The following is a 72,089-nucleotide window of genomic DNA, read 5'->3' on the forward strand; positions in this document are numbered from 1 at the left end:
TAAAAAAATAATAATAAATATAATACACAATATAATGTCAAATAAAAAATTAATAAAAAATATAAATAATAAATAATAAAAAAAAGAGTTCAGAGAGGAATAATAAAAATTTTATAAATAATACAATAACATGTATAAAGAATAAAGTTGGTAAAAGAAAAATAAATATTGAAGGTATTGACTAAAAACACGTTAGTGGAACGGAGAAATTAAAAATTATTGGTTCTTGTAAACGTGATTTTATGAACAAATCACTTCTGCGTTTGTAGAGAACAGAATTAGCCAAACAAAAAAGTGAAGCTTAGAAGCTCTAACGTGCTTTTTTCTTTTGTGTTACCAAACACACCATATTCATCAGCTATGAATTTCTTTTGGACTGGATAGTTTGGGTAACCTGAAAGAAAACATAATAGAGAAGGCCACATGGCCCAAGCCCAAACAGATATGGGTTACAAATGATTGGAGAGTTCATCATTATTACATTTACCCCCTTTTCTCGCATAGTAGTGTCTGTCTGTCATATCTATTTCTCGGACAGCCGCCTCTCAGCCACTGCTTCTGTACACCTCTGGACTCCAAAATTTCAACCTCAACTCAACCTCTTCTCTGACAGCAATAGCTTCAAAATTAAAACTTAAAACAACCTTTACTTCTTCTTCTTGATGTTTCTCCTTCTTATCTAATCCAATCCTCACCTGCAATTGCTTCAAGCTTTGGTAATATAGCTTTACAATTTGTGCTCTTTAAGAATTTTAGAGGCAATGAAATCCTCAACTGTTCTTTCTTGAAAAAGGTTTGATAACTTCGTGTATGTTTTTGTGGGACTCAGCAATCATGAGAGTGCGCTATGTTTCAGTTTTGTTCATTTCAGTTTCTTTTACTGAGTCCATGCCCCAACTTTTTTTGATTTTATATTTGGGCCCTTGAGCTCAAGGTTGACTTGTTGAATTGTGTGATAGATGCTGGCATTGGTTGAATTTCGCTGTGTTTCTTTCTTTATTATTTCATTGAAGCTTTGAATGGTATATATAGGACTTTTCATGAACTTTAGAAATGGTGCTCGAGAAGCCTTGAATGTTTTTATTTTCGAGCTGGGTCATGGTTATTTACATGTTTATGTGCCAAGCATAACCCTGCATGTGCTTTACTCTACTGGTTCTTGGTTTAGTGACATGGTTGTTTAGATTTCATTACAGGGAGAAAAAAATGGCTGGAAAATCGAACAAGACGAGGGGCAGGAAAGGGTCGCATAATGCTTCCAGTTCTTCCAATCATGCTGAACCGTCGGCCCAGTCTGATGTTCCTGCAAAGAATAATGTGGAAGGTCCTTCAGAATCTGCAAAAGCTGATGCTGCTGAAGTTCCTGCTGCCAGTGATTCAACTAATGCCAATCCTGAGGTGAAGGAAAATGATGCAGAAAATGATGGAAGCGAACTAAAGCAAGGTGAACCTAGTTAAAGATGTACTTTTGAAATGTTTCGTATTAAAGACTGCAAACTCATTTGTGGAGGCTTATATGGTAAGGCATTGAAGGGTAGGAGGCGCCAAAAAGTGTGCGCCTCAGCGTTAAGCTGTTAACATTAGCAAAAGGAAACAGTAATCAATGTGACTATTTTGTAGCTACTTTCCTTATAATTTAGTTAATCAAGCATATGGATAACTGGAAAATGTTAAATTCCGGTGTTCGATCAGCAAAACCGTAAGATGCTTGCTGATAAAAGACTCGAGGATCATAAAATAAATTTTCCCCCCATTTTAGCATCAAGATAGCTGGGCCCTTTTACCTCCATATAATGCTTTACTCACAATTTTACTACCAAAAATATTTCCAAGCATAACCTGAGTATTCCAAAATACATGCGGCGTCATTTTCGTTAATATGGTTGGTATTTAATTACAAAATAGATATACCTTAACATTTTATGTGGTATGTTTCTTCCTTCAACTACAGCTCATGTTTGTCAATAGCGGCATAGTATAGCATAGTGGCCAAGACTCACTCTTTCCTCACTATTTTTGTTGTGAGAGCTACCATAGTAGCCCCTTTCCTGTAAGACTAAAATAGCCCCTTTCCCACAAACTAAATTAGGTTCTAAAATTCATCCTGATGCCTTTTATGTAGCTGTCTGTTTTCAACTTTGATTTTCTTTTCATTGTTCTCTTTTCTTGTTTTTGGTTCCTGGTTCCACTTCCCCGCTTTTGGGTATATCCTGTACTTTTTTCTTATTCTCTTCAATCACTCCCCTGGTACTATTTCTCCCTCTAGCTATTGTTTAAAATTTAAGGTCAAATTATCTGGCTTTTGCAAACTTTCTTCTTGTGTTCATATAATTATATTAGACAAGACACGATTGCAATGTCTATGTGATCCTAGAGTTTATTTCCCCAGTTATTTGGTGATTACTTTGTTTCTAATATTTTGTGTTTTACATGATTTGAAACATTTTCTGCAGTTAGTTTTTGGTGATCACTTCATAACTAATATCCTTCTGACCTGATAGTGCAGGTGATCTTCACCTTTACCCTGTTACAGTCAAAGCACAAACTGGAGAGAAGCTTGAGCTTCAGGTAAGTTGGCTTCATCAATAAGCTATTATTTGTTATTATGTCTTACTGAGTGCAAGAGATGTGTTGTTTGTACTCATTTTGTCCAGTACATTGAGCTAGCACACACCTCTTGCTATTGGATGTGGTGTGTTGGGTCCAATGAGTTGGGCTTGACACCTGATCTAAGGGTAGATGAGTGTCTGTCGGCTTATTATACAAGACAAAATGAGTTCACAAAACATTTATCTTGTTCGAGATCTAATCTAATTATCTCAATTGGTTCTTGTCAGCATAAAAGTTAAGAGTCTGCTTTCGGATCATTTAACTTTTAAGATTTATTGTATGAAGTTTACAGCTTTGCAAGTCTATCTTTTTATTTTTTTTATATGGTGCAATTCTATTTTATTATAACCATAACAGGTTTCGTCTAAGTAGTTCGATTGATTTACAGTTGAATCCAGGTGATTCTGTTATGGATATTAGACAGTTCCTTCTTGATGCTTCAGAAACATGTTTTATTACATGCTATGACTTGCTGCTGCACACAAAGGACGGGTCCACCCACCACCTCGAAGATTATAACGAAATTTCTGAGGTAGCTGATATTACCACTGGAGATTGCACCTTGGAAATGGTTCCTGGTATATCAACGAACTTCCACTCTTGGAGCAATTATATACTTAGACTTAATTGCATTGCACTATAACACTTTGTCTTTACAGCGATATATGATGATAGATCTATAAGGGCTCATGTTCACCGAACTAGAGAGCTGCTTTCGCTTTCTAATGTCCATGCTTCACTATCCACATCACTTACCCTACAGAATGATATAGCACAAAATAAAGTTGCAAATTCAGGAGGTAAGAGAGTTCTCTTGCCCTTTGTAATATTTGGTATATTAGTTTGTTTAATTTGTGTCCTATTCAGTTACACTGTTTTGCATCTTCATATGTATCTAGATACTTCGAAACCTGAGGTTCCTGAGCTAGATGGACTTGGTTATATGGAGGATGTCTCTGGTTCATTGGGGAATTTGCTATCATCCCCATTGAAAGATATTAAATGCGTAGAGAGCATAGTATTTTCATCCTTTAACCCCCCTCCGAGCTATAGAAGGTACCTTGAGAAACATCCTCCTCATTAATATCATTTCATAGGCTTTTTCTCAACAAAATATCATTTCATTTCCTCATTTTTTATGGTGGAGTCTATGGTGCCTATGATTATGGTAGCAATGGTGAAGTGGTGTTAAAATGAAGTCACACTTTTTTACATTTTGGTAGCATTTTTTTTTATTTTTTAAAATAAAATGCGTTGTTAAATTTTAAAAAAGCGTTATTTTAATTTTAGCAACACTTTTAAGACACCATTGCCACTATAGCATAGGCACCATAGCATGCACCTTATTTTATATGCTTTTTAAAATGGCTGTTTTGCTATGCGCAGGCTTGTCGGAGATTTGATTTACTTAGATGTGGTAACTCTTGAGGGTAATAAATTTTGTATTACTGGGAGTACAAAACTTTTCTATGTCAATTCAAGCTCAGCAAACTCTCTTGATCCAAGGCCAAGTAAGGCCACTTTTGAAGCAACAACTCTTGTCGTACTCTTACAGAAGATTAGTTCCAAGTTCAAGAAAGGTAGTAAAGTGTACTTAAAGTTTCTCTAATTTGTTTTGGCAAGCTAAACTGATAACCATTTTATTTTTATTTTTTTAAAGCTTTCCGGGAAATATTGGACGGTAGAGCTGCTGCCCATCCTTTTGAAAATGTGCAATCTTTGTTGCCGCCTAATTCGTGGCTTGGGCCGTATCCCGTTCCTGGTAAGCGCTTGCTCTAGCTATTTGTTTTATCAGTATTATCTTTTCAATTCTTTCTATGGTTGTAATAGTCATCCCTCTTCTTTAGTGATAGTTGATATATTCTCCCCCATCTGTTGGTTTGGAGAGAAAATTGTTAAGTGAAGAGTCTTTATTTTATCACATCTAAAACTGGGTCCTGTTGGCTAGTTGGTTTTCATGCATTTTGAGATGCAAGCAAGGTCTTTAGCAAGTTGTGGGATATAATATCCCTTGATATTTTTCTCTATGAATGTATGGACATTTTTTGATATGTTATGAAGACCAAGAATAAGTGCCCGTGGAAATTTTGAAGACTTGGAATCTATGATGCTATTATTATGGTGCCTATGGTGGCTATTACTTGAAAAGTGTAGCAAAAATGATAAGAAATAACATTACCATATCACCTATTAGGCTTCAAAAGTTTAAAGAAGAAATTATCAAGTTATCTCAAATAATTAATCAAAAAATTATGATTTTACCTAATGTTAGTTCTAATGACATAGAATTTTTAAAATCAATACAAAATGATTTTATACAATATGTTTTATTTAATGAACTCAAGACCCTTAAAGAAACTATTTTTCTTGTGGAACTTAAAAAGATTGTCATCATAATAGTAATTTCTATATTGTAACCATACACTTGATTCTCAACTAAATACCATAGTTTGTTTACTTAAAGAAATATTAATGCATACATGTTATAAAAAGGATAAAGAAAAAATAGAAGAAAATTTAAATCATTAACTAATGAAATTGAGCAGTTATTTAAAAATTATTGTTCTGAAATTTTGGAAGCAGAACCAAATAATGAATTTTGAAAAAAAGAAAAAGAAAGAACAAATATAAAAAAAAGTATGATCAAATTCAAAAGTGTTGCATATACGTAAAAGAGAAATGCTCAAAGGCTATTAGAATTTATTGTTTTTGGCCATTACTTTTAGCCATCAACTCAATTCTTTTAGTCTAGTAATTCAACAACATACTTTTAGCCCACACTTTTAAACGTTGATGACTAACTGGTGGCAAAAAACAGTAAATTATGATGGCCCTCTAGCCTTTCTCAACTTAAAATAGTAAAAAAGTGCGATCTTTGGCACCATAGGCACCATATTACTAGGCATCATAGAAGCCACTTTTTATTGGATCAAACTCTTCTAAAGTGAGGAGATTAGTAAAGTGGGAAGTGAGGAGTTAATCATTCTTAAAATAAGATAGTGAAACTCACATATGATGGAAGTTACAAATCCAATGGTGACCCTTCACTTTACATTTTACCAATTTTCTCACTTTAGAGATCTTTGTTTGTCCCTTGTTATGAATTTAATTTTGATGCACGAAGTAGTGTTACCTGTGGATCCAATTATGTAATACCATGTAAGAAAAAATAACTATCGCATGAATAGTCATCCAAGAAAACGGATGTGATTGAACGACTCTTCTATTATATCAGGTTTTGCTAATGGGTGCCCTGGCCGCTCTATATGGAAGCCAAAAAGGAAAAAGAAAATGAAGTTATTGATGCATTCAAAACATACATAAAACTTTTACTTCTTTTTCTAAAATAATAAAACTTCCACTTTGAGCCTTTAAACAGTGTTGTTACTTGTTAGGGCATTCATTCGCAAACCGTTATTATTTTTCTCAATACGACGCAACTGCTTTTCAGTACATACTTCAGTAGTCTGACACATAGATCTTTGCAACATTTCAGTCATTAAATTAAATCGGAACAGCAAAAGGAATCAATTTTTTATCCTATTCTGGTAGCCTCTGATGGTCAATCTCTGTAATTCATTATGGATTCGAAACTTAAGTGATAATGAAGGATGATTGAGAAAATCAGCATGCTTTGAGTTATTGTAATAATAATTGATGCTAATTGTGTTTCTGTATATAAATTGGATTCATCTTCAGAATGACAGGAACTTATTAAGCTTATTTGCATCTTGAGCGATACCTCTTTTCTTCTCTTCTAGAAATTTATGGAAGATATCTTAATGTATTTTCTTTTTATTTCCTTTTGTTTAGACATCTCTTGTATTGACTCAGGTGTGAATAAAAATTCTGATGCCGGCTTGATATATTTGCAATGTCATTTTCTTTGCTTTCAGATCACAGACGTGACGCAGCTAGAGCTGAGAATGCCTTGACTCTTTTGTATGGCAGTGAGCCAATTGGTATGCAAAGAGACTGGAATGAGGAATTGCAATCTTGTAGAGAATTTCCTCATACAACTCCACAGGAGAGGTACCATTATTTTCAAATTCATAAATTGAAACCTTTAGAGTTCTGCATGTTTTATGTTGAGAATGACATAATCATCCGTTATCCTTGTTTCTTGGATGATTTTCCCATTACTGCAGGATATTACGGGATCGGGCACTTTATAAAGTGACATCAGACTTTGTTGATGCAGCCATCAATGGTGCTGTTGGAGTGATCAGTGGCTGCATTCCCCCAATAAACCCAACCGATCCAGAATGCTTTCACATGTTAGTGTTCTATAACTGTTCTGAAGCTTGAGCTATTTGCTACAGATATACTTCATTTCCTAAGTATCTTGGTTTCTCCTGCATTGTCCAGAATCTTGGTGTTGTAGTTTGTATGACTTTTTATTATCTCTCATGTTGCACCTTTCTCCACAGAATAGGTTGCTTTGTACCTGGAACTTGGAAAATATTCAGCTAATCAAGGTTATTTTTATTAATAGGTATGTGCACAACAACATATTCTTCAGTTTTGCTGTTGATGCTGACCTTGAGAAGCTGTCAAAGAAACATGTAGATGCTAGTTTGAAAGCATGTGGCACTGTGCAAAGTTCTGATAAATCGTCTTATAATCCACCTCTTGGAGAAAGTCGTCAGGTTCCCAATGGGGGGAAAGATGATGGTTCAGTTTCAGAAGAACTTGTTAATGGCACAGAAATCACTGCCGATGGTTCAACTGAAACTCAGTTGGCTGAGAGCGAACAGGCAACATATGCTTCTGCAAACAATGATTTGAAAGGGACCAAGGCTTACCAGGAAGCTGATGTCCCTGGGCTGTATAATCTTGCTATGGCTATAATTGACTACAGGGGCCATAGAGTGGTTGCTCAGGTGTGTAGTGAAGCACAAACTGGCCTATTGATAACTTTATCCGTTCTTTGAAATTATGATGAATTGTCAGAGGTTATAAGCATGACAAGACATTAATTTATATTGAATATATGGATATATGAATTTATGTTCAGTTTCTTCTGTATTTTTTTTTAAAGTCCCCATGCTCCATTGCATCAGTGACGTCTTGTTACCTGTTGTAGCATAGATGTTTGTAACATCTCAATATGACTGCTATTAGTATTGAGAAACCAATATGAAGGTTAGAATACTTCTAAGCTGAATGTGTTACCCTCGTAGGTGAAATAGTGGATTGGTTTAAGAATAAATTGATAAATGTTTTTGGAGTTCCTGATATAATCTATATGCTTCAATTTCTCAAATAATACTGTCTTTTATTTTCTTAAAAGAATGGCCAATACACACCTAATTAAGTGAACTCGTTAAATTGTTCAACTTTTCCAGAGATATTTGATGGATTTTGGACTTGAAGTCAGCTTCTTTGTCCTTTTAATTTGAAATAGATAAATCATTGTTCATAATTTAAATTGTGTTGTGATTGTGAAATTATATATTGTGCTGCAGAGTGTTTTACCAGGCATTCTTCAAGGGGACAAGTCAGACTCTCTCTTGTATGGCTCTGTTGACAATGGAAAGAAAATTTGCTGGAATGAAGAATTTCATTCTAAGGTAAGGAAGGTGGAACTTTAATTTAATTTAACGAGGCTGTCAACTTTAAGTTTTAAGTGTTACTGTCTAGAACCATGTGAGTGACCATGCCTCCTACTCCGGGGTAATACTTATTGTAAGAATATTTGTTTAAGCCGAAAATAACAGCTTTAACTTGTATTATACTATACTTTTATCTATAAATTGTAACCATATACTATTTTTCCTTCTGTACCACCTCTTGTAACTTAGCTTTTCTTATATTAGGTTGCAGATGCAGCCAAACGCCTTCATTTGAAGGAACATTCGGTCCTTGATGGATCTGGAAATGCTTTCAAATTAGCTGCGCCTGTGGAATGCAAGGGAATTGTTGGTGGCGATGACCGGTAGTTGCTCGAGTTATTGTTATTTTACAGTCTGTACACTGTTGATTACCTCCTTTCTGCGTAATTGTATATGCATTATAGTATAGGGGTGCTTTCGTACCACAGTGAAGATTTTGGTTTGAATATTGTGGATATATTTATTTGAATGAGATTTATTGTTTAAAAGTGTTATTGAATTCTGACATTAAATTATTGATTATAGTGTTCTAGTTTAATTGATCACATGTTCACAACTCGCATTTATGTTATCTATTGTCTATTGCACAACGTTCTTACCCTGATTCTGATCTCATTTTGTAAATTCTGTAACCAAATCAGGCATTATCTTCTTGATTTGTTGAGGGTGACTCCTCGGGATGCAAACTATACTGGACCTGGTTCTCGATTTTGTATCTTGAGACCAGAATTAATTACTGCCTATTGCCAGGTAAGCGAAATATTCTGACAACACCACTTCAGGATTTGTTATGAATACACAGTTTGACAGAACACTCTGTGTCAATAGGCCCAAGCAGTGGAGACATCAAAATCTAAGGAGACAACTTCTCAAGAGGCTTCTAACATGGCTGCAGATTCTGAAAATGCTGCTGAAGCTGACAAAGCGGTAAGTATTGTACTGTAAATAATCATCCTTAACTTTGTTTGTTTCTTCATCCCTTCCTGCATTTAAGGAAATATTGGCTCTTCTTTTCTGTATTCTTTAATTGTCTGATATGCAATGTATTTTGTTTTTAAGGTATCTTATCCATTATGACCTTGTGAATTAATCATTTTCAACTCTTTCGAAAAGAAGCTACTTGTTTCAACTTCATCTAGTGAGCATATCATTTTGTGATTTCTGCACTTGTTTGAACACTACTGCATGGTGGCCTACAGTTTTTATTTTTAGCTTCTGTGGAACTAAAGTATAATTAATATACATGACAACTTGAGTATTTAATTGACCATTGAATTATGTTTCTAGCAGAAAGGCTTAATGCTGGAATGGAAAACCATAAGCATTAATTTGATGCTTCTTGTTTACTTCATTTTCATTTTTAATAAAAAATGGTTATCTTGACAATATGATCCCTTTGACCTTGCATTTGTAGAAAACTGGTCATGTTTTATATATATGATTGGTTGACCAGTTGAACATTCTGAAACATTGGTGATAACAATATTCTGTTATTGCAACTCAGTATCATGTCAAATGATTTCATTAGTTACTCTAAGGTTTGTGGGGATTAATGATATTTTCATGCTGATTATGCTCCTCCAATAAAGCATGTATCAACTGTGGTTATTTGCTTTGATTGTTTCTGCAGGACATAACAAAGGAAGAGAAAACAGTGACTAAGGAAGAGAAAACGGGGGATGCCAAAGAGCTTGTTTCGGCATCTGATGAAGCTTCAGATTGTCGCGAGGAAATTGTTTTTAATCCTAACGTCTTCACTGAATTCAAATTGGCTGGGGAACCTGAGGTCTTTTTTCAGATCTCCTCTTGTTTATCTGTGCCCATTTATCTCCATGTAGCCTGGATGTTCTTTCCATGTGAGAATTTTATTGATATCCTGTAGCATTTACTTTATTTATGTGTATTTGTTCGTATTCTTCAGGAAATAGCAGCTGATGAGGATAATGTGAGGAAAGTTAGTCTATATCTTACTGATGTTGTGCTTCCTAAGTTTGTACAAGATCTATGCACACTTGAAGTTTCACCTATGGATGGCCAGACATTAACCGAAGCACTCCATGCTCATGGAATTAATGTTCGCTATATTGGCAAAGTAAGCTTGGTCAATATTGCTCTAAAAGTTTAGTTGATCCTATGGATCAAGTGCCATTTCTTTTTTGTGGTTTTCCTGATAGATGTTTAATTTGTCATTTGATAATTCATATGTTACTTTTTTTCGTGAAAGGTGGCTGGAGGTACTAAACATCTGCCTCATCTATGGGATCTTTGTAATAATGAAATTGTTGTGAGATCTGCAAAGCATGTTATCAAGGTAAAAAAACAATTTTGAGCTTCAGCATTTTGGTACCTGTTTTTTTCTACTTTCGGTTTTGATTTTAATAAGTTGGGAACAGTCATTGATCTTGCAATTCATGTTTGAACTGAACAGTCTGATTTTGAATTAGTAACCCCCGCCCCCGGGGGGGTTCTGGTCTCGACTATATCTAGATGTACTGTGAATCTGTATAGGTTGTGACTGCTTCATAGCTAGGGTTGCCAAAAATTATTCATAGTTCCAAAGTGCTTCCTAATTCAACACAATTTGAGTCAGAAAATGTTGGCGACTGTTTGGTTTCATTATTTTCTATTTTCATTCAGTCAAATGAGTCATTTTCCTGAATGAAGAGAAACTAGTCTAGAAATATACTAATGATCTACAGAAAGGTGAAAATATACTTTGGATAGATGTGGAAGAAAACAATATTATAAAGAATGTTTTCTAAATATGTAAGTTTCAAAAATTCGGATTTGATATATTCAGTGTTTCTTTTGAAATATTCCGGAGCGTATGTAATGGTTTGTTGGTAAATGCCATGAAACACGAATTAATTCACTTTTTTCTTTGCAAGGCTCCTGTATTCGTTTACTCATAGATTAGTTCAGTCATTTTCTTTTCCCAAAAAATTCAATGCTGCTTGCTCTGACTCTCCAATATAATAAGAGAATTAAATTTGTTTGCTGCAAGTTAAACCCAGCCTAATGTGCTTACAACTAGTGCGCTTTGCTGTTGTGTCGCACACAATTATGATTCAACTACTGCATCTTGAAAATTGAAACCAAATATCTTCACTTTTTTCTATATCTGAACAGAATATATTTTTATAGAACATTTTCTAAAATCGGAAAATATGAAATTGAAAATAAGTGGCAAAAAGTAGTAAATGTTTTTCATAAACCAATTGTACCCTTATTTGTTCTACTACTACTTTTTAGATGTCAGGGTTGGCCTGTCCTAAGTTATATCATTTTTCTTATAAGGGTCTGCAGATGACCCTTGATTTTGTTTCATGAATTCCAGTCCACGAGAAATGTGATAGACTTTATTTGATACTAATATGTAATATGTTGGTCATATTGCTCGCATTAAGCTGTATTTTAGAAATCATTTCACCTAATTCAGATTCACTGATAATCAAATGATATTAAACATTTTGCTTCCGAGATTTCATGACTTTTTCATTTCTTCTAATCATGTACTAATCGCAGGAATTGTTGAGAGAAACAGAGGATCATGATCTTGCATTGGCTGTATCTCATTTCTTGAACTGCCTATTTGGAAATTGTCAAGCATCCGGTGGAAAAGTTACTTCTAATGGTGCACAGTCCAAAACTCCCAAGAAGGCAAGTCCAGAATGGTTCACTTTTTAAGATAACTGGAGCTAAACTTTCCTAACTTGCTGTTCCTTGAGCCATGATTACTTTAATTAATTTGTGAACTCTGCTTTTGTCTTCATATGATGTACAAATCACTGTAAATTCCTGTCAAATCTTATACACTACAAAGTTTTTGGTGGATTAATTTCTAACTTTTAATTTTATATTTACAGGAACATGCTGGGCATCGATCTACAGGAAAGAAAGGGCAAGCACGATGGAAAGGCAGGACATCTTTGAGGAAGAGTCAACCTTTATACATGAATATGAGCTCTGAAGCCTTATGGTCAGAAATTCGAGAATTCGCAATGGTCAAATATGAGGTACCAATTATTTTTTAACGAAAAATTTAGTTGTTAACCATGACATTGGATTATTATTGGTTTTCTATGTGGTGTTTGCATAATAGGTCTGCATTCCGTTATAACCCTATATATAATCAATATGCTCTCTTCTTTAGCGGCGTACAAGGACATCTGTGTTTCTTTACTTCTTATCATATCATTACATCTATATATCTGTTACTTGAACTGTAATTTCAACTCAATTTGTTGCAGTTTGAGTTGCCAGAGGATGCAAGGTCACGCGTAAAGAAAATTTCTGTTCTACGTAATTTCTGTCAGAAGGTAAATGTACAATTAGTTATGGTTCATTCAATTCAGAGGTGAATTTGTCAGTGCCGTACATAACTTATGCTGAATATTCATTTCTGATCTTTCAATACTTCTAACACCATGAAGCTTTTGAAGAATTCGTTTCTGTTTTAATCTTTGCTTTCAAGCTGTGCTTCTTTGGTGATGCTGCTTTAACGAAAAGAAGCATATGATATGTTAGGATATCTTTTCCTTCATTTTTTCTGAAAATAGTATTAGATTTCCTATTACATACATTATTTTCATATTTTGGTGAAGTTATTTCGGTCTTTCTGTATTTGCTGAAGTTCTGCTGTGCATGCTTGCTGTTGCTGTCATATATATATAAATTGGTTGAATTAATAGAACTGTACTGTCACATTTTGCCATTCTATCTTAATGCTTATATACTTGCTACTTGAGTATGCGTCAGCATGTCTTAATAATACTTGGTTTTCAGGTTGGTATATCTGTTGCAGCTCGTAAATATGATCTTAATTCTGCAACGCCTTTCCAAACATCAGATGTCTTGGATCTCTGTCCAGTGGTCAAGCATTCAGTTCCCACCTGTTCTGAAGCCAAAGAACTAGTAGAAACAGGAAAGCTTCAATTAGCTGAGGTATCTAACGTTCTTTGTATAATATATATAATAAATGCCTTTTGAGCCATAGGAGCGAGCTAACAATTGAGGGATTTTTTGTAGTTTGTAGGAAGTTACAGGCTTATAGCTTTTATTAAGCTGAAGGTGTAATTTATTTGTTGGGTGAAGTTGCTATAAGGATGGAATTTACAGAAGAGGATAAGCCATCCTCACATAGATACCAAGAATATAACGAAGATCTAAAAAGTTTAACTATGTAGCAGTTCATGCGAATCCCTGTGAATATCAGCTAAGTGCCCATTTAAAAGACAATGTGCTGAGCACCAAAAGAAATCCACAAAGGATAATCCGTCCCAAATAAAATCGATAGAAAAAAGCATCATTGAAACCCTGGAGTACCTTCCAACCTAATACACAAAGGCACTACAAAAGCCCTGGATTTCTTCAAAATCTTTGCTTCTTTACATGATCCAAAACCTCTGAAATTACGTGAGTAGAAACTGATGTGGGTTTATAGGGTTAATCCTCAATTTGTTACAGATATCCAACTCGACTAATTCACAGAGATCTCACTGTGGAACATTCCAAACCACACATTTTGCAAATTTTAGAACGTGTAATTAGTGTTAATCCAATCAAAACCAGTGGTCCCATAAACCCAGATATTTTTAATAGATAGCTTTCTTCTTTAGCTTGTATCCTCATGATTAAGCTTTAAATCTTTGGGCATGTTTGTTACTGTAAAATAATTTAGTTTTACTTCAATATATTGGTCCCTCCTCCCTCTCCCCCCCACCCTGCCCCAATGCACCATAAAAGAGCCCCGAGGCTGAGTTTTTTCCAACAAAAATGAACTGTTGTTTGATTTTTCCTCTGATGCAGGGCATGCTCAGTGAAGCCTACACATCATTTTCAGAGGCATTCTCAATTCTACAACAGGCATGAAATTTCCATTTTCTTTTTTTGACTCCTCTCGGAATTATTTTGTGCATAAAAGAAATTTCCTTAAATGCACTGCAGGTTACTGGCCCTATGCATCGTGTGGTTGCCAACTGCTGTCGGTATGTCTATTTATTTCTAGTGGGTTTGCATGTTCTTAAAAATTCTTTATTTTAATGGCAGTTCTTGCAAAGGTATATTTGAGATAATAACCACAATCTTCAATTCTTCATTTCTTGCAAGGGTAAACTGAGATATGGACATATAATTATTCTCATGTTGAAATGAATCTGATAATAAAGTGTAATATTATACTTAATTTCCTCCAAGAACTCCTCTAGTAAGTAGTAACTGATATCAGTGAGGACTGAAGAATCAATGCCTAGGAAGCCATTATGTGATAAGATAAAACTCAAAATCGGATAGAAGAAAAACAGGCACAGTTTCTTCGAGAGATCTGTTACGTCTCTCGCAAAATCTCGTTCAGAAATTACTTACCTCTATCATTCTTCCCTCAACGTTTATATTTCCCACACACTGTCAATTCTTTCCTAACACACTGCTCTCCCTGTCTTTGGATATTAGTTATAGCTTTAAACCCTTCTTTAAACCCTTCTTTTGCGCCTTTTCCATATTTCTCACATGTTGTATTGTAAGATTGCCCAACACGTTATTTTTTGTTGTTGATGCCTTGTAAAGTTTAAGACTTATAGCAAACTTTGGATCTTCCATTTATAGGTTCAAATTTTTGTTGAAGCACATACATCTAGTGAATTTTCTCAATTAAATTATTGAATTTCAGGTATCTTGCCATGGTTTTATATCATGCTGGAGACATGGCTGGGGCTATAATGCAACAGCATAAAGAACTAATAATAAATGAACGTTGTCTTGGTTTGGATCATCCCGATACTGCACACAGGTATTCCCTGCTCTCAATCTTTTTGGTTAATCAATAATCAGTATAATGTTTTACTATTTCTGTATTTTTTCTGTCCTTGTATTTTTACATTATTTAACTAATTGAAATTACCAAAAGAATCCCCCCCCCCCCCAAAAACAAACCCTTTTACATTTCAAAAATTGAAAGTTAAAAGACAAGCGTCTAAACTGCCAACCCCCCCCCCTTTCTCTCTCCCGTTCCCCACAACAAAAAAAATTGTAATGGTTAAAATTGTTCACCTTGTTTTTATTTCATATATTTGACCATTTATTATAATTAAAATATTTTTTATTTTTATATAGAAAAAGACTTCAATTAAAGAGAATGTACAGAAGAGGACGAGACAGTTATCTTTTTATTATAGGTGTTCATGTATTTTGCTCTATAGTTTCCATGTGATTGGGATTCACAACCCTCCTCTTTTATGTGAGTTTGGTGTGTTTTTGCCCGATGATATTGTCCATTTAGGTAAATCAAAGGAAGATTTAGATGAGAAGTTGGATCTGACATGTTTTGGAAATACATGGTTTACGCATAAATCGCAATAAGACAAAAGTATATGGAGTGTAAGTTTAGTAAGGAAGAGGGAAATTTAAGAGATTTAAATATTTTGGTTATGTTATTCAAAATAATGGAGAAATAGAGAATGATGTAAACCATAGGATTTAAGTGGGTTGCTCAAAGTGGAGGAGTGATTCAGGCTTCATATACAATAAACGGTTAATTTCATTAGACAAGTTATATTGTATGGAATGGAGTGCTAGGTGGTAAATGGGGAGCATGAGCTTAAGCTTAGTGTGAGATGAGGATGTTTCTGAGTAAGTGGTTATACTGTTATGGACATAATAAGAAATCAGGTCAAGAGAGGAAAAAAATTAGAGCATTTCTTATTGTGGAAAAGATGGTGAAATCTCATTTTAGGAGGTTTGAACATGAGAGGAGAAGAGTAATAGAGCATTTGGCCAAAAGGGTAGATCGGATGGGGGATAAACCCATGGTTAGGTGCAAAGGTAAACCTAAGAAGACTCTGCATGAGGTGATCAAGAAAGATATAAACACAAATGTGCTTACTTTAGATATATATAATATCCATGTTGCTGGTCGTGCCTAGTAGGATATTGATAACTTCCTAATGCTGGATCGTTTTTTTTTTATTATTATTATTTTTTATTTTATTTTAGGAGTGTTTGGTCATGTGTATTTTTTTTGGGGGGGGGGGGGGGGAGGGGGGGTGGTATATCGCACATTATTGGACAGTTTGTTCATTGTTTTGTTAATATGGCAATATAGGAACACTTTTAATTACATGGAGATACAAGGTTGGGTATCTATGTAAAAATCTTGGACAATTACAGTGCATCAAGATTAAATAAATGTTAGTTGGATCTTAAAACCTTAAATATCTTCTCATGTTGGTTCAAGGTGTGCTCTCATTTTCCAAACACGAATATATGTATTATAAAACACGATCTAGGACATTTTTGATCGGTGATTGTTGTTGCAGTTATGGTAATATGGCTCTCTTCTATCATGGACTTAACCAGACAGAACTTGCTCTCCGCCATATGTCCCGAGCCTTGCTGTTATTAAGTTTGTCATCAGGGCCAGATCATCCAGATGTTGCAGCTACTTTTATCAATGTTGCAATGATGTATCAGGACATAGGAAAGATGAACACAGCTCTTCGATATCTGCAAGAAGCATTGAAGAAAAATGAGAGGCTTCTTGGTGAAGAACATATTCAAACTGCAGTTTGTTATCATGCTCTTGCCATTGCATTTAATTGTATGGGTGCTTTCAAGCTTTCTCACCAGGTATGTATAGCCTCAAAGTTGGTTTCTGTTGGTAACAGTAGGTGGTTAACTGATTTGCGCATTTGGTTTACAGCATGAGAAGAGAACATACGATATACTTGTCAAACAACTTGGTGAAGACGATTCAAGGACGCGTGACTCACAAAACTGGATGAACACATTCAAGATGCGTGAACTTCAGGTACAAAATATTTGTTCTCCAATTGGCTGAGAACTTTTATATTTCCGTATAATATCACTTTACTCGTAGTTCTTACCTAAAGAATTTGTTTCTCAAATCTCAAGTATCACTTCATTCTCTTTATGATTCACTTGTGACTTATTCTGACAGACAAATGCCCAAAAGCAGAAGGGTCAAGCTCTGAATGCAGCTTCAGCTCAGAAAGCTCTTGATATCTTAAAGGTACCACGTGTTCTTTCTATATAGCATAGACTTTTTGCAACCAACCTTGAGTAGCATGCATTTTGGTTGTTTAGTAATGAGGGAACAACCTTGTCGAAAAGGTTACACTCATCTCTTCCATTTCGTTGGCTTTTCCTTCTGTTACTTATAAATTTGAGTTTAATGTTGTGGATTCATATCATAGAACTTTTATCTCTTCAAGACAAAATGCATTGCTTTTTTTTTTTCTCCTGACAATCGGGATTATAATGACAGGCGCACCCTGATTTGCTACATGCATTCCAAGCTGCTGCTGTTGCTGGAGGATCTGGAAGTTCAGGTGCCTCTGCCAACAAGTCCCTAAATGCTGCAGTAATGGGTGAGGGTCTCCCAAGAGGAAGGGGAATCGATGAAAGGGCTGCGCGTGCAGCTGCAGAAGTCAGGAAGAAGGCTGCAGCAAAGGGTTTGCTATTACGACCACATGGTGTGCCAGTGCAAGCCATGCCACCCCTTACCCAACTTATGAACATTATAAATTCAGGCATGACCCCGGATAGCGGGGCAAGCGGTAACGCAGAGGGAGCAAATGAAACAAATGATGTTCCTTCAACCGATGCACTGGATGGCAAGAAAGACCAGTCACTGCCTAAGCCAGAAGCCCCTGTTGGATTAGGCAAGGGGTTGTCATCATTGGATGCCAAGAAACAAAAGCCAAAACCAAAGGCTGGCGCTTGAAATTTTGTAACATATATAAGCTTTCCCTTGTTTCGAGATTAGAAATTCTTTTTGAGCTGCTTGGGTTGACTAGTAACCTTTTTTTCCTGTGTTTTCACTCCCTTTTTCATATGGGCTCCGTATAAGGCATCCATGGAGATAGGTGAATGAAGGTGAGGTGCTTCTGATATCAGCACAATTTTTTTTCCTCCTTTTTCATCTGATTATTTAATGAGAATTTTCTAGTAAACTAAACGATTGGCATATATAGGGTAATAATTGTTTCATTTTGATGAAATTTCTTGTATTTGTAACCAAATTTGGTTGTCAATAGAAGTTAGACAAATTCAGTGCATAATACAAAATTTGTAGAAGATTTTGATGGCGGAATCTGTGGAAAAACAATATCTTGGGAAATGTTTATGCCCTTGGGAAATTGTAAAATCATGGTACATGTGCAACAAAAATTAGTTATCAAATTATTTATATAGAATATATGTGAAAATAAAAAAATATATATTTAAAATATCATAAAAAATATGTATTTAGACATAAATACATAGTGATTAATTTGGTTGATTATTTGTATACATCTAACATTTTGGATGTTGTAAATATCCTTTTATCCACTAAATGGCATAGACTTTCCATACTCAATTAAGAGGTTGCGGGTTCGAGTCTCTTATCTTTCCAAATATATCAATTTTTTGTTACATTTGATATATTAATACAATTTAATTTTAATCAAGAGGGTGATAATTATAAATTGGCAGTAAATATTGTGCATATTACATGAGACAAATGATCATTTCAAATTCAAGTATAAGATTTGAGTCAATTTTTTTTAGCAAAAGCATTAGATTTTTATTTTGGTTTTATGTTTATCATTTTAAAAATGCTAGACGTCCAAGTCTTTTTACCAACTAAATTGTTAAAAATAAAAACTTACTCATGTGCCACTCTCTCTTATTACGTTTATTCTCTTTCTTTTAACGAATAACGGCTTACTCTCGACACCTCGTTCTTCCTTTTTTATTTATTTTCCACTGTATTGTGCTGCATTTTTGATGCATTCTATTTAGAATTTTTTCAATCTATAATGCAATTCTTGTGAAATCGTATTTGAGTTTTCATTAAATATGCAAATCTTCAATGATAATGGAAAATCATAGTTTAGATGAGTTAAATTATTGTGAAAATTGGATGTTTCTTCAGCATTGAACGTAATCAAAGAAGTACAAATGACTTTTTAATAATTCTGACAAATTAATGTGATCTATTAGGGTATTAGATTCGATTACTTGTATTGTTGTTCTATGTTCAATTTTTTTGTGCTATTTGTATATATTTTTGTTCTTTTGTTCTAAATTCTAGTTATTTATGATGATATTAGTTTTCGTTAGTTGAGTTGTTCTATGACCAATTAATATTGTTCGATGATTCTGGTTTGTAAATGATTATGATTTTTGTCCCATATATGTGAATTTTTGTACTATGCTTAAATATTTCTGTGCTGCAACAAACCAAAATTTGTTTTTTATATGATTTTTACTGGTGTTACGATGGGTAACCGGAGATTAATGGGCTGGACGGTATTGGTTGGCCCAAACGTATGAGAAAGGAGGCCTGTAGATGGATTGACAATCCACGGGCTCCGTCTGACCTGTTCGTGAGAGGTGAGGGGGGTGGTACCTGCAAAGACACTCCGATGCCAAAGTCAGCAAAGGGAGCAAAACAGGTCTAGAGAGTATTGGGGCCTAGAGATACCTGAGGGATGTCAGTGTACTTATAGTGGTGAACCAATAACCACCGTTAAAGTAGTGCCACTTTTTTAGGGTGTTAACCGTTCCTTTATCTTAGGGAGGTTAAGATATGGCTCCTAGAAGTGGTTAGAGAGATTCTAGGGGCAGTTACTCATTCAAACGAGTGTTTATCTGCCAGCTAACTCTCGTCCCCGACTTCTTTAGAGTAAGTCGTGGTAGGAACCGACTTCCTGGGAGGAAGGTGGGTGAAATGCGGGGCTCATCCTTTTTGATTGGGCCTTTTATTTAGACCTGGGCCTTATCATTGGGTCAGGGTATGAACAGTGCCCCTACTCGAGCCCAATTTTTTAAGATTTGGGTTCGAGTATTCCACTCGGGGTTGTAGCCGACTTGTTGGGGGACCGACGTGATGGTCTAAAACCGACGTGACTTTTCGTGACCTTTTGGTTCTGACAGTTACGTCTAATCAAGCGTCGCGTCCGTTAGGGATGTGCGTAGGGATTGATGGTCTTGGTAACGGTGCGCCTTTATTAATGACTGCCCCGTTTTTACCATTGTGCCCCTAACGTACTTATAAATACATTCCCTCTCTTTCCTTGTTTCGTTTCTGCAATTTTTCAAATTTCCTCTTCATCTGTTCGTGCTGCACTCTTGTGTTCGAAGGCTTTTACTTCCTCCAACCCTCATTTTCAGATAAAGGTTAGTTTTTTCTCCTTCTGTAACATTCTTTTCTATTTTGCATGCCTTTATTTTGTAGATAGATAGGTTGGTTTGTAGACTTCCATTTAGTTCTGTATTCCCTCCCTTTAGAGACCGTGTTTTTTGATTTTCCTTTTCTTTTTCCCTTGTAGGTTTTTGTCACCTTTTTTAAGAAAAGAAAATGGCTTCCGTAGATGTTCTTTCTCAGTGGGTTGATGTCACGGTCCTAGGGGAGGAACCTTCGGTCGATACTGAGTTTATCACCCACCTTCGTACTCGCCATAGAATTTGTACTTCCGAGGAGGACGAGCCAAAGTATGAGTTGGTAGTCCCGGGTCCAGAAGACCGGGTTTGCTTCGGGAGGGCCAATGAAGCAGCCCCTCATTTTTTCTTTATGTATGAGTGTATGATCACCCGTTTGGGTGTTTTTCTTCCTTTTTCAAATTTTGAGATGTCTGTTTTGTATCACTGCCGAGTTGCCCCTACTCAACTTCACCCCAACTCTTGGGGTTTTTTGAAAATTTATCAACTTATTAGCCAGGCTTTGGAGTTCCCGACCTCTTTGAAGATTTTTTTCTATCTTTTTCATATGATCAAACCCTTTAGTGGGCTAAATAATAAGCAACAGTGGGTGTCTTTCCGAGCCATACAGGGCCAGAGAGTTTTCACCCTTTTTGACGAATCCTTCCATGACTTTAAGAATTATTTTTTCAAAGTGCAAGCCGTAGAGGGTCACCACCCCTTTTTTCTGGATGATACTTCTTCTCCTCGCTTTCCCCTGTACTGGTTGGAGGCCTCCCCCTATGAGAAATATGGTCTGGATGACCTAGACGAAGTGGAGGCGGCCGTTGTGGGGTTCCTCCGAGAAGTGTGGGGGAGGGCCCCATACCTGGACACTAAGAAATTCCTCCAAGGGTCTCCGACTTTTATCCAAGCGCAACTAGGTAGCTTTTGTTTTTCTAATTTACTTCCGACTTGTGATTTCTTGTACCGACTTGTTTGACTCTTAGTTACTTCTTGTCTTTGTAGAGATGGCGAAGAAGAATGCTCCGGAATCTTACCAGAGAGTTCAGGAGGCCAAAGCAAGGTCTCGAGCCAGGACTGGTGGCTCCAGGGCGGTTATCTCTCCTCCTCCTTCTCGGAACGTTGGGACTCCTTCCCAGCCCATTGTGATTTCTTCTTCAGCTCCCTTCGCTCGACCTTCTCCTGAGCCCGAGAGGAGGAAGCGCAAGACTTTAGAGTCTGGCTCTTCTTTTGAGGGTGAGGTTAAGGCGGATGCCCTTGCATTCGTCCGAAAGTACATCTACCCCCATGCTCATATGAGGATGGATGATATATCTGTTCGGAATCACCTTACCACTTTGGTTGAGGAGAGTCTCAGGGCGGCGGTTGTTTGTGGTAAACTCTTAGATATTTTTGAGAAGGCTCCTCTCAGCTCTTTGGGTTCAACCTCGAAGGTTGAGGAGCTGGAAGGAAGGCTTCTTGTATATCAAGAGCATGAGAGGGGGTTGAAGGAGGAGGTCGCCAAGCTGAGGGAGGAGAGAGATGGCCTTCGGGAGAGGGAGAGAAAGTTGCAAGCCCAATGCAACATGGAGGTGGGCTTGAGGAAAACAGCGCAGGACAGCTACCAAAGTTTATTTGAAGACCTTGTGTCTGTGAAGAATGATTTGCTGAATTCTCGGAAGGCATATACCGAGTTGGAGGACTCTATTTCCGAGGCTGCCGAGGAGGCTTGGAGGATCTTTAAGGAGCAAGTTGGAGTCATTGTTCCTGACTTGGATCTTTCTCCTTTGGATCCTGACAAAGTTGTCCTTGACGGTGCCATAGTTGATCCCCATGCTCCCATGATCGTTTCCGAGTCAGAATTGAAGACTCGGGGGCAGAGGATCATTGAGTCCCCTCCTCACTCAAAGGACGCTCCGAGTTCTTCAGCAGTTCCTCCGACTTCCTCTTCGTCTCCAATGGATGCCTCTCTCCCTGGTCCTGGTGGCGCTCTTCCTGACTTTGGTGGTGGTGATCCGTCTACTCCTCTTTCGAAAAAGTAATTTGTTGGCTATTTGGGAGCCCGGCCTGTGGGTCCCCCCTTTTTTAAACTTTTATTTGTGTTTGGTGGTGTTTGAACAATTTGCTTCTGGCCTTATAAGGCCGTAAACAAAATATTTAAAATACCCTTTTTTAATAAGGGTTTAAGTTAAAAATAAATACCCCTTCTTGGGTAAGGGTTTAATGTTAATAATAAATACCCTTTTTTGGGTAAGGGTTTAAGTTACCTTATTTCGTGCATGCTTTTTGATAGTGATTTTTCAAACCCCCTTGATCTTTTCTGAAAAATCTTTTCTTTGGCTTGTCTGTTTTTCTGAACCTTTTTGTTTTAAGGATTTTTAGGATAGTTTTCTAACTTTTTCCTGGGTTTTTTTCGATCTCTTTTGTTTATTCCTCGTACTCAATTTTGTTTTATTGAGTTTTTATGACTTAGGCTACTTTTGTGAGTCATTTTTATTTTACTCGGTTTCCTATCTCGACTTATGAGTCGGAATGTTTCCGAGTTTATCATGATCAACCTCTGTAACCTCTTTTACACCGACTTGTACCTCGTCGTTTTATCCTGACGACCATCTAGGTCGGTTCATGGGATTTTCACGTTTTGTCGAGCTTAAGTCGGCGCGTTTCGTCGAAAGAAAGAGAAAACAAAGAAGGAATTTATAAGAGATATTTGTAAGATGAAAAAGATCTTTATTAATTGGGGAGGTACCTTATTGCTACTAAGAGTTTTTGACAATCTATTTCCCTTAGCCTCTACTATGATGCCTCGTTAAAAACCCTTCTCCAGAAAAAACCCTTTGATTTTTGGGAAAAAATCATGAAGTTGGGAAAAGAGTACATCAGGGAGTAGAGTTCGCTTTTAACTGTAGTACCTTTTCATATTACAAGCATGCCACGACCTTGGTAACTCGGTTCCGTTCAGGTCGGTTACTTTATAATAACCTTTTCCTAAGACTTCATTGACTTTGTATGGTCCCTTCCAATTTGCAGCGAGTTTTCCTTCCCCTGATTTGTTGACTCCAATGTCGTTTCTGATCAAGACCAAGTCGTTCGGGGCGAATGCTCTTCGAATGACTTTTTTGTTGTACCTTATAGTCATCCTTTGCTTCAACGCTGCTTCTCTTATCTGGACTTCTTCTCGGACTTCGGGGAGCAGGTCGAGCTCCTCTTTGTGTCCCTGTATATTTCCGATCTCGTCATGGAGAATTACTCTTGGGCTTTGTTCGTTGACTTCTATAGGTATCATGGCTTCTACGCCATAGACTAGTCGGAAGGGCGTTTCTCCCGTGGCTGACTGGGGGGTTGTCCTGTAAGCCCATAGCACTTGTGGGAGCTCTTCGGCCCAGGCTCCTTTTGCATCTTGTAATCTTTTCTTCAATCCTGCCAGTATGACTTTGTTGGCTGCCTCGACTTGCCCATTGGCTTGCGGCTGCTCCACCAAGGTGAACTGGTGTTTGATTTTCATACTGGCTACTAGGCTTCTAAAGGTAGAGTCGGTGAACTGGGTTCCATTGTCTGTAGTAATGGAATAGGGTATCCCATATCTTGTGATGATATTTTTGTAGAGGAACCTCCGACTTCTTTGTGCGGTGATGGTGGCCAATGATTTTGCTTCTATCCATTTTGTGAAGTAATCTATTCCCACGATAAGGTATTTGACTTGTCCTGGCGCCTGGGGAAAAGGACCTAACAAATCCATTCCCCATTTCGCAAAGGGCCATGGAGAAGTGATGCTGATGAGCTCCTCCGGAGGAGCCACGTGGAAATTTGCATGCATTTGGCATGGTTGACATTTTTTCACAAATTCGGTCGCATCTTTCTGCAAGGTCGGCCAGTAGAACCCAGCTCGGATCACTTTCCTGGCTAATGACCTTGCTCCGAGATGATTTCCGCAGATCCCACTATGGACTTCCTCCAATACCTCGGTGGTTTTTGAGGTCGGTACGTACTTTAACAATGGTGTTGATATCCCCCTCATGTAGAGAATATTTTTCACCAAGGTGTAGTGTTGTGCTTCCCTCCGGATTTTCTTAGCCTCTTTTTCCTCTTTTGGGAGGATGTCGAATTTCATGTATTCGACCAAGGGGTTCATCCATCCGAGGCTTAATCCGACTACCTCAAGGACCTCTTGTTTGTCTTTCTCTTTTACTACGGAGGGTTCCTGGAGAGTTTCCTGGATCAGGCTTCTGTTATTCCCTCCTGGCTTGGTACTTGCTAACTTGGATAGGGCGTCTGCTCTGCTATTTAGATCCCGAGTTATGTGTTTGACATCGGTTTCTGCAAAGCGCCCAAGGTGTTCTAGAGTTTTTTCCAAGTACCTCTTCATATTTGGGTCCTTTGCCTGATACTCTCCACTTATCTGGGAGGTCACCACTTGCGAGTCGCTATATATCATCACCCTTGTAGCACCAACTTCTTCCGCCAGCTTCAATCCAGCAATCAAGGCTTCATACTCTGCCTGATTATTTGAAGCTGGGAATTCAAATTTGAGGAAAACCTCTATCTGGGTTCCTCTTTCATCCACCAATATTATGCCTGCGCCGCTTCCTGTTTTGTTTGAGGATCCATCTACATAGAGTTCCCATGTAGTTGGTTTTTCCTCTTGGTCTCCTGCGTATTCTGCAATGAAGTCGGTGAGGCACTGGGCTTTAATCGCCGTCCGAGTTTCATACTTCAAGTCGAACTCGGAGAGTTCTATTGCCCATTGAACCATTCTCCCCGCAACATCCGTCTTTTGGAGGATTTGCTTCATGGGTTGGTTCGTGCGGACTCTTATTGTGTGAGCTTGAAAGTAAGGTCGTAGCCTTCGTGAGGCTACTACTAAGGAGTAGGCAAACTTCTCTAGTTTGTGGTACCTTAGCTCAGGACCTTGTAGAACTTTACTGATGAAATATACTGGGTGCTGACCGGCCTCGTCTTCTCTTATCAGGGCCGATGAGACGGCCTTGTCTGCTACAGATAAGTATAGGACGAGGTCTTCTCCAGCTGTAGGTCGGGTCAGGATAGGAGGTTGGCTCAAGAATCTTTTGAACTCCTGGAACGCCTCCTCGCATTCAGGAGTCCATTCGAACTGACATCCCTTTCTCAATAAGGAGAACAGTGGAAGGGATTTTAGTGCTGATCCTGCCAAAAATCTAGAAAGGGCTGCAAGTCGGCCATTCAGTTGTTGGACCTCTCTTAAACAAGTCGGGCTTTTCATCTCCAGGATAGCTCTACACTTATCGGGATTTGCTTCGATCCCTCTTTGTGTCAGCATAAACCCTAGAAATTTTCCTGCTTCTACCGCGAAGGCACACTTTGCGGGATTTAGTCTCATCCCGTGTAACCTTATGGTGTCAAAGACTCGTGAGAAATCTGACAAGAGGTCGACTTCTTTTTCGGTTTTCACCAGCATGTCGTCGACGTATACTTCCATTAGGCTTCCAAGGTGAGAGGCGAACACCTTATTCATCAACCTCTGGTATGTGGCTCCTGCATTTTTCAATCCAAATGGCATGACCACGTAGCAGAAGTTAGCTCTGGGCGTGATGAATGACGTCTTCTCTTGGTCTGACTCATACATCGGGATTCGGTTATACCCCGAGTAGGCGTCCATGAACGACAAGTATTGATACCCCGAGCTGGAGTCTACTAGGGTGTCAATACTTGGCAGTGGATAAGGGTCCTTGGGACAGGCCTTATTTAAGTTGGTATAGTCGACACACATTCTCCATTTGCCATTTTGTTTTTTGACTAGCACTACATTTGCTAGCCATGTTGGGTACTTGACTTCTCTGATGAAACCGGCTTCCAGGAGCGCCTGTACTTGCTTTTCTACTATCAGGGCTCATTCTGGGCCGAGCTTGCGTCTTCTTTGTGTTGGGACCCCGGGTAGACCGAAAGCTTGTGGGACATGAGCTCAGGGTCTATCCCAGGCATGTCGGATGCCTTCCAGGCGAAGAGATCGGAGTTATCTCTTAGGAGCTTAGTCAACCCTTGTTTTAGGGTTTCCCCTAGGTTGGCTCCTATGTGAGTATTTTTCCCTTTTTCTTCGCCTACCTGTATCTCCTCGGTTTTTCCTCCCGGCTGTGGTCGCAGCTCTTTTCTGGCCTTTGCACCTCCGAACTCTATTGTGTGGACTTCTCGGCCCTTTCTTCTCAGGTTTAGGCTTTCATTGTAGCATTTCCTTGCCAATTTCTGGTCTCCTTTTACTGTTGCTATCCCCGCTGAGGTCGGGAATTTCATACAAAGGTGGAGAGTGGATACCACCGCTCCGAGTCGATTGAGGGTAGCTTTGCCGATTAAAGCATTATATGCTGACCCTACATCGATGACTATGAAGTCTATACTCAGAGTTTTTGATTTTTCCCCTTTTCCAAAAGTGGTGTGGAGGGGCAAAAATCCCAGTGGCTTTATTGGCGTGTCACCTAATCCGTACAAGGTGTTGGGGTAGGCTCTTAATTCTTTTTCATCCAACCCTAGCTTGTCGAAAGCGGGCTTGAAAAGAATGTCCGCTGAGCTTCCTTGGTCTACTAGGGTTCTATGGAGATGAGCATTTGCTAGGATCATAGTTATTACCACTGGATCATCGTGTCCAGGGATTATTCCTTGCCCATCTTCTTTTGTGAATGAAATGGTAGGGAGGTCGGATGACTCTCCTCTGACCTGATAGACTCTCTTGAGTTGCCTTTGCCAGAGGATTTGGTGAGTCCCCCTCCTGCGAACCCACCTGAGATCATATGGATATGTCTCTCCGGAGTCTGCGGTGGTGGGTCTCTTCTATCCATATCATCTCGCTTTCTCTTCCCATGACTGTCCGACCTTTCTATGAGATATCTGTCGAGCCGACCTTCTCTAGCCAGCTTTTCTATCACATTTTTAAGGTCGTAGCAGTCGTTTGTGGAATGACCATATACTTTATGGTACTCACAGTAGTCGCTGCGGCTCCCCCTTTTTTATTTTTAATGGGTCTGGGGGGTGGCAGCCTTTCAGTATTACAAATCTCTCTGTATACATCCACTATAGAGACCTTTAGAGGAGTATAAGAGTGATATTTCCTTGGTCTATCGAGGCCGAGTTCTTCCTTCTTCTTGGTTTCCCTCTCCCTATCTTTTGTTGAGGGAGGGTGCCCAGGTCGGCAACTTAGGTCTCTCAGCTTAGCATTTTCCTCCATGTTGATGTACTTTTCGGCTCTTTCCTGTACATCGCTTAGGGAGGTGGGGTGTCTTTTAGATATGGACTGTGAGAAGGGACCTTCTCTAAGCCCATTGACTAACCCCATTATGACTGCCTCTGTGGGCAGGTCTTGAATCTCTAAACATGCTTTGTTGAACCTTTCCATATAGGTTCGTAAGGATTCTCCGACCTCCTGCTTTATTCCCAGGAGGCTTGGCGCATGTTTCACTTTGTCTTTCTGGATAGACAACCTCACCAAAAACTTCCTTGAGAGGTCTTCAAAATTGGTTACCGACCTCGGGGGGAGGCTATCGAACCATTTCATCGCTGCTTTCGACAAGGCGGTCGGAAAAGCTTTGCAACGCGTTGCGTCGGAAGCATCAGCCAGATACATCCGACTTTTAAAGTTGCTCAAGTGATGTTTTGGATCTGTGGTTCCATCATAGAGGTCCATGTCGGGGCTTTTAATGTTTCTTGGAACCTTTGCCCTCATTATGTCCTCACTGAAAGGATCCTCCCCTCCTAGGGGCGACTCTTCTCTATCGTCACGGGAGTTCCGACCTCTGAGGGAGGATTCCAACTTTAAGAGTTTTTTCTCTAACTCTTTTCGTTGATCCATCTCCTCTCTTAGGTGTTTTTCTACCTCCCTTTGTCATTCCCGTTCCTGTTCTAGTTGTTCCAAGCGACTTTGATGGACATGAATTAATCCCATAAGTTCAGTTGCATGGGACTGTCCGTCCTTCTCTGATTCACGGCCTTCAGAGAAATTCACCTTCGGGGTTTTGACTCCGGAGGTACCCTCTATTTGTTGATCGTTGGTTTCCTGGCGGAGGGTTAGGTTCGTGTCGTTATTTTCGGTATCCAGATTCTCTTGTTCGGAATCTGTTTCTATATGACCCTCCTCAGGGGATCTGTCCGCCATCACTGGTTGATCTCTCGGGTCTCCGGCAACGGCGCCAATGTTATGATGGATAACCGGAGATTAATGGGCTGGACGGTATTGGTTGGCCCAAATGTATAAGAAAGGAGGCCTGTAGATGGATTGACGATCCACGGGCTCCGTCCGACCTGTTCGTGAGAGGTGAGGAGGGTGGTACCTGCAAAGACACTCCGATGCCAAAGTCAGCAAAGGGAGCAAAACAGGTCTAGAGAGTATTGGGGCCTAGAGATACCTGAGGGATGTCAGTGTACTTATAGTGGTGAACCAATAACCACCGTTGAAGTAGTGCCACTTTTTTAGGGTGTTAACCGTCCCTTTATCTTAAGGAGGTTAAGATATGGCTCCTAGAAGTGGTTAGAGAGATTCTAGGGGCAGTTACTCATTCAAACGAGTGTTTATCTGCCAGCTAACTCTCGTCCCCGACTTCTTTAGAGTAAGTCGTGGTAGGAACCGACTTCCTGGGAGGAAGGTGGGTGAAATGCGGGGCTCATCCTTTTGGATTGGGCCTTTTATTTAGACCTGGGCCTTATCATTGGGCCAGGGTATGAACAACTGGCTATGTCAAGATTAGTTTTTGTATGATATTGATGATAAATATGTGCCAAAGGTTGGAATATTTTTAACACTCTTGAAGAAGTTAGAAAATTCTATAAAAATTATGATAAAGATGTAAGTTTTTCTACCAAAATAAGAAACTCAAATAAGAGGGAAAATGAAATAAAAAACCAACTCATTACATGTAGTAGAAAAGAAAATAGAAAATCTGGTATACTTTGTTGTGAAGACAAATTGGATATCTATTGCAATGTGTCCTGCAAGAATCTATGTGCATATAGTAAACGATACTAGTCTTTGGGTTATTTTAAAAGTTGTTCTGAGTCATTCACATCAATGTCCCAATCAAGTTGAAATGCTTAAACAACAATGGGATCTTAGCCTACATGTTTGTCGGATAATTACGAATAATGATGAAGCTAGTATCAGACCAAGTAAACCATATCAAGCACTTTGCAGCAGTTGGTGGTCTCTGTGAATTAAATTTTATCGAAAAGGATGTTAGAAATTATATTAGTAGTTCGTAATGTTTCCAAAATAGATGATGTAAAAAAATTGGAAAAATACTTTTTGAGAATGAACAGAATTTTTTTATAAGCTTGAAGTTAATGTTGATAAGTCAATTAAAAATGTATTTTAGGCTGATGCAAGAAGTATGTCTTGTACTCTAGATATACCAATCCTCTAAACAGTTCTTCTAAGTCTTGTTCACAAAATCTACATTCATGGGTGAAAATTTATGCACCTTTCCACCTATGTAGCTCAATACTCTACCGGCATCTCTCACAAATCGGCCACCATAATGAAACAGAGGTACAACGAAAACAGACTGCATCATATTAACAATGCTTATTCACAATTCTATTAAAATCCATTCATAACAAAAAATTTCACAATATATTTTCATACACATTTTACAGTTAAAGACACATGCATTTCACTAACTATTAAACAAAAACCAAGATCATATTTTAACTCACTACCAACTCTGCATTTGCCCTAATCCCCATTGCTCCATGTCAAAAACTTGCTCACCAACGAACTACAATATATTACATGCAAATATTACATCATGCTACTATAAACTATTATTCGAAACCTAAGTGAACTACGCCATTGAATTTTTGTAAAATAAAAAAATGAAAAAATAACAAGCAGAAGAGGAACCATCACTCACCGTTGCGGTAAAATCACCTCGCCATGTAATCGTCATCGAGAGACACTTTGATAACAAGCCCACGATTGCACGTTGTCAATGTTGCAGAGAGTTTTTGGAGGGAACGCATACAAAGAGTTTTAGTGTGTTAGGGCAACTTGTAATTTGAAGGAGAAGAACAAGGATTTTTATGAAAACACACCTAAATCACATGACGCCGTTTTGGCTATTGTGCAGGGGTCGATAAGTCCCAAATACGGATGCACAAAATACACGTGGGCTAGCCACTGATATGTCAACATCTCACTGTTTGTCTTTCGATTGTAGGAGTTGTGATGGGTATTTGCAATGGAGGTTGAGAGCCACTTTGTTAATTTCAAATCATAGAGATGCATTTTGTCCATAACCCAAATGGTTAGCGACTGGAATAGACATTTACTCAAAAAATAAAAGAAATGGGAAAAATAGAATTAAGGTTCCAAGACAGGATTGAGTCGAATTGTAGTGTGATGAGTTAGATTGAGTGGTTGTTCTGGAAGGCAGTTGATTTCTCTTTATGGCTGGCGATTGTTGTCAGAGGTGAAACCAGAAACAAGCAGCGTTGATCGTTGGCCGTGCACCTGTTAGGTGCATGTCGGATAAGGTGTTGTGCCTGGATTTGGCTGCAAAGGTTTGGGAAGTAGTTTGGAAGAAGGAGAATCTATTCGCCGGTGTTGAAAGTGCGACATCCACAGCATTATATCTTGCAGACGCACTAGTATTTTCTAACCGAAGAATACAGAAAGAAATTTCAAATTATTCAAAGAAATATACGTTTATGTTATAAAATAAGGATTAGGGTTTGAGGGAAGGAAGAGACAGAATAGGAAGAATAATATGTAATTTTATTATTGATTGTCTACATTAGAGAACATGAGAGGGGTTATTTATAATCAAGGGTTCAACTCTTAGCCAAGGGTCCAACGTCTGGCTAGGGCATCCACAATAAATATATTTATAATACTCTCCCTTAGATGTCTCTAGTAGTAATAGTAGACTAGTGTCTTATTAAAAAAAAAAACTTACCAAAAAAAAATATAGTGAAGCAAAAAGAGTACACTATCTTGTAATACGTTAGGTAGCTGTCTCTTTAAAAACCTCACCAAGAAAAATCTAAAGTGGGATAAAAATCATGGTTAAGGAAAAGAGTATAGCCCGTATTACTCACTTGATATCTCTTAGTCGGCGTATTCCTATTTTGTATACTAGCTTCTCAAATGTTGAAGTAGGTAGTGCTTTAGTGAACATATCTGCTAAATTATTATTGAAACGAATTTGTTGAACGTCTATATCACCACTTTGTTGAAGATCATGAGAGTAGAAGAGCTTTGGTGAAATGTGCTTTGTTTTATCTTCTTTGATGTATCCTTCTTTTAGTTGATGTATGCAAGCAGAGTTATCTTCATGTATGACTCTTGATATTTTTTTTCACAGGTAACCCATACATATCTTGAACATGTTGAGTGATTGACCTAAACTAAACACATTCTCGAGTTGCTTCATGAATTGCTAATATTTCTACATGATTTGAGGATGTTGCAGCTATAGTTTGCTTTGTTGAGCGCCAAGATATAGCTATGCCTCCACATGTGAATAGATAACCTGTTTGTGATCTGCCTTTATTCGGATCAGAAAGAAAACCTGCATCTGCATAACCAACTAATTGAAACGTTGATTCGTTGAAGTAAAATAAACCCTTATCAACAGATCCTTGAAGATATCTTAATATATATTTAACACCATTCCAATGTCTTCGTATTGTTTTTCCCGCATTCTTCTCTAGTTGCAAGGTGGAAAGGTACACTCCTTCGATGTGAAAAGACACTCTTCTTCGTGAAACCTCCAGGAGAAGGTGGAAAGGCACTCTCCTTCGTTTATGATCCTCTTGGAGATGCGCAACCTAGAGACCAATGTCTGGGTTAGCTACCAGAAGTGTTGAGTTCTGGTAAAGTAACCAACACGTGAGCTCACGGCAATTGGATAGACATTCATCATATGCATATATGTACTTTGTTTGCTATGCATTAATTGGGAATGCCTAACTGATTATATTCTGCTAACTGTTGTAATTATTACTTGAACTACTTGTTTTCTACCTGTGCTTGCCTTGTCTGTTTGTTTGTCTATGAGAATTATCAGAGATGGAGGAACGGAAAAAAGGTGAAACAATTTAGTGTTTAAATTAAGTTTAAGTTAGGTTGAATAACCCTTAGAAGATCACCCCTCTCTATGGTTGCTGTTTAGTATTTTAAGCTTTATAACCTGAGTGTCGGCGTTCTAGGATTGCCTCTGGCATTCTCAGGGCCTTATATCTTATATGCGTGAACCTTTACCATCCTGAGAACCTCCGGTTCTCATTCCATACTGTGTTGTTGTTTTTCAGATGCAGATCGAGAGGCACCTCGCTAGGCGTCTGGAGCTTCTGCAGTGAAGTGGTTTCTTTTGGGGTTTCTTTTGATCTTTGATATATGTATATATAGATTCTCCTTTTATATACTTGTTTATTTTGTCCCTTCTAGAGGATTATGGAGAACTAGGATTTTGTTTATGTATTTCAAATTTTGTTTATGTTCTTTTAGAGGATGATCAGATGAATTCTCGATGATTTTTCTCATCATAATTGAACTCGGATGACCTAACCAGTCATGCCAAATTGTAAATATATTTGTATTTGTAAACTTCTGGTTTATTATGGCATGTGATTCTACATTGCTAATAGCGATGTAGTACAAACCTGAAGAAAGAGCGGGTAATTTTTCCAACACGCATTTTTCTCTTGATCTCATAGTTGTAATATAAAGATATTCGTTGTTTTCTTCTCATGTAGTTTCTACATGGTATCCATTTTGGCGGATATCTTTAAAACATAGCAAGTTTTTATGAGACTTACTTGATAGTAGTGCATTATTTATGAAGAACTTAGTTCCTTTAGGTAATACTATAGTAGCTCTTCCGAAGCCTGGAATCATTTTTGCACTACCTACAATCGTACTTACATTCACTGTCAGCAAGACATACTTCTTTGTTGTTGAATTTGAGCGAAGCATGAGAAATATCCATATCTTCATTACGAAAAATAAAAATTACCACTAATGAAAAAAATTCAAAAGAATTTAAAAGAAAACTTGAAATTACAATCAAAGGGAGAAAGGAAATAAAAAAAAAAAACTAGCTAAAAAAATGATCTAAAGTGAAAGATTTCTTGATTAATGTTCTTCTAAAAAGAAAATTGCATCATCCAAAATATGTCATTGCTTGGGCCACCAAAATCAAAGGTTAAGGAAGTCATCAAGGTCTGCATAGATATCATTGGTGGATTTCAACACCATTAGCTTCAACTTTATCTTTTTAAATAGTCAAATTGATCTCTTGTTTTTGCCCTTTCCTTTTGATAGAGTCTTGATATAGCTTGACAAAATGTTCAAGAGTACAACATGTACGCGACCAACAACGTTTTAATCTGCATCGATAGTAGCAATTTTTCACATTTTGTGAATTGTTGCTCGGAGCACACTTTTCATGTTTATATGGGTAGGAACCCTATTGTTCTATTTGCCATGCCCACGTCCACATCTATGGCCACGATTTTGACCAATATTTTTATTGTGATTTTTTTTATGTTCACAAAATGCTGCATTTACTTTAGGGAAAGCGGTTGAGCCAGTAGGACGGTCTTCATGGTTTTTCATTAATAATTTATTATTTTATTTTGCCAATAGGAGACAACCTATTAAATCAGAATACCTTTTGAAACCCTTTTCACGGTACTATTGTTACAACAGCACGTTGAAAGCATGGAATGTAGAATAAGTTTTTTCTATTAAATAGTCTTCATCTATGACATTTTGGCCACACAATTTTACTTGAGAACTTATTTTGAAAAGTGTAGAATTGTATTTACAGACTATTTTTTTTATATGTATATACCACACACAACAAGCTTTAAGCAACAATACAGTCTTTTGGTATTCATATCTCTCTTTCAAATTTGCCCATAGTTCTTGTGGGTCTTTAACAGTCAAGTATTCTACTTTTAACCTCTCATAGAGATGATGACGCAAAAAAATTAGTGCCTTAGCCTTATTTTCGCTTGACGATTGTACCTCTTTTTTCATGGTATCTCCAAGCTTTTTGGATATTAAGTGGGTTTTAGCATCAAGCGCCTTTCTAAATAATTTTTGCCGATTAAATTAAGAGTGGCGAATTCAAGTTTTTGCAAATTTCACATGATAGTTCTATAAATAAAAACAAGTAACTAATTAAGAATAATAAGTTAATAATACATATAAAAAGAAAGAAAGATAAGTAAAATGATAAATAAATAAATAAATAAATTTGCTTCAGGAAATTGATAAAATATATTATTTCTTTTAAGATAGTAAAAATAATTTAAATAAACTATTAAAGTTATATTATTGATTATTATATCCATTTGCAGTTGATTTATTTTTCAAATTTTAAACATATATAACTAACTTTTCTTTTGTTACCTAATATATAACTAAAAATATATGTTTAGATATATATGTTAAAGTTATATATTATTTTTTATTTAAAATGATTTAAAAGTTTATTTAAAAATAATTATACAAATAGTAAAAAATAAAACGTAATTTTAGTTTCTTTTATTTTTTATTTTTTTTATTTGTATATGTTTGATTATTTGAATGAGGAAATAAATTATTATTCTTTAATTGTTATGCAACAAAAGGAAAATTAAAAAAGAAAGCCACCACAACCGGAGAGAAAAAATTCGTTGATAGTGGTAGGAAGAAGTTATAGACTTATAGCAATTATTTTATTTTTTGAATTTAAAATAGATCCAATTCGATCTATAATTTAATTTAAATCATAATAAATTATATCAATTTTTCACTTATTAAATAGGTCTAAATTGTAATAAATTATATTTTTGAATAAAATTTAATTAAATTGATAAATAAAAATTAAATAAATCTTATTTAAATTGTAATAAATTATACCGATTAGATCTCGTTTACAGAACAAATATATTGATATGTTGAATTTGAAAGTGGAAAATCAAGGTATAAAATAAAACGACAAAGGTATTTACAACATAATTTAAATAGAAGTTATAATAAGATTTACAAAATAATTTCATGTGCGTAAAAACACAGTTTGAACCAGAAAAGAAAAAGAAAGATGGAAATAAATATTCAATTTAAGAGAAAATCTATCTTCAACAAGGAAATAAATGACAAAATAACTTTAAGAGTATTTTTTCTATTTAACAAAAAAAATTAGTCCTTTCTAAATATTGTATTAATTAACCCTTTTTAATAATTTTAACAAACATAGCTCTTTTTTAATAACTAAATTTTTCTACTCTTCCCTTACAGTAATTTTCTCTTAAAACAACGTTATTCCTTAAGCTTCATTAAATTTTAACATTTTATAAAATTTACACTCAGTTTATTGATACTACAAATACATTAACATGAAGTAATTCACATAAATGTCACATAATTTTATTATTATTATTATTATTTTTTTTTGGGTTACTGGAATTCATTAGCAGCATAGGGGTTCTTAACTTCTTATTGACCCATACGCATAAACATGCATTGTGGATTGCTCCTATGAATTACCAAGGTTGCGAGAATCGGACCGGTCATTGAATCGGTCAAATAACTAGTTTAATGATTCAATGGTTTAACTGGAGTCAAACCGTAGTTGAATCGGTTTAATTAAATATACAGTAAAATTATAAAAAAAAATCAATATATAATCAAAAATTGAATATAGCATTAAAAAATTAAACAGGTTTTCAACTAAATAAAGACACTATTCATTAGTAATCATAATCATCATTAAGTATTCCATTGTTCTCATCATAAAGATAATCCATATTATAAAATTTGATGTAACATTCAAAAATCCAGAATTACAGAATCCAAAATAAAAAATATTCTATATAGCATTCAAAATAAAAAATAAAAACTGAAAAGTAGATTTTGAGTGGACATCAAATTGCAAAAGAGCCTTTTGTACTTTCTGTAACAAACAAACCACACAAGCAATCAACATCCATTGAAAATAAGATCATTTGCTCATAGCAAAGTTCTGTTATAGGGTTTGGACCAACGATGGGCTTGAACAATTGAACACACATTTATCTTCAATTGAAAACAAGATCATTCATTCATAATAAGATCATCCATTGAAAACTCTTCTTCCAATATCAAATCAGAGATAAATCCAGTTGAAGAGCACAAATATCTCAATTGCATATTGACACATTCATTTCCAGCAAAGTACCATCAACAACTCAGAATTTAAAGAATTAGAAAAAATCAGGAACCAACAACTCAAAAATCAGAATCAGTATAACAAAACAAAGCTCAGAAATCAGAATCAATATAACAAGCCAAGTTTTTTTTTAAGTTTAACTAATTTCACAAGGCAACAAGCCAACAACTAGTAAATTAACTCAGAATTAGAAAAAAATAACATAAAAATAACTCAGAAAATTACCAATAATCAACAATAATTAACCAGAGGTCAGAACAAAACAACAACAATAATCTAGCTCTGTTAACAACAATGAACAACGAAGAAAATTAACTCAGAAAATAACTAATTAACCCAGAATTAACAATTACCATCAACAATCAACAAAATTATTTTAAAAAATTTAACTTAAAAAAATTATCAAAAACCAGACAAATTAACAAGAATAATTAACTCAGAAGTATATATTAATCATAATTAATTTCAGAAAAAAATTAGGACTGAAGAAGCAATGGAGGAGTGCTCACTGGAGAAGACAAGACAGCCGAGCAAAAGAGCCGTCCGAGAGGAGGTGATGGCCGAGCAGTTAAACGGAGGTGACGGCTAGGAGGACAAGCGAGCAGAGACGTTCGCGTTTCGCGTGAGACAGATTGAGATCGGAGAGGGAGAAAGAGCGCGCTTGAAGAGATAGAAGCTAAGCAGAGACGTCCGGGACGGCGACGAGAACAAGGCCGACGATGGCACCCTCTGTCGCTGCCGACGACGACGATCACAGAGGCGAGCTTCACGACTAGCACAGAGACGGTGAGGAGGAGAAGAGTAGCGGCGGTTGGTGGGGCTTCGCGATGAGCACAGAGAAGGTGAGGAAGAAAAGAGTGGCGGCGTCTAAGGGCTCATGGTGGCTGGTGGGGTTTCACGACGAACAGGCGGGATGGGGCTGACGATAGCGACGGCGTTTGCTGTGCTAGGGTTAGGGAGTGAGAGAATTGGGACTGGGTGTTGATGGGTTGGAAGGAAGGGAATGGGGACTGGTGGGTTACCGTGTTAGTATATTTAGTGCTTTTTTTCTTTTTTTTTTTTTTTTTTAAAAAAGAGACAAAACGACGCCGTTTAGCATTTTTATTTTCAAACTAAAAAACCGCTAAAAAACTGGACGGTTCTTCTGGTTCACCGGTTAACCGTCAGTTCGACCGATTTTTCACCAGTTTTTTATCAGATGATTTCTGACCTTATTCGGACCGACTAGGTGACCGGTTCCTAATTAATCCGATTGAACTGGTCGGTCCGGTTCAATTTTCAGAACCATGTGAATTACATCTCGTAAACAACGGGGTTTTATAATTTAGGTGTCCAAGTATTATTTTGGAAGTGCATCTATACACAACTTTAAACAAACATTGTAATCTAATCCAGTAGTGATCAATCTTAGCTTGAGAAGACTTGTGACAACAATATCTAAGATTCATATACAATTTAGTTGCTTCTAGTTATTGTTCTATCCAAAGAGAATGTTCAAAATTTTTTAAAATTCCTAGATCATTTCAAGATCTAAGTCAATTTTAGTCTAAAATGTCTGAGACGATAATATCTAAAATTTTTAGTTTTATTGTGATCTAAATCAATCGTAGCCTGAGAATGCTTAAAGAAGAATATCCGTGTAACATTTATTCAAATAGTGAAACTCTTGAAAAAAGTCTGGAACCAAAATAATTCATCTATAATTAGTCAAACATTTTTTAATTTGATTTCATTTATATAACTTTTTTACATTTTGATTTTTTATCTCACTCTCTTATCACTCAACTTATCATATTATATCCCTAATAACTATTAGGATGTAACATATCATATATTAATGAGACCTTTTACAATTTAATTTTCATATACAGTTGGGCTACACATCCAAGTAATTTTTCATCCAAGTCTATCCAAGCAGGTCCAAAACAAAAAAATCCAATCTCATTAAATGAAACATGTATACACGTGCGGAACCCCCCAAATGTTAACATTCGCGCTTGAATATGAAATAACGTTCATTTTTCACTGTCGAAACCGCTATTGGAAAATTTCAAATCTCTCTCAAAATCTCTCAAACCTCGTTCGTGTTCTTTGCAGAAATTGCCGCTACTCCATAATCGCGTCAAGATTTTGAAAGGAAGAAGAAAAAACAAACAAAAACAAGAATAAAGACTCCGCAAGGTATGAGAAAAACTATTGTTATTATGTTCATTTAATGTTATTATGTTCATTTAATTTCGCGCAAAACTCGCATTTCTCCTAGCTCAATTTAAGGTTTAGTGGATTGAGTTGGTGCGTTTAGTAGATCGATTTATTTTTATTTCATTTTTTTCTCTATAACTAGGGCATACGAATGGAAATGTGTTGTTATTTGCTTTCTGTGATATATAACTCGGTTCATTGTAGTTGGTGATTTACATTTACTTGATTGTTAAGTGTTCACTTGAGTTCATTTGCATACAGAAATATTTTAGAGTTGGTGATTTATGAATAGAAATATGTTTATCAGGTTTTATTCAAAGATGAAAGGAGTTCGGTTCATTGGAGTTAGTGATTTAAATTCACTTGATTGTTAAGTGTTCAGGTGAGTTCTTTTGCATGCAGAAATGTTTTTCTTACTGATTGAATGTTTATCACGTTTTATTCAAATATGAAAGGAGTTCGGTTTATTGGAGTTGGTGATTTACATTCACTTGATTGTTAAGTGTTCAGTTGAGTTCTTTTGCATGCAAAAATATTTTTCTTGCTGATTGAATGTTTATCACGTTTTATTCAAATATGAATGGAGTTCGGTTCATTAGAGTTGGTGATTTACATCTACTTGATTGTTAAGTGTTCACTTGAGTTCATTTGCATGTAGAAAATATTTTTCTTGCTGATTGAATGTTTATCACGTTTTATTCAATCACTCCTTGTGCCTGATTTTACTTTTTGTATCTTTTTCAGGAATTAATAATATCCCAGATGAGGATTTATGCTGGGGCAGAATCCTTGATGGAGGACGGAGAGGGAGTTGAAGCAGAGTATATCAGGCTCAGCGGTCAACGAACAAAATTAACAAAATAAAAGACCAAGTGATTCAGGAATCTGAAGCCATAAGACTCTCCAAACCATCTGAAGTCCTCTCAAGCCCTTTTTGTAAATTCACATCTGGCGATATAGATAGTAAATAGGTTGTAGTTTCTTTGACTCGTTGTAATTAACACTAATTTGTTTAACTTGTTTAAAAAAGCAAACACTTCTTCTTTAATGTATATATGTGAATATTAATGTAAATGTTAATGAAAATCTAATGTTAATGTATATATCTGTTGGAACTGTATGGGCTATTGTTTTATTCTAGGTTCACAGTGAATGGATTCAAGGTATTTATCAAACATCAAGAGCTCTAAATATACAAATGAACCGAAATTAATATACTAGATGAACAAAAAAAAAGTGTATATAGTACTATTGCAGAAAGCTAATTTGAAAAAAATATTTATATCAGTATTCAGTTTCAGAAACACCTAAACATCAAGAGCCCCTCTCTATTGCATACAATTAGTTGATTCTTAATCTCATCTCCCTTCCGAGTCGTGTTCCTTATTTTGGTAGAAAAATCGGTAAGTTTGGAATAATCTTTGTAGAACTTTTCAGTTTCTTCTAGTGTCTTGAAAGTCATCCCAACTTTTGGGACAAATTGTTCATCAACAACACACCCGAACTGTAGAATGAACCGAAAATATTATTAATATGAAACCATTGTATAACACAAAATGAACCGAACATTGTCCATTATAAAAATTTGAATTGGAACAGCTACCTCCAGAATGAATTGAAAATATTATTAATGTGAAATCATTGTATAGCACTAAATGAACCAAGTATTGCCCATTATATAAATTAAAATTCAGAGCACCTGCGTCTAGAATGAACCGAGAAATATCTAAACGAAACCAATGTACAATGCTAAATGAACCGAACATTGTATATATAAAATCAAATTCGAAAGACTAGCGTCTAGTATTTAAAGATTGCATTCAATTTAATTCAATTCAGAACACCTGTATCTAGAATTTAGCAATTGCATTCCATTCAATTTAATTCAAAATTGAATAATCCAAACCTCGTCCGCTTGATTCGATTCAGAAGAATAATCCAAATTGCGTTGATTCAACTGATTTAAAGGTGAATCATTCATTGTTTTGATAGGCTATTGAAATCTGAAAACAAAGAAGATAAATCCGATGCAGATCGAAGAAGTAAACGAAGAAGAATAGGAAGAAGATAAATGCAATGGATATCGAAGAAGTATACGAAGAACAACAACTACGAACAGCAAAGAAGAAAACGAACAAGAATGATGAACAACAGAAAAAAACGACGAGAGCAGAGAAGAAATTACAATGCAGATCAAAAAAGGTTTACGTTGAGGAAGCAGGTTTACGTAATTATATTAATAGCATGGGAGGGGGAGTGCGTGTGGGGGGAAGGTGGGGGGAGGTGCGTGAATGAAATATTACTTGGATGACTTGGTTAGGGTATTGCATGGATGTAGAGCATTATTGTTTCATATATGCTATTGCATTAAAGACTAATCATAATAATATACTTTGAATGTCATTAATGTTAATTGATTTTTCTTTGTAACCACTAATTTATTTATTTTTCTTATTGTTTCACTGCACCTATGTAATATTGTAGAGGTTGCGGTAATTTAAATTTTAATTGTCATTAATTTTAATTAATTTTTTTATAATCACTAATTTATTGTCTCACTTACATAATATTTGTTTCTTATTTTTCAAAGTGGAATAATAATTTATTCTGATTTTTTAACACAAATTTTATTATAATTGAATTTTAAAAAAAATATCAAATACCTAAATTAATTTATTCAATTGACAAATTTATTCATAACATTTATAAATTCATACACATAATATCTATAATTTTATATTAATAACATCCATAATTTTATATTCATAACATTCATAGTTTTATACATATAATGTCCATAATTAATAAATTTTTACAATTAATATTACTAAATTTTAAACTATGTGCCTTATTGTATTTTTTAAATTACTATCTCATATATACACTAATGGATCATAATTTTAATTATTTTAATTTTTTTATTTAATATTCATATGTATGTTTATTTATTACTTTTAATATAATGAATTAATAATTACTTTTAAAAATTTGTTTCTTAATTTTTGTTTATATTTTATATTTTTTTATTTTCTAATAGTCTATATGTAAAATATAAGTTGTATAGTAGAAGTTGTTAAAATTTTTTAATTTAACATCCATAATTTTATATGTATAACGTCTAAAATTTTAAATACATAATATCTATAATTAATGAATTGGTGTTAATTTATTATTTATTATTTTATTTTGTAGGTTAAAAATTAATCATTTTGGACGTTTTTAATAAATAGAGATTAATCAAATATAAGACATTTTTATTTTTTATAAAATATATTGAGATAATTTGAGATTTTTTTTAGGATTAAAAATATCAAAATTTAAAATTTTTATTTGAAAAAAATTATAGAATTATGAATGTAATAATAATGAAAGAGCACTTTTTGAGATTTAATTCCCATTAAATTTAGAATTGACTTTTAGTGTAATTAAATGAAAGAAGATAATTATAAAAAAAAATTAATTATGTTAATTAAGACCAAAAAGTAATTCACACTCTCTTATAAGTGCAAATGTTATTGTTTATATATTTTTATTTATTGTTTACAATATTTTGACTACCTAGCATTATTTAAAATTCTTAATATTTATTGAGGACTTGATGTAGGAAAGTCTCAGCCAAATTATTATATATCTTTGTGTATATATCTTCTCAACTCTATCCCTTTTAGTTTATTTCTTTTGAGCAGTTAATATACCTAAGAAATAGTTTTTAAAGGCTGCATTTATTTATAGGGATAGGACACTGAGATATGGATATAGAGAAATAAAATTGTGTTTAACAGATGAGATATGGACAGAGACATTATGTCTAGAGACACTGAATTAGTACATTTTGTGTCCATTCTGATAGGAAGAACACAGAGACACTAACAAGAGACATAACTTATTATTCATTTTTTCTTTCATTATTCTTCTTAATTTTTTATAATTATATTTTTTATTATTATATTTTTCTTCTCAAATTTTTTGAATGAAAAGAAATGAGAATAAATTGAATTTTCAAAATTTATTTTAATTTATCACTACAAGAACACAAAATTTTGTATCTCTATCTATTATGTCTTGTTCTCAGTGTCCTATCTTGTCCTATTCTCAAAAACAAACATAGCCAAATTGATTTGAATGTTCAATATACCTCAGTTGTTTTTGCACATCTTGTTTAAAACATTTTCTAAAAACTAAACTATCATCTTCTGCTGCTCACAAATCTAAAAGCTTCTTAAACTTTCTTAAGTTTTAGATTTTAGAATAAGTATCTAAGCATGATTTAACTCATCTTCTCATTCACATCTGGCCATTTTAACAAGGGAGCCACTCAGATAAAAACGTTTAAAATATCTTTTTTTAAAGATATATTTTTAATAATTAAATTTCAATACATATAATTAATTAAACCATGTTATTTTTGTCAAAATTAAATCATACAAATTAATTTGGCCAAAATATTGATGAACTAAATATTAAATCTATATAAGTTAGTATTTTTTATAAAAAATTACTACAATACCCTTATTATAAAAAATAACTAAAATACTCTTATTTTATATATATTAATATTAATTTTGAGAATCCTAAATCATAACCCGTCTCTTCTCTTACCGCCATTCATGGGATTAAGATTTAGGTTCTCAAAATTAATATATAAATAATAAGTATGTTAATCATTTTCTATAATAGGGATATTATAGTTATTTTTTTATAAAAATATTAATTTAGACCGGTTTAAAATTTGATTCATCGATTTTTTGGCCAAATCGGTTTGTCCAATCTAATTATGACAGAAATAATACGGTTTAATCGATTACATATGTTATATTTTAATTGTTAGAAAACATCTTAAAAAAAGACGTTTTAGGCGTCTTTATCTGAGTGGCTTCCTTTCAACAATGTATGTCTAACACTGCCCTTTAAAGTCTTCTCGACTAATAACTTGTTTTTTGAGTTAATACTCAAAATGACCCCTGAAATTTAACCCCCGACCCAATTTAGTCCTCAAGGTTTCAATTGACTCTAGTTGTACCTTGAAATTTTGACCTGTGTCTCAATTTGGCCCTTCCGTTGTTTTTCGTCATCGGAAAACTGACCTGCCAATTTTAAATGATACCTGACATTGTCAAAACGACGTTGTTTAACTCTTTGTACCGAAAATATTTAGAAACGACGTCGTGTGACATGAGAAAAGGGGTTAAATCAAAACCCAAACGTTAATCACTTGAAAAGTGAAACCCCAATTAACCCTTCTTCTTCTTCCTCCTCCCTTCATATACATACCTTCAGAGAAGAACCATGATTATCGCTGTAACTGAGGTTTGAAGCTTTTCTTACTTGTTTTGCCCCCATTGTGAAGACTAATTATGTTGGAATCACCATCTCTTCAAAAGCAGGTTAGTAACAAAATCGTTGCTCTCAACACACGATGCTCTATTTTTTGCAAAATGTTGGTTGTGGTTTATTTTTCAGTTTTTTCGCTTTACTTCATCAGTAGAACTCTGGGGGACTGTGGTTGATTATGATTGTTAATGATGGTAGAGTTCTTGTATGCTAGGGTTTAAATTTTTTGCATGTATTTAGCTATGATCAACTGAATCTTTTAATTCTTTGTTCGTTTGAGCAGTCATTAATTTTTTATATTTCATCTTAAAATGATAATTTTACTCTTTCATATTCCATTTTAATTTAATTATCCATCCAATATTTTTCGGTTGAAATTACATATATTTATTTACTGGAGTAACCATTGTTAGAACAATTGTTTTACTCTTTGATCAATTTAAAAGGACAATCTTATTCTTTCATGTTTCTCTAATAGTATAACTAGACAATTTAAGGTCTGATTATAAATTGTATCGTTATGCATTTAGGATTAAGAAAGGTCATGAATGCTCAATGGTTTCTTTAATTATGAATATGTTTTATGTAGTACTTGGAGGTGCTTTTGGGATCAACCCTCTTTTGTTGGGTTGTCTGTGGTGTAATCATAGTTGCATTTATCGAGGTAATTTTATCTCTCTGTTTTGTTTAGTGCTTATGAGTTTTGTAATACTTGGTAATAACAAAACAAGAAAGCATGTTATTCTTTAAAGTTTCTTTTTTATGGTACTCGATATAAAATGACTGATAAACCACTATTTTATGGTTTATCTTGTGCTCAATTGAGTAGTTTTTATCAAGTCTTTGCACACTTATTCATACTAATGACATGGTTTTACATTTTCCTTCCTAATCTTGTGCTATGATTGAAAACATATTTCCTGGGCCTTTAAATTGCTAATTTTAATCCTCTCTTATTATCATTCGATGCCTTGATATCTGTGTTAAGTGATTTCAGAGTTTATAGGGCAGGAATGGCTTAGAAGATGGAAAGGAAGCATGCAAAAGTGGAAGGAATACAAGAAACTGAAGGAATTGCTGAGCTGTCCAGCTTGACCTTCTGGTACTAAATCAACCATAACTTGAGCTACAGAGGTCCAAATGAAGCGGTTTCAGTTGCATTGGAAAGATAACATCCGGGGCTTCGCAACGATATATAATTTGTTATAGCTGCCCCGAAGATAGGTGACGCGCATGCGTGGATCTCACGCGTACGGGTGACCTGGCGAAAATTCAATCCACGCGTATGCGTGGACGACGCGCATGCGTGACTTTGCAGCGTGCTGGACGTATCATAAATTACTGGGGGCGATTTCCGGGCTGTTTTTGACCCAGCTTTTTGGCCCAGAAAACACAGATTAGAGGCTATAAAGTGGGGGAATCCATCCATTCAACAGACAACTTCTCATAATTCACAATTTAGGTTTTAGATGTAGTTTCTAGAGAGAGAGGCTCTTTCCTCTCTCTTAGGTTTTAGGATTTAGGATTTCTCTTAGTTTATGGTTCATTCCTTCTCAATTCCAGGTTCAATATTCCTTTAATTTAGTTTCTCTTCTACTTTTATTTATTCTAGTATTTTGGTTTCTCTATTTCACTTGCTAATTACTTATGTTGCCAAATTGGCTTATGAACTCTTCATGTTAGATTTGCATTTCTATTTAATGCAATTTCAGGTATTTCAGATTTATTATTTTAATTTAGCTTTTCACATTCTTAGCTTGAATTGATTAATTGGTGACACTTGAGTTATCAAACTCTTTGTTGATTGATAATTGGAATTTGCTGGTTAATTTGGATCCCTCTAAAGCTAGTCTTTCCTTAGGAGTTGACTAGGACTTGAGGAATCAAATTAATTAGTTCACTTGACTTTTCTTTATTTAGTAAGGGTTAACTAAGTGGGAGTAATGAACAATTTTCATCACAATTGATAAGGGTAACTAGGATAGGATTTCTAGTTTTCATACCTTGCTAAGAGCTTTATTAGTTATTAATTTAATTTCTTGCAATTTTATTTTCTTGTTCCTTATTTCAAAAATCCAAAAATATACCTTTTTCCATAACCAATAATAAATCATACTACCCTGCAATTCCTTGAGAGACAACTCGAGGTTTAAATACTTCGGTTATAAATTTTATTGGGTTTGCTTAAGTGACAACCAAAACTTTTGTACGAAAGAATCTTCTGTTGGTTTAGAAACTATACTTACAACGTGATTATTTTTATAAAATTCTTTACCGGCAGAGTTTCGTTCGTCAAAATAGCGCCGTTGCTGGGAAATTGCAAACGTGTGCGTTATTATTGGTTATTGTAAATATTTGCTTTTTTATTTCTTTGTTAGTGTTTCTAGTTTTAGGAGTTTATTTTCATTAATTTTTTTTAATTTTTATTTTCTTTAGCTACTATGAATTCTCACCCCTCTGGTTTCAAGTTTGGTTCCAATGTTGTTGTAAGGAATGGAAGCTATAATGAGAACAGGCATCAAGGTTAGAAGAATCAAAGATGGGAGGAGCCACAAGGATTTGATCAACCCTCTTGGCAACAACCCCCTCCAATGCGCTATAACCAACAACCATTCTGTGATGCATACCAAGACAATAGTTATGGTGGACCCTTTCGTGACAAATTACCTCCACCAAATTACTATGGTCAAGAGCCATTCCAGGGAGCGTACCAAGATGATGAATATGGTGGACCCCCTTGTAGTTACCAACAAGCCCCACCATATGCTTATGAACCACCTCCCCAACATACCTTTGAACCACCATACTCACAAGCCCCTTTACACCATTCACCTCCATATGACCCTAACCCATATCCACCATACCAACCACCCTATGAGCTGTATGAACCATACATAGAGCCACCCCAATTCCAACCCAATTACTCCCAAGAACCGCCACCTCCATATACACCATGTCCATATCCATCAATCTAAGAGCACTATGATCCTACTTATGATAGCCGAGCACAACAAGAATCAAAGGATCGTCTCAAGGAAACAGTGGATCAATTTCATGCAACCCTTCATCAACTAGAGCAAGCGATAAATCAATTAGCTTCCCGACGTTCGGACACTCAAAGAACCCCCATGACTTCATGTGGAGAATCTAATGAAGAACGTAGCATGAAGGAGACACTAGAAACTCCGGTGGATAGTAAGGAGCATGACTTTGTATTGGAACAAGTGGAGGAAGCTGGAATTATCGAAGAAGAAGAATTGGTTGAAGACTTAGGAGATGCGAAACGTCCATGGGAAAGCCCAGTCATAGAGCCCCCTTCTAAGGAGTTTGAATTTGATGTTGAGGAGCGTGTACAACCTCCAAGGCATATCATGGTTGAAGACTTTGAAGGGGATGATCAAGAGATGGATTCAATCATTGATAAATTCTTATCTACATTTGAATCCTCTCCCATTGGACTTGACATGGAGATTAAAGAAGAAGAAGCACAACCCTTGGTGAACAATGAAGAAGAAATCGAATTGGAAGAAAGCTACCAAGAAGAAGAGGTTGATATTGAAGAAGCTTGCAAAGAGGTAGAAGTTGTCAAAGAGGAGTCCAAGGAAATGGAGCTAAAGATCACCTTGCCAAGGTTGTTGGAGACCTCTTCCCCAAAGCCATCACCATCCATCCCTTCATTCAAGTGGGTAAAACTCTCATCTCTAAGCTTAATTAGCCCACTTGAATATGCTTTGCTTGAGACGGATGGGCAACTTAGAGCTCTTTGTGGCTATAAGAGTAAGAGGGAGATGGTTAGTGGTTGGCAACACAATTCTAGGTTCATTGTGGTAGGAAGCTCATGGCTGAATTATCATGGTTGGAAGAATACTAAATTGTATGGGTCTAAGAAGCTGTTTGGAAGCCTCAGTGAGAATTCGGATTGCTTACCACCCGGTTGGAACAAAGATGGTCAACAAGAAGACGGGTGTAAAAGCAAGGTTTGGGACCCCGGAATTCATTCTATCAATCAACACTCTTGGGGCCTTGTCACTTGCTTTGACTTGCTTGAAGGTTTAATACGCCTAGTTTGGGATCCCGGAGCCTATTGGAATTGCAAACATTGGTGGAGATTCCTGGATGAGTTCAAGCACAAGCCTCCATGACAAGGAACTCACCAAACGTCCAACTTAAGGACTTAAACCAAAAGTACTAGGTGGGAGACAACCCACCATGGTATAATCGTTCCTTTTTATTCTTAATCTTATTTTATTTTATTTTTATTCGTGTTCATTCATAAATTCTGTATATTCATCTGCATTCTGCATTTTGCATTATGCATATAAAAAAAAAGAGCACACGACGCGCAAGCGTCGCTGACGCGTACGCGTCATATGTGCATTCGAAACAAAGAAGGAAAGAAACAGAGAGTTGTGCGGGAGCATAGCTGGAGGCGTGCTTTAGGCACAAACACGTCCACGCGTACGCATGACCCTACAAATCGGCATAAAGAGGTGTTAGGCCGAAAGTTGTGCTGGCCTGGTGCGGACACTGTGCCCAAGGCACAAAATCACCCACGCGTACGCATCCCTGACGCGTGTGCGTCATTTTCAAATTCTGACCACTCACGCGTACGCGTCACATGTTATTTTGGCACACACCCTAAGACAAACAGAGAGTTGTGCGCGCGCAAGGATGCCTTCGCGCGAGTATCACAAACATGGTCACACGTACGCATGAACGACGCCCACGCGTCACCTTTCAAATTTTGCGACCCACGCGCACGCGTGGAGTACGCATGCGCGTCACTAGCGCAACACCACCAAATCCCTGTGCAGCCACTTTTATTATCTTTTCTTTTCCAATCCTTATTTCTTTCTTCTTTCTTTCTCTTCCTTCTTCTTTATTCTACATCCTTTTCCTCCTTCTCCTTTCTTACTTTCTTCTTCTTTATCCCTTTAACTTCTCATCCCTCTTCACTTTCATTCTATTTTACTTAATTTATTTGCATACTTTCATTCATTGCATTTTAATTTTGTGCATATTTTTATTCTTTTCTACGTTTATTATTTTTCTATTGGTGTTAAATTTTCTTATTCAACTGTTGTATCTTTTCTGGTATTATTTTGGTGCTTAGTGACTTATTTTACAATGTTGGGTGATATTATTTTTCTGTCAATGTCAATCTTTTATGATCCCTGTATTCTTTTTGCATTGACATGAATTTATAGTCTTTCATTATCTACTATCTCTTTCCCATTGTTGCAATTTGTGCACTATTGCTATGCCATTTGCTTCTACTGTTTTCTCACTTGCATGTTATAGTTACCATGTAATTGAGACCCTTATTATTTGGCATTAATACCCATATTTTATTTGTTTTCTATCTTTGTTTCTGGGTTACTTTTCTTCTTTTCCTCTTCTTTCAGGCTGGCCACCGAGAAGGAAAAGGAAGAACTTCTATATGGGGTGACAAACAAGTTCCTACGCACATTTCTTGGAGAGAAAAGCGTCAGTTGGAGCCACCCATCCACTTGCACATCTCAGCATGCACCGAGGACGGTGCAATCTTTAAGTGTGGGGAGGTCGATACCGATCTCTGTGGGTTAGTACCTTCCTGTCTCAACACCAATGTTTAAATTTTTTTTGTAATTAGTTGTTGCATTTGTATGTTTGCTTGCATATTTCTTTGATTTTGTGCATATTTTACCACCACTTGGTTAAAGTAATATTTTCTTTTTCAAAAAACTTTTTATAACATTTCACTAATTTGATTTAAAATTTTTGATAAAATTGTTAGAAGGAATATTATATTGGAACATGGTTTAGAGCTCGAACACACAAAACCTGTGAGATTTTTTAGCTTATTTGAATTGGTTGTGTTTTATCAACCAATAGTTTATTTTTGGTGTGTGTTGTTCTCTCTAAAATTGTGATCTTTGTCTTGCTTGATTCTATATTTCCATTGTTTGATGTATACATGCACTTATATGACTGAGGCATTGTTTCACTGAGCTTACATACCCATATGGCCTTAACCTTTTCATTATCCTTTGTAAACCAATGTTGAGCCTACTTATCCCATTTGTTCTTTATTTTAGCATATCATTAACTCTAAGCGAAAAATAATAATGTCCTTGATTTGAATCCTTGGTTAGCTTAGACTAGTGAGAGTGTTCATGATTTAAGTGTGGAGAAATTGGGTTTAGAAACATTTGGTTTAAGAATTGGGTGTTATATATCTTTATGAAAATGTGAAAGAAATATTTAGGATATGTTCATGCATTCAATAATTTAATCATATGCATGGAGAAAAACAAAAGAAAAAAGAAAAAAAATAGGCATATATATAAACAAAAAAGAAAAGAAAAAGAAAATAAATAATAAAGGAGAAAAAGAAAAGAAAAAGAGCAAATAATAAAAGGGGACAAAATGCCCCAAAGTAAATGGTGATAGCAATGCATATGTACTGTACTCGAATCAGGATGCATGAATATGTGGAAAACATGGTTAATGGACAGTTAGGTTTTGTATTTTGATTACATGGATTGTCTTAAGTTAGGTGAGAAGTTTAGGTTAATTAAGGATTCAGATTTTAGTCCACTTGACCAAATACAATCCTACATTGACCCTAACCCCGTTACAACCCTTAAAAGACCTCTTGATATGTGTATTTGTGCATTAAATTTGTGTTGATTGGTAGAAGAAAAGCAAGCCTTAGAAAGCAAGGTTAGTTGAGAATTGAGAGAGTCGAACTTTAAACACCTGAGCGATTAGAGTGTATACACTTCCGATGAGGATTCGATGCTCGATTCTTTGTTCCCGGCTTTCATGAGCTATTTTCTTCTTGCAAGTTCACTTGTACTTTATTTTGTGATTTAAATTAGTGGAATCCAGTTCATATTTGTTCTTAAAAGATTTGTTTACTTTTAACCAAGTAGGCAACAATATTTTACATTTAGTTGCATTCATATAGATAGGTTGCATTTTATAAGTTATATCATTCCTCTTCACTCTCTTATAGCTTCTCTTGAGCTTAGCATGAGGACATGCTAATGTTTAAGTGTGGGGAGATTGATAAACTACTATTTTATGGTTTATCTGGTGCTCAATTGAGTGGTTTTTATCAAGTCTTTGCACACTTATTCATACTAATTGCATGGTTTTACATTTTCCTTCCTAATCTTGTGCTATGATTGAAAACATGTTTACTGAACCTTTAAATTGCTAATTTTAATCCTCTCTTATTACCATTCGATGTCTTGATATGTGTATTAAGTGATTTCAGGGTTTATGGTTTATTCCTTCTCAATTCCAGGTTCAATGTTCCTTTAATTTAGTTTCTCTTCTACTTTTATTTATTCTAGTATTTTGGTTTCTCTATTTTACTTGCTAATTACTTATGTTGCCAAATTGACTTATGAACTCTTCATGTTAGATTTGAATTTCTTTTTAATAAAATTTGAGGTATTTCAGATTTATGATTTTAATTTAGCTTTTCACATTCTTAGCTTGAATTGATTAATTGGTGACACTTGAATTATCAAACTCTTTGTTGATTGATAATTGGAATTTGCTGGTTAATTTGGATCCCTCTAAAGCTAGTCTTTCCTTAGGAGTTGATTAGGACTTGAGGAATCAAATTAATTAGTCCGCTTGACTTTCCTTTATTTAGTAAGGGTTAACTAAGTGGGAGTAATGAACAATTTTCATCACAATTGATAAGGGTAACTAGGATAGGATTTCCAGTTTTCATACCTTGCTAAGAGTTTTATTAGTTATTAATTTAATTTCTTGCAATTTTATTTTCTTGTTCCTTATTTCAAAAACCCAAAAATATACCTTTTTCCATAACCAATAATAAATCATACTACCCTGTAATTCCTTGAGAGACGACCCGAGGTTTAAATACTTCAGTTATAAATTTTATTGGGTTTGCTTAAGTGACAACCAAAACTTTTGTACGAAAGGATCTTCTGTTGGTTTAGAAACTATACTTACAACATGATTATTTTTATAAAATTCTTTACCGGCAGAGTTCCGTTCATCAATGACATTGTTAAATTTTTTGATAATTCAAGGTGGAAAAATATGTGAATTGTTCGTTATAGATTTTTAATTGATGCATTTAGTAGTCATAAAAATATTATTGGTAAGGTGAATGGAAAAAAATAGAGAATAATATTCTGAAGTTTGGTATTCTTTCTATGTAATTGATGTTCTTCTTTTTCTTCTTTTTGATGATTATGTTGATTTTGATTTTTTTGGTTGTTATGAGTTTATTTTAGAAGAAACTCATAATTTAGCTAAGATCTTGATTTTCTTGTGTTTATGTCAAAGCATGATTTTAATTTCTATTTTAATATTCTATTTTGGTGTTTGTAGTGGGATCATAATGATTTTGTTGCTGACTTTATACTACTTTCTTTGCTGTGTGTTGATTGCACATAATTGCATCATATTCATTGATTTTTTTTTCTTTTGAATATTTAGATTTGTTGATTTAGTTTCTGCTTGTGTTGATATATTTTTCTTTTATGCTTTTATTATTTAATTTGCTACTAAATATGAAAGGTTAATATATACCCCAAAAAAAAAATAAAAGGTTAATTATTAGGCTTCAACTTATAGGGTGCTACTTTCTTACCGCTTGTTTCTTTTTCTTTTGTTAAAATAATAAAAATTTTATGTTTTGTAATATGTTTTCCCTTAATGTTTTTTAAAAAAAAAATGAAAGGTTAATTATTAGACTTCAACTTATAGGGTGCTACTTTCTTACAGCTTGTTTCTTTTTCTTTTGTTAAAATAATAAAAATTTCATGTTTTGTAATATGCTTTCCCTTAAATGTTTTTTTTTATGAGAATCATGTTATTTTATTATGCTGAAATTGAGTTTGCTTTCATAACTTACCCCTTCATACTTTATTCATTTCAATATTCTTACTTTAGTATATGGATCTGTTCTCGTCAATTGATGAGTTGAAATTTGTATAAGATAAATTTGTATCAATGTTCAACTTTGTATTTTAAGTTTTGTTAGCAACAAGTTGTAAATTGTGTTAGTAGAATTAATTTGTGTTAGAATGATTAAAGATTGCATGAGACAGATTGAATTTAAATTAGACACCTTTAATAAAATAGTCTACGCTAAAATTATTCAAGTTTTAACACCTCTTTTTTCTAATAGTTGCCAAAACACTTTTGATTGATTAACTTATTCAATATATTGGAACTAAACTCCAATTGAATTGTCTGTAATCTGAATTACTGTTTTCAATTTATTGAAGTTAGTGTTATTTTTAATCATTGTGTCTTTTTGAATCTTATTTGTAGATGGACGAAGGTATAACGATTGTGTATCATCATTGAGGTAGTTTTGTCACCAAACCAAATGACAGTTTGATTTATGACAATGATCACACTAATGAGTTGACTATATGAGGATGTATTAGATGTATTTTCACTGAGAGACTACTATAAGGTCCTAGGTTATGATAACATGGTTGAGTGTTGGTGGCTTGTTCTTGATAGACCTATGAAAAGTGGACTGCGAGCATTAAGTCATGACAAAGAGCTGGTAGAGATGTGCTTCTATGCAAAAAATAATTGGGGAAGAGTGCACATATAAGACACACAATCATTTCTGCCAACTATGGCTTCTTCTTCTTCAACATCTGCCCATTTAAAAAAGCCGCACCATCTCTTACCAGCAGTCTACACCACCAAAATCTAAAAAAAAAATTGAGAGGAAGAACAACTACAAAACTAACAAGAATTTGAGAAATAAGACACACAATCAGCTTGTAACAATTCAACCAACTCACATTATAGTTAGGGCATCCATAAAATGGTCTCTCTAGATTGGAATCCGTTCCAGACCACCGAAGAATAGGATGCGACCCACAACCGCACCAATGCGGAACTTTCCCACCTCTGTCATGGTGTGCGTTCTTCACCCAGCCACCATGCAAACGAGCTCTGCTAGAACTACCTGAGTCTTGGCTGCTGCTCCCCAACATCCTTCCCAATTCTTGGAACGACTACTACGATTTGGGAGAATTGGGACTGCGCTAGGTTTTATTTTCATACATTGTGAGGGATTAATGTGATGCCTTGAAAATTTTAGCCACGTCATCTAACCGTTACAGTGCTAGGTGTCATTTAAAATTGCCAGGTCAGCTTTTCGGTGACGGAAAACGACGGAAGGGCTAAATTGAGGCACGAGTCAAAATTTCATGATACAATTAGAGTCAATTGAAACTTTAAGAGAGTGTGTGGTTCAAGTATTACTTTGTTACAAAGATTCAATTCCCATGGGGATCAAATATACCCAAGGAGAAGATGGAAATTATTGAAATGATGGTATTTTGATTCCTTGAAATTAAACTTGCTTAGAAATAACTTTTCAAATTTTGAACAAAAAATGAGCATATGATATTTCCATCTTAAAATTTCTATGAATTATTTATAATTTTCTCAACCACACACACCCTAAGGATTAAATTAAGTAAATTTTAGTGGCTATTTTGAATATTAACTCCTTGTTTCTGGTGTTAATTTATGTAGTTATGACAAACTAACAAGAGTTGTGTTGTAAGTTCGTGCATATCACACAAGATGTTGGAATAAGTGGGTTAAAAAAATATAAACTTTAGATGACGCTTTTTTATCAACTCTATTTTTAGTATATAGTTTTTCTCAGAGGAGGAAAGGGTGTGTGTCAAGGAGACATGTTATCTTTGACCATGGAGTTGAACCAATTACTATTTTATTTTGTTGTCTGAAACTTTTTAAGAATAACCATAGCCAGCATGCTGAAGTCCACATGCAACGCCTACCGGAAGAAAAGGTCCAAATACAATGTAGTTGATCAAACACCACCTGAGTGCAATCAAAGAACATGCACATAAACGAACTTCGATTGGTGTAGTAGTTAGTTTACTAGTCCTCTTAAATAATTGTCAGAGATTTAAATCCCACCTTGTGCATGCAACACCCTATTAGCCAGCGGCAAACTCTTAAATGGAGTTCCAATCTGCGGCAAATTAATTCTTAGCCTGTCGGACTGAGAAATACCATAAGAACAAAAAAAAAAATAAAAGAACAAGCACAGTTGCAAACAGGTATTTTTTTTTTTTAAATTAAGTGACTCTTTGTTTATATCTTATAAAGATTGATGTCATATAGATTGAAATAACAAAATTTGGAGCAATGTGATTTTCTTCCTTTTTTTTTTTCCCTTTGTTGGAAGAGCAATGTAAATTTTGTTTCTTAACGACAGGGGAAATATAGATTTGTGTTATGTTTATGACCAAAACAAATAAATAAATAAATGAAAAACTATATATGGTTCAAAATTTTACTTTCTGGAAATTCATTGTAAGAGCAGAGGCTATTTTCTCCCTTTCCTTGGGAAATTTTTAATGGCAGCATTTCCAAAAGCCAAACAATATATATGAACTAAACTGGTTGGTTGTTCAAATCGGTGGAGAAATAATTAGGGTAATACACCAAGAAAGAAGTAATTTGAAGTTGCAGCAAAAGAAAAAACATTCAATGGTAAATGCTAATGCTATCAAACTTCTTAAGTAAAAGGGGGGAAAAACTACAATGACTTCAGCTAAACATGACTGTGAAGTATGATACTTAAAGGAAGCTAAACAAAACTCAAACTAGGAAAACATCATCATTATTAATTATATATCTAAATATACAATTTGCCAACTTTGGCACAAAAAAGAAAAGGCTCCTGCCCTTTGCTATCTACAAGGAACTAAATCATGAAAAAAGGGGTCAAGAATATTGCTTCTGAGTATTTGTACATCTACACTTTGACCTAATATTTGTGAGCATCTGCATGAGATCAAAGTAATTTGGTTAAATAAATAGTATAGACCTTGGTCCAATTTTAATATGTTTAATAATTTCAGCATTAGCAATGAAGATCCTTTTCTCGTTATGTACCTTAACTTGTTCCTGCAGTTCTTTAATGTGCTCAACAGCCAAATCCAGCATCTCTGCTGTGCTTGTTTGCTGCAAAGAGGGAAACAACCGATTTATCGAACTGCATATGAAGTTTCAATTAACATGAGTGCTATTCATAGAGTTTTAGATTAGTTACCTTGTCCGATTTCGGGAAAAGGCCTTGCAATTTCTTGATTCTTTCGCTAATTCGTGTTCTTCGTACCTGAAATTGAACATTTGTTTAACGATTCAATGGCTGCCTCACTAGTATGGTAGAATCTAGAATAATGAATACTAATGGATTATAGTTGTAAAACCAATTGCTATGAATTTTACCCTCTCTGCAATGCTTCTAGGGTGAGTGGCAAAGCCTCTTTTGGCTCGAATTTTGCATGGAACGGTTCCTTGGAGTTGAAGAAACTTCTCCATAGATCCCATCTGAGTAGAAGAACTAGGCATACTCAAATGATGAATCAAACCAAGATTTTGTGAGCAGAAGTCTGAATCCTGAAATCAGAAATCAGCAATTTGATTCAATGTTTGATTTAAAAATATTACCTAACAAATACCTGTGATAGCCTCATGTATCAATTCAGGTAGTACATTAGGCATTCGAAAATATTTACCAACTTTATTGATATACCTGAGATTCCAAAGCAGTTGAAGCGGAGAACATGATTTCATCTGCACTTGCTGCTTTTTGGGAATTGAATGAAGAGGCGTCCCAAACTTCACCGGTGAAGCTAGGCACATAGTACTTAGAGCTGTCATTCTCATTTACCAGGTTTCTGCTTTGGTCAATTGTTCCTTCATGACTTTCGTTTTCGTATTCGGCAATCTGTGGCATCCTTTTCAAGCAAGAGGATGACCTATTAGATGAGAAAGAAAGAGCAGTTGGTTGTCCGTTTGAGACATCATTGGATCTAAACCTCTCAACCTCTCTCAATGCTGCAAATTCAAATATTTAAGAGAAATGAGACTAATGCTGTGTGTACAACTAAAAACTCTTCAATCACCTTATCACCGCATAAATGTCATAAATACATCTTTTTTTTTTCTTTTTTCGTCATATCCTCCAACCATAGCCAAAGACTAATTTGTCATGGATTAAAGTTTCATTTAAAGATTTATTGTTGACTAATATGTTGTTATTGTATGCTTAAATTAGAATTCAAACTCTCAATAATTACTTAAGCAGACTAAAGAACTAGCCACTAAATCAACCAAAGTTAATTTTTGTTTTTGATACTGATATCTCTAACATAAATACATAGCTACCTTCAAACAAAATACACATGTTTTTATGCTCAAAATAGAGACTTCGTACCGTAAAAATACAAATATGCTTGAAATACTCATAGTTTCAACATATAAAAACACATATTATTGTACTTAGAATATACACATTTTTATGCTCAAAATACACATATTTATGCACTCAGGAATCAGGATACACGGAAAATATATTAAATACTTGTTGGATGTTTCTGTAGTATATGCAGAATATTTTTGTAGTGATAATGCTAAATTAAATCCGTCTATCATTATTGGCATTTGCACAGGGATAAGAGAAACAAAAATATTACGAGCACATAAAAAATCAGCCATTAAATTTGTCTATCAACAAAAATATTGTTACACATATATTGTTTAATTTATTTTTAATTTATATTTTGTGTTTTAATATATATATTTTATACCGATAACTGATTTGATAGGTGACTAATTTTTTTATATAATCCAAAAATTAATTTATACTAATAATAGTTTTTTGGTGTATTTTTTTTACATATTGATATAAAATTTTAAAAGTACACTTTAATATTTTTTTATCAATTTTGTCAATCTTACACTTAATAAAAGAAATTATTATATCGTTTTATAAATGATATCAATATACATTAATTTTACCATTTTTTTTATCAATTGACAATTTTAATTCCCAGAGGGGAGTTACTAAAAGAAAATGCATACCATTTTCACTGGGGAAAAATCCAGCTGGAGAACTCTTTTGCCTGATGAGATTGGAGCAATTCCTAATACCCATTTCAGATTGAGTAGAGTGATCTGAATTGACAGAGTTCACTACACCAAAAGAGCCATCATAACCATTATTATTTGTTGGCAAACTTTGAATTTGCTGAGACCAATAAGAGTAACCATTTTGTTCCTTTAAGAAAGAAGAATTCCCAGTTTCCTCCTTCAACACAGTAGGCTTGTTGTTGCTTCCTCCGTACTCTTCTTGGACTTGCACAGGTTCCGAATCGCGGCGGCTCCATCCATTGTTTGATTGTATCGGCTTGGAAAACATGGCCTCTGATGATGAGCTTGTGGATGGAATATGTTGGTTACAACCATGTCCCAGAGGAGGGTCCTCATTGACACTAGCACCACCATTGTTAATATCAACAAGGCTTTCCAAGAATGAACTTGGAGCAGAACGGTACCTCAATAATCTAGAATTTTGCTGCTGTTGTTGTTGATGATGATGATTTTGATCCTGATGCTGATGATGGTTAATATTTGAAATCATTTCATGGCTTTTTCTTAGAACTCCATGTGAGTATTTGAGAACAGGACTATACATAACACTCATCCTGTCTATAAAATAATCACCTGAAAATAACAAATAATAAACATTTAGTATTCTTTCCTTTTCATAAGCTATCTAAGCAACTATTTAATGAGAACCAAAGCACGGTAGTATAGTTATATACTAAATTACTAATACTAAATTATTAATTACTTGGTTATTATGAAGTTGTTATTATGCTCGGACTATATATTGAAAGAGGAATTCAATAAAGCTCCCAATCGCCAATATCTGCAAAGATTGAACAAAATTAAAACAAAATTGTTATTTATTACAAATTGGTAATGGCAATTTACGAAGAAAATTAATCTAAGCTCAGCAGAATCGTTCCTGAACAGAGCCCCTACCTGAAAAGGCTATATATGAAGGGCACAGGAGCATTCAGTTCCAACAAGGTTGAGAGATCTTTTCTTTTCTCACTGAAAGAACATAAGAGAGACAAGAGGGAAGAACAGGTAGGAGAGTTTGTGGAGAGGAAAGCTATGATTGTTGCTGTCTGTGTCTTGGCCCTGTGAGGCTGTGACATATTTATGCAGTTTCTTGCTATTTAATAACCCCTTATGTTTCCACTTTATAACAATCATACCTTGATCAGATAATGTGGTCCATTCTTACCTTTTTAAATGTTCATCCACTTGCCGTTGACAAATAAGGCAGAATTTAGAAACCGTCAAACTTTAAAATCTGGTTTTAGGGTTCTCATATTTCATATTTGCCACAACATTAAGAGTAATCACAGGAAATGAATCATAACTCAAATGACATCATCTTTCTATATTCACTTAATAGGTTAGCACTACAGTCTACAGCACAATATTATAGCACTTTGTCAAATAAGATAGAATAAAACCCACTAAAAATAAACATTTGTTGAATTTGGATCTTGGATATTTTTTTAATTGAATTTTAAATGTTCTTATTTCTTAAAATTTCGGGTATTAGTTCTAATGTTAACTTTATAACATTAGTTTTCAAGACTTTCTCTAACATTAAATAGTGAAAGTTTAATAACAATATTCTTAGGGAAAAAAATTCATTTATAATCAACTCTAAAAGATTTTACAAAAAAATTTTCTTGTGAAGAATACAAAAGATGAAAGATTTTGTTGAAAAATAAAACTAAAATTTCTAATAATATCAAATATATAGAAATTTGTTAGCAAAATACTTTTACAAAATAAATAGAGAATTTAATCTTGATGTATAATCAAACTTACATATAATAAATAAATAAATAGAGTACTAGAAATTTGAATTTTGTTTTCTGAACATAATAATTTATTAGCCAAAAAAAAAACTCAAGTTTAGGTTTTTAACAGATTAATCTTTATTCTGTTGAATTAAAAAATATTATAAAAAATTAATATATTCAAATAAAAATTATATACATTAATCTATAAATATACTTAAAAAGTCAAAAGGACCCTCAATAAAGAATAAAAGAAATATTATTATTCAATTGACTTGATTAATAAAAGTCAAATAGTTCAATAATGTGTAGCTACTACATAAGTGATTTCTTTTCTTTAAAAAAAAACCAAAAAAAAAAAAAAAAAAACAGTATACACTGGTGAATTCAATTTTTGACTATGTACAATTTCAATGCGGTTATAAGATGTTACGATTAGGCTTTGTATTTCATAAATTGAAATGGAGAAGATGCTATCTAAGGAGTAGTTTAGTAGGGAATAAATTCAAGTGGATAAGTGACGCTTGGCTTATTGACCAAGCAACCCTTTGTATGCATTGGTGGTGAATAAGAAGAATAAAACTGTACGTCAAGTGTTCTTTGGTTGCAGGAAGGGCCAATCGGTTTCGGTTTACCTTTTAAATATATATTAGAAATTGTCTCTTGAATATGTTATACATTTATATGCGTCTTTTGAATATTACTATTAGGTAAATTATCAGGGATTCAAAACATTATATCTTCCATAAAAATAATTTTAAAAAATACTAATGACAAATTAGTATTTAAATAATTTAAATATATGAATAAATAACAAAAAAATATTTTTTTTTGTAAATATTATATGAGTTTATTTAGCAAACAATTTGTTTATCCGATTCAATTTTTTGTAAAAATATCTGAATAATTATTTAGATGATGCAAAAAAAATTGAAACAAAATTTTATTTATATACTCTTAATTTTTTTAGAAAAATTTTGGCCATTCAAAAAAATAAATTTACTTGGTGTAAAATTATCAAATTTTAATAATAAAAAATTATTTTACAAAGATACTCATTTGTTTTAAAATATTTTGTATGAGAATTGGTTAGTTTAAAATGATTGCAATTGTTCGAAAGAACCTAAACTAACTGCCCATTATCGATGCATCATGCATTTTCATTTCAAACACATCAATTCTCAAATTAAAATATTTAACACATTTTTCTACCGAAACAAGAGATAAAACAAAAAGCAGGACAAAGCGTATATAATCTTCTGGAAATAAATTATTAGTTTTTGTGATTATTAATTTGAATTTGTTTATGAGATGTTTGAGTGATGCTTATTGACTTATAAATTTGTGAAAATACTTTTAATTAATTTTTCCTTCTTTTTAGTAGTACAACAAATAAAGAAAGAAATAAAAGTGGTTTTTTTTGGGGGGGGGGGGGGATAGAGAAATTAAACTAACAAAGATTTTGTTTTCTTTCTTCTTCCTTATCAATTATAAGCAAGATTGTTTATCTCTTGGATTATTAGTTTAAATATCTAAATCGAGCTTATGAGCTGCGCTTTATGATTTAAGGTTATTAAAGCTTCATAAATTTAGGCAAACACTACTGGAGTTTGGTTGCAAGGTTTCTAAATGATAAAGAAGCATCGGATCAAAACAACCATATCCCTCCATTGTTTACTTGCAAAGTTTATACCTTTAAAATAATTCTATAAGAATAAGAATAATGTTTGTGATTCAATGATCCCTTGCTAGAGGTAAGAGTTCACAAAAAAAATACACAGGTGATATAAACTGGTATGACTTTACGTTCAGTTTGGAATACTGGAATAGTTTTAAATTTCTACTAATAGAATGAGTTGCAAAAAGGATATTGTTTGCCTTGAACTTTCTCAAGCTATTGTTTTGATTTAGATTGCATCACAATCACAGTACTACTTAAGAACTTTTGAGGCAAGATTTAAATTGAACACCTTATCAATCTAAGAATGTTAGATATTATTTGAGAACCCTCTTAGGAGTTAGGACTATGAATTGGCTCGATTGGATAAACCACCAACTAAGAATCTTAAATATTCAATTGACCTTCTCAAACAAAATTTAAACTGAATACCCCACCAATCTAAAAATGTTAAATATTATTACCTCAAGTCTTCTCAGGCTGAAAAATAATTTGATTAGATACCCCTGTTAAAATCAAGAACTTTAAATCTTCAACGGATCTTCTTCGACAAAACTCATATCAACTTGATAGAAATTTCTTCTAAGATAGAAGAAAGAATAAGAGATACAGAATTTTGAAAAAGATGAAAATATGAGCACATTTTGTTCATTTGCAGCATTGATTCTTTCTTTCATAAATATATTATGTATGGTGTCAGTTAACGTTTTACATAATTAATCACATAATTAATCGTTAACAAAAAATGTTAATGGGGTGACGGAAGGAAACACATGATTAATTTGTAATTTTTGAAGGACTAATTTGATTGAAAAAATTAATTTAGAGATGAATTTAAAGAATGATATATTTTTCAGGAACTAATATGATCATTAATCCATACTTAGGAGTAATAAATCTCATTAGGATACTCTTTCACTTGATTTTTGGTAACCTCGACAGGGTGTTGAATCAAACTTGTATCAAGATCTCAAGTATCGGGGAACAGATACGACTCCTCTGAAAAGAGTGAGCTCGATTCAGGAATTAGTTAGCATTCGTGTCGAAATGTATGAGATGCTTGAATTGTGGCAAATAATAAAGAATTGCAATAAAACAGATAAAATGTTCAAATTGGAATTGAAAGAAAGCAAAAATGCTTGAAGAGAAGTGAAAATAGAATGCGTAAAGCAAATAATGAAAAGAAAACAAATAAATGAAAAGAAATGGAAAAAAGAAGATAAAAGAAAGCAAATAAAAGTGGACTTCCAACACTCATATGCACTTGTGCTCCATTGTCTTCCATTGCATCGCTGGGACTGAAAATTTTGGCGGAGGCTTATGTGTGATGATATAGTGTTTTTAAAGAAGTCCCAGAACTCTTCTAAGTTTCTACTATTTATAAACCATGGAGATAAACTTGTCATCGAATATGTTGTCCATGATCTTACTTCCTCCTTTTTTTTAGTTATAACCTTGTCTTGACCATGAAGAATCTTGACACCCAAGTTTTGACACCCACGTCTTCCTTGATCTTCAAGTCTCACGTTTCTTCAGCATGCTCCTTAAATTTTGTACCCATATCCTCCACTCAACTTGAAGGTCAAGTAGCAAGTCTTGATACTCAAGTAAAGACAATAACTACCTTTCGACTTTGACTTTCTTTGTACCATATTTCTTCGACTTCAGCTTACCCATTTCCGCTTCTGTAGTCGAAACTATTGGAAGTCGAAGTGCCCTCTTATCGAGAAAATTTCATTTTTTGCACCAACAAATTATCCCTTTAAAACTTGTTATTTTGTTCAAAAAATACAAGTTTTAATCTTTCTCGTGATGGGCACATGCAACCTTTTCAAAATCTCATAATTTAAAAGGACAGTTACGCCTTATTTAAAATGACGCGCGCTTTTCTGGGAATACATAACGTTCCCTAGGTTTTAATGAGTTGTTCTTTGAATATAGTACTCTCACTCCATCACTATTTTTGCAATCAAATCATCCCCAATTTCCGAAAACCTTGCCTTTCGAAAACCCAAATCTCTTTTCTCTCTGAACGACGTATCTTCCATGGCTTCCCAATCTATGCCTCACTCAAGCTCTACGCCGCCTTTCACCGCCGCTTCTTCTTCTTCAGCAACCATGGCTGCTGCTTCACATTCTCGTGAAGAGGGTGATAAAGTCATTCTCCCTCCTCTATTAGTGGCTGAAGTGGCGCAGTTCTACCATAAAAAATGGAACTTCAAGGGCCCCATACCTATATGTGAAATCTTCTGACCTTTGGCACCGCCAAGTATTCCTATCATTTTCAGTTAATGGAATATTGCATTCTTTCTTAGGACCTTTGGCAACCCAAGAACAGATTGAGTCTATTTCTTCTTTCTTCCCATCGCCCCCAGAGCATTTACCATGGATTTTCTGCAAGAATGTCAAGGCCTCATAATTTGCTGGTGGAGTCTTTAGAACTGCTCTCCCTAGGGATTTGAGTCCCCTTTTTTTTTGACCTGGATGTCTCAACTTGCACCTGTGTATAAACCTATTTGGGAAGCTCTGAATATTATGCATGTCTTAGAATTAGCTACCTTCGACATTTCTTACACTGCTCCTTTACTAGGGGCTAGTCTGTACTTTTGGTGCCCTGCCACTAATAACTTCCATTTTCCTTATGGAATGATGGGTCTGACTCTGATGGACATTTCGACCCTGATCGGTTTACCAATCGATGGTGAATTCGTGTCATGGTCGACCAATTATCCTGAGGATGATTTTGACATTAATTTCGACTAGAACTCCATATCGAGCTTTATTCAAAACAACATGGGTTCCGATGGAGATCCTGTTTCTGATAATGAGCATGTAGCTTTCCTCTTGCTTTAGCTCAACTCTTTTGTTTTTTTCTCGAAGTCAATCCAAATTCAAAAGAATAACTACTTACTCCTAACCATTATGCTTCATCACAAAAAATTCACCAACCTTCCTGCCTTGATTCTGAGTCAACTTTATAAAATACTTTCTTTGATTGTCGGTGAAATTCGTCATGGAGATCCTTCGATCAATCATTTCGGTCCCCTCTGTGTTGTAAATTTGTGGCTAAAAGTTGTTCTTGGACCTTGACTCACAGTTTCTGATTCTATAGTTTTTAACACTCTAATCGATGGTACAACTCTTCTTCTCTTCTTAGTATCAGAAATATGAGAAAAATACTATATTTTCTTGATATATTCAAACCTAAAAGATTTGAAATAGTCTTAGGCAACTTGCTTATTAGAATACTTGAACAATTTTTTTAATCTCAACACTAAAAGGATTAATCCCATCAACTCGACTATCAGACTTGTAAGAGACGATAGATTGATTCTCTTTCACATTATTTTCATTGCTGGGAGTAGAATATTCGGGACTGACTTCATGTTGTTTATCATTGTTTTCATTACTGGGAGCATAATATTTGGGACTAACCATAATATGATTGGTTATTAGAGACATGGTGCTTTCTCTTAATCGAAGCCCTTTCCCGTTGTCCACAAACTTTCAAAACTTCACAGTCAGAATAATCACTATCATATAACTCAGTTTCTAACCCATCAAAATCATCACAATTTCTGCCAGAATTTTTAGATCTATGCTAACCATGATAACTTCTCTTAATGGCCTTTTGCAGAGCATATTTTTCTAAATCTTTGGTGCTAGATACAAAATTATTTTTATATATTTTTTTTGTCAAAGGCTTGGGGGCGAACCTGGCCCACACCCACAAAACACAAAAACTCTGTGCCCAACCCAATCTGATGTCTCTATCTCTCATACTTCTCAAAGGCTACTCGCTACAAAGAATGGATTCTCCATTCTCCATTGCCAATGAAAAATACTCCACAAAAGGTTGCGGATGATGACACCTCCCGGTGAAGAAGACGAGAGCCACCGTTTAACACTCAATTTTGCTGCCTTTTGCTACTATTGATTTCTAATTGCACTGATTTGCTCGCTCTACTTCGTTTCCTTGATGCGATTCACCTCTCCTCAATCCCTTGACCTCCACCATTCTCCAATTAACTATGCTTCACTTGGGCCATCATCCTCGCCCGCTGATGACCGCTTCATAGATCGTTGCTTGGCTCCAAACATTCCTTTTCTTCACCCAGTTGGACTCCGATCTCTCAAACTATTTTTATATACTTGACTATTATCAATGTTTATGTATACAAATTTTTGCATAAAGCTTGTCCCAGAAGAACATCGTTTACTTGAAACATCACTATCCAACTCCCCAACACCTTCAGTAACTTCATCATCACTTTCATCATCGTCATTAACACTTATAATGCTCTGATGTGTATATATTCTGACTCTACTTAGCCCAAAGAGAAAGAGAAAAGAAGGGCTAGAGATGGTACAGCTAATTCTGAGATTAGGGTTTTTTTTAAGAGATCCAAGGACTAAATTGACAAAAAAAAGTTATAGATACCACATCAGCTAGCTGTTATGGTACCAACGTGACAGCAGTAAGTCCACATCAGCTTGTTGATCATGTCTCATTAGCAAAAAGTTGTCCAAGGACCAAATTGAATCTTAGAGTACAATTTTAGGGACTAAGTTGTGTAACTTTAAAGTTTATTGACTACTTTAAAGCTATAGTGTAATTTCAAGGACCAACTTAAGACTCATCTCATGTAACTTTTATCTAACTCTCTTTATTTTTTGGTTTTTTTTTTTATGTTTTTGGTTTATTCACATTTTTTATTGTATTTCGATATTAGATTTATTCCTTTCTTTACTCCATCTACACATATGGTGTATAACAATCAACCAACAACACCACCACCACCAACAATATTAGCAACAAAGCCTTATCCCATTAAATGAGATTGGCTATATAGACCAAGACGAGACAATTGAGTTCTATCATGTATTTATTTTTATAATGAGATTATTTACGCACGTATCTTTTTTTTTTACTACTTCATACCTGGCCTTTTTTTTTTTTTTGAAAGTCATAACAAGTTCAACACACTAAGTGGAGCATGCAAACAGGAACTAAAAATGTAGCAACTCCTATGTCATCTCCGACAAAGCCATCAACGACATGCGTTTATTTCACACCATTTCTTGGAGCTACAAAATGATCTAGCAATGCATTCCATTACCACCGTTGTCTTATTCTAAAAAATAAATTCATTTCTACACAACCAGATATTCCATACTACGGAGAAAAATCTCAGTAACCATGTTTTATGCTCCTCTTTTCTCAAAGGAATCATCCTCCAACTCTCAAAGTATTCTCTGATGAACCCTAGGATGCACCGAATCCGACCCGCATGAGTAATCCATGCTGAAGGATTACCATGTGTTCATAACACGCAGCGGAAGAAAAAGAAAGTAATTCTTAAAGATCTATTTTGTGCTTAAACTTTATTCCAATAATATATATATATATATATATATATATATATATATATATATATATCAGATCTAAATACCTTTAGACGATTTAGTAAAAATCACTTTCTCCTTCGATGGTACGAAAGGCGCTATACGTATCCACACCGAGACCAACCTTTGCTGTCAACTCCTTGACCAATGGACATCTGATCTAAATTGAGAAACCTCTTGCAACTCTTTGCATGCCATAAAATTCTTCTCCAAGAATTAGGCTCATACGTTTATGTGTGTAGAGGTAAATGAATAAAACCCTTGTGTTTTATTCTCATCTATCACTTTCCTCTACTCTTGGCATACATATATATAGTATGAAATTTTTTATTGATTTTAAATTTGATTCTCAATTCAAATTTAAATCATATCTTTAAATTATAAATCTGAATCCTTCAAATTTATGAATCATATCATAACTCAATTTGAAACAGAATCAGTTAAGATCTCATCCAAATTTAGAATTCAAGTTTAGAAATAGAATAACTAATTATTCTCAAATCTCATATAATATTCTCAATTATCATACTATTATTATATTCTTGGTGCTAGCAAAGAATATAATAATATTCCATTTGAATTAATATAATTATTTATTTGATCAAATCAAAATAATAATTAAATAATTCTACAGCAAAGATTAGAACACTCGTTAGTGTGTGACCCCATAGGTTCAATACTAAGCGGGTAGTAAATTAGTCATACTAAATTTACTAATCAAGGTTGGCGTCTAGCAACACTCCTTAACGACCCGATAGTATGAAGTAATATATTTTTACTAAGAACCTTAGAAAAACAAAGTATAATTCCTTCCATCTTTCCAGCTCTTGGTTAACCTTTAGAGTATGGTTTAATTATCAAACTCTAACTTGTTACCATTATTATAATGAACTGTGAATGGCCTAAAAAACTCATTTCTTCATTCATTCAATCCCCTTGGCCAAGGTTTTATTCATCTCAGTCATTATAATCATAGAGCTCAAACTCTTTACCGAGAGTTGACGGATTCCTTATTGACAAATCATTAATTCTACAAGTATTTAAATCATACCCAATATCCATTCAACTAGCACCCTAGGGTATTAGGTATCTGGAATCAAAGTATAATAAATACATTGTTAATTACTATGACAGTCGCAGGCAAAGGAAACTTTATTACTATATTCATCTTGAGAATATCATATTGACAAATATGCGGTAATTATAACCATTAGGAATTCTCAGAGTGAGTCAGTTCAATGGTCATATCTCTATATGCACCACCTATATATATAATTTAATAAATGAGATCTATTAATTTTCATCCAATGAATACCATTATATATATATTGATCTTTCCAGATTATTAATGTCCTTTTTAATAATCCTATGACCAAGAACAATTTAGATTAAATTATAAAAGATTTATCTCTCAATATTATGATCACTATCACAATATAAATCTCTAAATTTAATCAAGGACCTTATTATATTAACATTTTAATATAATAACAATAACGAATTATTTGACACATGATTGATTGGATTGTGGTCATACTCCTTATTCCCAACACATGCGCACCATACCTGTCACGCATACTCACACGTAACAAACAAATGTTGCACAGTTTCAAGTTCCTTGTTACACATCCCACAAATATTATCATTCTGATTAATAATGCCAAATCTACTCAAGCGATCCTTTGTATTAACTCGACATACTAGCACAAACCAAGTAAACAACTAAACTCGAGGGGGTACTAGTCCTTTCCAGATTCCATTTGTGTACTTGTATCTAAGGATATCATCCATCAAAATATGTTCTGCAAGACCTACACAAATGAGTTAGTAGTATAAATACATTCCTTGTCAAATTTCCACACCACTCTATCTTGTACACCTGCTATCAACCTCACAACGTGCAATATATCAAGCATTTGATTCAAACTATCAATCTCTCATTGGCAGAGTTCCCTCCTCCATTGGAAGTTCCACACCCACTATATACCATCCCAAAATCCACAGTCCCCAATTATGGATCCTTTGTTATTTGAAACCAAGAAAAGCTTCAGAAAGGAGTCTTTCAACTCCCCCAACTGTAACCATCTATCCTCCCAAAATCTGGTTGATCTACCATCTCCTACTTCCATAGCAAGTCCATCATCAATCATCTTCTGGCCTTTTTCGATATTTCTTTACCTTTTGATTACTTATTGTCTACTTTTTATCTCATCTACTTTCTTAATTGAATGTTTTACCGATATTCATCCCAATATCTAAATTATTTGAGAGAAGTTTTACTATCTTTTTAACAATAGACACTTTATTTAGTCATTTTCTTATATGTTTTTTATTTCAAATAAAAAATAAATAAATAAATAAAACACTTTACTTGCAGCTACAAATTCAAATAATGTAGTGTTCCTATTTATGACAATACTAGCTATAATTCCCCTTTAAACTCAATCATTAAATTTTTGGCTCACAAAAATTAACATATTTTAATTGGAACCCTCATATCCAGTTTTTTAACTGAAACATTTTTAATGTATCCAAAATAAAAAAGACATCTTAATACGCAGGACAAGAATATCTATATACTATCACATTTATCCATTGCCTGCTCTTTAAAACTCCCTCATAACTCGTGAAGTCCTCGATTTTTATGTTAAGAGTGCTTGTATTAGTATATATGCAAATGACACCAAACAACAGTTTTAATAAATTACTTTAAAGGTCAAAACAGAATAAATATTTAGACACCAAAATGCAATTAATCTAAGCATTTTCCTTTATTTATTATTATAGATAAATGATGATGGGATAAAGAAAATAAAAATGAAAATAAAACAAAATAGATATACATATATGTTATTTCAGTCCAGCACGGAGAAGCAAAGAAAATATCTGTTTCATGCGCATGCTTCATAAAGAGACTTCAAAGGTGGCGAACACTCCTCATTATTTTTTAATAGTTAATAAAATAAAAAAATATTTAACTTTCACACTGTATTAAGGGAATAAGGGTGGCTAGCATTTATATATCTGAATTTAGACACACCCCATTAAAGTAACATAGGCCAGCAATGATGTCATAAGCCTCAAATTCAATTAGGACCATAAGATTCACAGCATTGGTTCAATGTAATTTGGATAACAAGACAAAAAGCTTAGTCTTTAAAGTCGCCCATTCATTGTACTGAAACAGATTTTTTAAATTGACTCGTAATGGAAAAGTCCAAAATTCTGCAACCTCACAATGATAATGAATGAATAAATCAACAAATGAATGACTGCGCATATCATGTAGTTCCAGCGTTTTTCTCGTGTTGCTTGTCCCTATCAGTCTATCACAAACTTCACTCTATAAAGTATATCATCAATAGATAAAAAAGATAAATAAATAACAAGTTGTATGTATTTAGAAAAGATAAATTTTGTTGGTGTCTATGTCTCTAACACAGTACTTTCACTAATTTTTATCAACATTTTTAATAAATAAAAATCTTATTTATAAGGAATTATTCCGCCACGAAGATATATATGAAGATAAATTAAACTAATTATAATAAATCTTTTTTGGGAAGAATGGAGTAAGATAAAAAAAAAAAATAATAACTAGATTGTTTAAGAAAACTGTATAATATTATGGTGCTTTTAATTTTTTTTTTACTTTCTAATATATAAGAAATATTTTTTTGTTTATTGAAAACACTTGTTTTTTTCTTTTTTTTTTTTCTTTTTTTGTTTACAAAACACTGTTTATTATAGTAAGATATCTAATTACATTGGATTTAAAAGATTGAATAGAGCCCCTTTTGGCTAATTACGAGGTGTGAATATGCAATCTTCAACAAATTCATTGCGGCGTGAGAAAGCAATGTAGGTGAAATGGTAATGGATAAGAAGTTAAGAACAAAATTCAATGGGCAAGTTGGGTTTCTCCAAAACAGGCTACATCTACGATACTGCTTAATGGTATCCGGTATTTGACCTCAAAACCCAAAAAGAAAAATATAAATAACAAAAATAAGTGAAATAGACCTATTACAAGAATGAACAAAATAAAAAATATTGCGAGCAAAGAAATTAACGGATTTACTTAAATAAATTTTTTTATTTTGAATTTAGGTTAAAAATAAAAAAATTAAATTTTTTAATGTTATTAAAAAATTTTGTATTTTTCAACGACCACAGTTGCATAGTTTTTATTTTTTAACAGATTAGTAAACATAAATTAACTATTAATTTTGTCATTATTAACATATATAAAGAATCTGTTATATAAAAAAAAACAAATTCTATCTAATAAGATTAGTTGAGCAATTCTCAAATTAATTCAAATAATATTTTTAAATAATTCTGTTATAAGGAGTAGGGTTAGTTAAATTAGTAGTGAAAGTTTCTATTTTTATATATATATATATTTCTACTTTAGTGTACAAACAATAAAATAAAATAAAAAAATAACACTTTTTAATTCTTTTGCATAAATTTCATTCTTCCATTAAACATTTTTTTTCTTATTCTTACAGTCATCGAATTATTAGAATGCTAATAAAATTAACTTCCATTTTTATTAATAACAAAAATATTTTTTATATTTTTAAAAAACTATAAAAATGTCCTACAATAGAAAAAACCTTTTCTAATAATAAAAACGGCTGACGTGTCAAACGAAAATATAAAGGCTCATTAATTTACATATGACAAAGTAACGTGTGTAACTCAACGTTATGATGGTTTGAGGAGATAATACAGTAATGTGACGGCATTAGTTAGCTGAATAGGAATTAGAAATTGGACCGTCCGATTTCTTTGTTGGAGAGAGGGGTGCACAAATCGGACGGTCCGAATTGTGAGTGAGGGAAAAAATCGAGCATAGTAATCGGACCGTCCAATTACATGAGGCTGAGAAATTTTTGGATTAGTTCACTTAAATCGGATGGTCCGATTTGCTGCATGCTAAAAATTTTGAATTTGAATGTGATCGAAATCGGACGGTCCGATTTCAGAGCGTAATAAAAGTTAACTGTTGAAATGCGGTCGGACCGTCCGATTTATGGTTTTATATATACCTCAACATTACCCGAAGTCTCCATTTTTTGTTAGTCTTTGAAATCTCTCTTCTGAAACCACTTTAGTTCTTTCTTCTTCTTCTTCTTCATTGTTTTGGCACCAGCTTTCATGTTCATTATTTGAAGATCCT

The 72,089-nt window shown here is 34.5% G+C and overlaps 2 protein-coding genes and 1 long non-coding RNA gene across 4 annotated transcripts; 1 reads left to right on the top strand and 2 right to left on the bottom strand.

Moving 5' to 3' along the window:
• The first annotated feature begins 470 nt into the window (after positions 1 to 470).
• On the top strand, positions 471 to 18,308 carry LOC112771308 (clustered mitochondria protein). Of its 2 annotated transcripts, none has more exons than XM_025816004.2 (29): positions 471 to 716; positions 1,197 to 1,444; positions 2,507 to 2,568; positions 2,999 to 3,188; positions 3,270 to 3,410; positions 3,510 to 3,666; positions 3,997 to 4,190; positions 4,271 to 4,372; positions 6,507 to 6,642; positions 6,759 to 6,887; positions 7,106 to 7,493; positions 8,079 to 8,183; positions 8,430 to 8,548; positions 8,867 to 8,975; positions 9,054 to 9,152; positions 9,856 to 10,011; positions 10,147 to 10,317; positions 10,450 to 10,536; positions 11,751 to 11,885; positions 12,092 to 12,241; positions 12,476 to 12,544; positions 13,011 to 13,169; positions 14,034 to 14,090; positions 14,172 to 14,212; positions 14,893 to 15,012; positions 16,538 to 16,847; positions 16,921 to 17,028; positions 17,179 to 17,250; positions 17,506 to 18,308. In XM_025816004.2, exons 2-29 carry the CDS (start codon positions 1,207 to 1,209, stop codon positions 17,962 to 17,964), a joined length of 4,263 nt encoding a protein of 1,420 aa, XP_025671789.1. In that variant the 5' UTR covers positions 471 to 716; positions 1,197 to 1,206; the 3' UTR covers positions 17,965 to 18,308. The 2 variants fall into 2 exon arrangements, with proteins under 2 accessions (XP_025671789.1, XP_025671791.1); XM_025816006.3 differs by having other exon boundaries at positions 486 to 716; positions 1,185 to 1,444.
• Positions 18,309 to 36,077: 17,769 nt separating this feature from the next.
• LOC112772202 (uncharacterized) lies at positions 36,078 to 37,567 on the bottom strand. Its single transcript, XR_003187417.3, has 2 exons — positions 37,072 to 37,567; positions 36,078 to 36,307 (listed from the first exon to the last, which is right to left on the bottom strand). It is a non-coding gene; the product is annotated as an uncharacterized lncRNA (long non-coding RNA).
• An 18,056-nt stretch (positions 37,568 to 55,623) lies between these two features.
• Positions 55,624 to 60,280, bottom strand: LOC112770922 (transcription factor bHLH130). Its single transcript, XM_025815405.3, has 8 exons — positions 58,976 to 60,280; positions 58,782 to 58,859; positions 58,010 to 58,651; positions 56,679 to 56,983; positions 56,372 to 56,542; positions 56,193 to 56,258; positions 56,036 to 56,104; positions 55,624 to 55,924 (listed from the first exon to the last, which is right to left on the bottom strand). Exons 3-8 carry the CDS (start codon positions 58,629 to 58,631, stop codon positions 55,865 to 55,867), a joined length of 1,293 nt encoding a protein of 430 aa, XP_025671190.1. The 5' UTR covers positions 58,632 to 58,651; positions 58,782 to 58,859; positions 58,976 to 60,280; the 3' UTR covers positions 55,624 to 55,864.
• Between the last annotated feature and the right edge of the window lie 11,809 nt (positions 60,281 to 72,089).

Source organism: Arachis hypogaea, chromosome 18, assembly GCF_003086295.3.
Source record: "Arachis hypogaea cultivar Tifrunner chromosome 18, arahy.Tifrunner.gnm2.J5K5, whole genome shotgun sequence".
Lineage (NCBI taxonomy): Eukaryota > Viridiplantae > Streptophyta > Magnoliopsida > Fabales > Fabaceae > Arachis > Arachis hypogaea.

Bases quoted from the DNA above. Each gene is read 5' to 3' on its own strand.
- LOC112771308 (XM_025816004.2), top strand. From the start codon at position 1,207: ATGGCTGGAAAATCGAACAAGACGAGGGGCAGGAAAGGGTCGCATAAT. The intron at 8,976-9,053 runs GTAAGCGAAATA...CTGTGTCAATAG, and splicing joins TAATTACTGCCTATTGCCAG to GCCCAAGCAGTGGAGACATC. The intron at 17,251-17,505 runs GTACCACGTGTT...TTATAATGACAG, and splicing joins AAGCTCTTGATATCTTAAAG to GCGCACCCTGATTTGCTACA.
- LOC112770922 (XM_025815405.3), bottom strand. From the start codon at position 58,631: ATGAGTGTTATGTATAGTCCTGTTCTCAAATACTCACATGGAGTTCTA. The intron at 56,543-56,678 runs GTATATCAATAA...TTCTGATTTCAG, and splicing joins CAACTGCTTTGGAATCTCAG to GATTCAGACTTCTGCTCACA. The intron at 56,105-56,192 runs GTAACTAATCTA...CCCTCTTTGCAG, and splicing joins TTTTCCCGAAATCGGACAAG to CAAACAAGCACAGCAGAGAT.